We start from the raw sequence: 72089 nt of genomic DNA on the forward strand, positions 1-72089 counted from the left end.
AAAAGCCTTGATCTTCGTAATGAACGGATAAAGCAGTCGAAAATTGTAACATATGCTTTTTTATTCCAGAAAAGAGCATAGCCACTTCCCAAAGCGGTCCAAAATAGGTCCGTTACCCTAAATAATTTTAGCAAATATCGCACATATCCAAATAATCTATTCTCACGTTGCAAAGTGAAGCGGTTAGCACTTTAAAAAAATCAATAATTGTCGTTTTCACAATTTCACAACGCTTCCTTTACGCTGAACTTGCAACTGTTGAGGCGGTTGGAGTGTGCAAATGGTTTTGTTAAGTGAAAAATTCTAAGAGAAAGAATTTGCGTCGTATCTGATAGGAGTAGATGATGCGATGTTTTACTTCTGATAAAATGCAAGGAACTCTGAAGTGCACTCATGTATCACTCAGAGACTATCTTATTTGCCAAATTGTATAGCTGCTTTTGACTATTATAGTTCAGATAGGGAGTGATTGGAGTCTGCTCTCTACGCTGGACCAAAATTGTGTACTCGGACCATGCATGCAGTACACTATCAGTTGCCGATTGGATTACAACTGATATCATTCGACGATGGGTTCTGTTGTTGCATGTTGTATAGTGTGCTGCTACAGTGATTATCTATTGTGGCTATCCGTTCGATCTGGGGGGATAATACCCTTTCCAAGGTCACGATCCAAAACCTGTAGCATGCTATCTTAGGAGCAGGTTGCAAACCTTCAGATACCTACCAACTTTGACGATGATCGGTTCAGTAGTTTCCGAGGCTATAGGGAACAGAAAGACAGACAAACATTCATTTTTATATTCATAGATCTAGCAAATAATCTTAACAAATCCGAGTAAAATCCAGTAAATTTATATAATATCTGAGCAACTGACCAGATTTCTCAATTTTATTGGATTAGCGATCCTGGATATATCATGAAAATCTGAAACGAACAATAACACTGAGTAACAAAAAAAGATTTTTTGAAAATAGTCCAGGGTTTTCCAACTGAATTAGACTAATATTGACGCCCTGAGTCCGAAAATGACCATGGTTTTGTTCAATCAGGTCAGGATATTAGAATACTGTATCTCAAAAAGTTGACCTGATACAGCAAAATCAATGTGATATTCTAACTCAGGACACAAAAATTAGTCTAAATCCTAATCTAAACCCCAGACTATTTTTTGGCTGTCACCCAGTGTAATCAATGTACAGTGTACAATGTACAGTGTACAGTGAAAGTTACTCGGATATACCCAAAATTTTTACTGAGACCATAAGGTTTTGATGATTGCTTATAAGCTTTTTCGACATTATTTTTGGATATTTTATAAAATATCCAACATCATTTGGAAAATTTGACAATTTTTTAATTTTCAAAATAAATATTCGGCCTATTCGGCCGAATACATATTAGCTCAGCTGAGTATTCGGTAAGCTGAATATTCGGCTTAACGGTTTTTGCGCGGTATTCGGCACCGAATATACGGCCGGCCAAATATTCCTTACATATCTACTTTAGACCATGGGTGCCCAACGTTTCTAACAGGCGTGTCAAATTTCATAAATCAGATTTTACTAATTAATCTTTAATATTCGAGGAAAAAAAAGAATACCGTAAACTGGGGGAACTTTGATCACTTTTTTCATTCATTTTTGAATATTTTGGAAGGGGTTAGTTTTTCGTTATACCTAAAAGCTTTGAAACCCTTACTGAGGTGAGGAGTATTAAAAATGCTCATTGGTTGCAGTAAGTTCAAACGACATTGGTGGTTATAATTAAATGTTTGTTACAAAACCGGATTTTGAGTTTCGGGGTAACTTTGATAACAATGGTTTTTACGTATCTCAACATTTTCAAATTTATTGTTTTGATGCTATTAAGCACAGATGGCTCAAAACATCGATAACAGTAATTTTTTATTCGGACTCAATTGAATTTTTCAACGTTTTCTTTCAAAAATAAATATACTCGAAAGATGGGCAATTTTGCTGCATACATTTAGGGGCAAAAATTATAAACATTTCTCAATATTTTTTGGCATCAAAAACAAATAAAATTTAACCTTCATGCAATTCCCTAAGTCCTTGTACTGTTCCCATGTTCTTTTTTTCTTCAAACTTAACCATATGATAGGGTTTTTAGCCATTTTTTCTATACGGGCTTTTTTATGGAAATGACTGTTTTTTTTTCAATGTCCAAAAATTATCATCAAATGACCTTAACCATTGACTTAAAACACTTAAACTTAACCTAAACCAAGAAAAAAGTGGAACTTTCACATTAAACAATCCATTTGCTCCTAAACGCTTATATTTGATCAGGAGAGATGTTTGTTTGTGAGCCTTCAAAAAACCAGATATTTCAAGATTTTAAAATTATATTTTACCTAATATAAAAAATCTCCTAATAAAAACCAAACTTTGCTTATTTAAAACTAAATTTACAAGTTTTCAAACGTAGTAAACAGTTTTCAGATATTTTAACTTCATACATAGTTAATAATGATTATGTGTAAAAATTTCATGTTGATCAAAGTTACCCCGCTGATCAAAGTTCCCCCAGTTTACGGTACGCTATAAACATTTCTGAATATACCTAGGTTGCCTCAAGTACAGATTCATATTAGTAAGTAATTTTTTTCCATGCATTTTTTAGTACGAATTCTTTCAATCGATTTAAAACATTCCTTTAAATTATCCCATAAATGTCAAATCGCACGGACCTCCTGAACTCTTTCGAGTTGAATCTCAAAATTTACCCTTTTTAATTTGCACTTGCACACCGAATAAATATCAAATTTCAAGGAAAATTTCATAATTTCAAATTTTGGTTTGTGATGATCGGAAAAGTCATCCATAAACAGGTTTAAAAAAATTTGGTTATTTATAATCATTGCACCTTTTTTAAATGAAATAATTTGTGAAAAAAAAACAAATTTCTCAAAAAAAAAAACATATCTGAGGTCCTTGGAGCCAAAGGGGTATAAGTGCATAAAAGCTTATTTCGAGAAAACACGCTTTTAGAGCGGTGTGTTTGGCCTTTTTCTATATATTTTTCGAGAGTTTGTATTTTTCAATTGAATGTAAAAGTATGTAAATAAAATTCTAAAAATCCAAAAATATCATTCAATAAAGACTGAAATGTAAAAAATTGTTCAGCGTCATTACCTCAAAATCGACCATTTTGTCACTTATACCCCTTTGGCTCTGAGAGCCTCATTTTCAAATAAGCCGTCCTTCTGAGTGATTTACCGATATCAAATCGGTTGTGGTTAAAATCTAGACGAATGTACTGTAAATTCTATTAAGTTTTTAAGAGCAAGTAACCAAAACTAAGCTTTTTAAATTTTAAATTTTCAAAATTATACCTTTTACTATTGAAGTTAAGCAGAAAATAACAAATTCTTAATATTTACATACCAGAGTTTCGAGTTTTTTTTAATAATACGCAAACGTTGTAAATTTTGGATGGATATTCGATGTTTTTGAAACAAAATTTTCTTTATAAATAGTTGAAGAAATTGTTAAAATATAATTTTGATTATGATGTGAATGTGGTTCAGAATATTTAAAGTTTGATATGAACTATTAACCTGAGACCCTCCAAACTCTCCAAAATAAAAAGTAGTGTCCGCTCGATAGCTTACAATGCTCAAACAAAACTGGAGACCACTTAAAAGCCGATGGTATAAAACAACCAAAAACAATCGGATAACATTGCCGAATATTTGATGGAAAGTACAAATAACACAAGGCAACGAAATTAACATTTTTCGATGTGCAAAGAATTTAACAGCTAATTTAGAATAAAATTGGGGCACTGATTGCTTTACAATAAATTTTATTTTATCAGCTCTTGTTTTCGAGAAAAATTCTTGAAAATAGGTAAATATTCATTTAATAAACTTGTGCACCTTTTTGGCAAAACTATAGAACATTTAGAAGATTTTGAAAAAAAAAAGGTTTTACTTCTATGAAAAACTTTTCAGAAGACTGCGTATAATTTTAACTTCTAAGAAAAAAAAGTTACAGTAGTTTTCTTTCCGTAAATTTTAGTATTTTGAGGTTTTTTTATACACATTCAAAACTTAAAATGAGTTTTTCCGATCTGTACATTTTTTAAGGCCCAATGAAGAGTTATAAATAATATTCTTCAATTGTATTCAATGAGATAAAGGTGAACATAAATCCTGTATAAGTTCGTGAGCAAGGTTTTTAAAACTATTCGATCATACACAACTCTATTATTTATTTTCTCAAAAAAAATTGTTTGAAAACAACTAGGATATTGAATTATGAAATTACAATTTTGGGTCAACTAATAAACTTTGCATGTTACTTGATCATTTTGTATTCGGTGGCCCACAATTCCTCTCGATTTCCCAAATTCAAAAAAAAAAAAAATGTTTTTTCAATAAAGTCAGAACTCGAGAAAATAAATTAGTGAAAAATAAATAAAAATTTTAAATGATACGTTAGGAATGTAGAAAACCATAACATTCTGTTATAATGAAGAGGTTGTGGAACAAAGAAAAAAGTTGCCCATGATACCCCATTTGCTTCTTCGGAATAATAGATTTGAGTGGTACGCCGGAGGTAACCGCCTTAGCAACGTACCAAACAATTGGAAAATTATACAAAAAAAAAAATCATTATCTATAGTCTGCGATGTTTTCGAACGCCCATAGGTGTAATTTTAGCAACAACTGAAGCCTACCGACGCAATCGTAACCGGCCAAACTGAATCCATCAAGTCATAAAACACAGCTTTAACCTTTCTCTGGAGCTCCAAAATACCACAGCTAAACGAATCCGCCAAGCTGTCATCAATCTTAATCCGTCGATGATATTGATCCATGAACGGTCGATCGTTGCTAGCCGTCATCGAAAAGTCGGCATCTGCTCAGCTGCCGCCAAATTGAGGAGGTACCGGACCGAGTGACGTTCAGTTTGGCTGATGATGGCTGATGCAGATTGATTCCCCATCTTGGCTGGCAACAAAAACAAACCAATCGACCACCGATCGGCTTCTGCGGTTCCAGTCGGATAAAATATGCCATTATTATCACCCGTAATCCGACAGTCCGTCGCCAGAGAGATTTTCATCCCCCCAGGCAGGAGAAGATGACGCCAAACCAAACCCCGTCGTCGTCCCGGTTTTGATATACTTAAATAGTTGATCACCCCCCAGCAAAAAAAAACCCCTTCGTCAGTCAGCAGGAGGAGCAAAAACGAAAAACCAGTCAAATAAACGTGATTTCGGCCGATAGGACAACAAAATTGGCGACCGAGAAGCTGCCGCCAGCAGCAGTTTGAAACCCGCGGCAATCTCGGGTTCGTCGCCGTCGATTGAAATGGCGCGTCCAGCTCACCAATAAACACGAGAGAGCTGCGTTATAAAAATCTTAACGAATTTATTAGCCAGATTACGCCAGAACTGGCGACTGCGGGCGAGTATTGTTGGAACATTTTTTTTCTAAAAATTTTAATATTTGCATAAAAGTTCGTGAATATTTTCTTCTGGTTTTGTTTTGCCAGTTCAAGTCCGACTTCGCCAGCCCAACCAAATCGAGAAGAAAAGTTCATCTTCGGTGCGTGACGCTGGAATGCAGACTGGCTGGCGACAACAACGGTCGAGATCCGGATCGATATGAAAATGAAGGGGTTTTGAACGAAAACGGGGATGCTGAGAGGGGTAGAGCTTGAAATTTATTTTATGCTGATTTAAAAGTGTTTCGTGGGTCATGAAAATAGAAGATAATTTTTGGCGCCAAACTATCGTCGTCGTAATCGATAAAAATGAGAAACTTCTGTTAATGTTATTTTGTAAGATAACTTTAATAAAATTTTATTAAATCAATAATTGAGAAATTCAGGAAATTTCATAAAATTAAGAAAATTTCAAAAGGGAGACATATTGAAAGCCAAACTTCAAATAACAATCGAAAATCTGCATCTGCAAAAATGAGATCTGAAAATTGAATCTGAAATCTGAAATCGGAATCTGAAATCTGAATCTGAAATCTGAATCTGAAATCTGAATCTGAAATCTGAATCTGAAATCTGAATCTGAAATCTGAATCTGAAATCTGAATCTGAAATCTGAATCTGAAATCTGAATCTGAAATCTGAATCTGAAATCTGAATCTGAAATCTGAATCTGAAATCTGAATCTGAAATCTGAATCTGAAATCTGAATCTGAAATCTGAATCTGAAATCTGAATCTGAAATCTGAATCTGAAATCTGAATCTGAAATCTGAATCTGAAATCTGAATCTGAAATCTGAATCTGAAATCTGAATCTGAAATCTGAATCTGAAATCTGAATCTGAAATCTGAATCTGAAATCTGAATCTGAAATCTGAATCTGAAATCTGAATCTGAAATCTGAATCTGAAATCTGAATCTGAAATCTGAATCTGAAATCTGAATCTGAAATCTGAATCTGAAATCTGAATCTGAAATCTGAATCTGAAATCTGAATCTGAAATCTGAATCTGAAATCTGAATCTGAAATCTGAATCTGAAATCTGAATCTGAAATCTGAATCTGAAATCTGAATCTGAAATCTGAATCTGAAATCTGAATCTGAAATCTGAATCTGAAATCTGAATCTGAAATCTGAATCTGAAATCTGAATCTGAAATCTGAATCTGAAATCTGAATCTGAAATCTGAATCTGAAATCTGAATCTGAAATCTGAATCTGAAATCTGAATCTGAAATCTGAATCTGAAATCTGAATCTGAAATCTGAATCTGAAATCTGAATCTGAAATCTGAATCTGAAATCTGAATCTGAAATCTGAATCTGAAATCTGAATCTGAAATCTGAATCTGAAATCTGAATCTGAAATCTGAATCTGAAATCTGAATCTGAAATCTGAATCTGAAATCTGAATCTGAAATCTGAATCTGAAATCTGAATCTGAAATCTGAATCTGAAATCTGAATCTGAAATCTGAATCTGAAATCTGAATCTGAAATCTGAATCTGAAATCTGAATCTGAAATCTGAATCTGAAATCTGAATCTGAAATCTGAATCTGAAATCTGAATCTGAAATCTGAATCTGAAATCTGAATCTGAAATCTGAATCTGAAATCTGAATCTGAAATCTGAAATCTGAATCTGAAATCTGAATCTGAAATCTGAATCTGAAATCTGAATCTGAAATCTGAATCTGAAATCTGAATCTGAAATCTGAATCTGAAATCTGAATCTGAAATCTGAATCTGAAATCTGAATCTGAAATCTGAATCTGAAATCTGAAATCTGAATCTGAAATCTGAATCTGAAATCTGAAATCTGAATCTGAAATCTGAATCTGAAATCTGAATCTGAAATCTGAAGTTGAAATCTGAATCTGAAATCTGAATCTGAAATCTGAATCTGAAATCTGAATCTGAAATCTGAATCTGAAATCTGAATCTGAAATCTGAATCTGAAATCTGAATCTGAAATCTGAATCTGAAATCTGAATCTGAAATCTGAATCTGAAATCTGAATCTGAAATCTGAATCTGAAATCTGAATCTGAAATCTGAAAATGAAATCTGAATCTGAAATCTGAATCTGAAATCTGAATCTGAAATCTGAATCTGAAATCTGAATCTGAAATCTGAATCTGAGATCTGAATCTGAAATCTGAATCTGAAATCTGAATCTGAAATCTGAATCTGAAATCTGAATCTGAAATCTGAATCTGAAATCTGAATCTGAAATCTGAATCTGAAATCTGAATCTGAAATCTGAATCTGAAATCTGAATCTGAAATCTGAATCTGAAATCTGAATCTGAAATCTGAATCTGAAATCTGAATCTGAAATCTGAATCTGAAATCTGAATCTGAAATCTGAATCTGAAATCTGAATCTGAAATCTGAATCTGAAATCTGAATCTGAAATCTGAATCTGAAATCTGAATCTGAAATCTGAATCTGAAATCTGAATCTGAAATCTGAAATCTGAATCTGAAATCTGAATCTGAAATCTGAATCTGAAATCTGAATCTGAAATCTGAATCTGAAATCTGAATCTGAAATCTGAATCTGAAATCTGAATCTGAAATCTGAATCTGAAATCTGAATCTGAAATCTGAATCTGAAATCTGAATCTGAAATCTGAATCTGAAATCTGAATCTGAAATCTGAATCTGAAATCTGAATCTGAAATCTGAATCTGAAATCTGAATCTGAAATCTGAATCTGAAATCTGAATCTGAAATCTGAATCTGAAATCTGAATCTGAAATCTGTATCTGAAATCTGAATCTGAAATCTGAATCTGAAATCTGAATCTGAAATCTGAATCTGAAATCTGAATCTGAAATCTGAATCTGAAATCTGAATCTGAAATCTGAATCTGAAATCTGAATCTGAAATCTGAATCTGAAATCTGAATCTGAAATCTGAATCTGAAATCTGAATCTGAAATCTGAATCTGAAATCTGAATCTGAAATCTGAATCTGAAATCTGAATCTGAAATCTGAATCTGAAATCTGAATCTGAAATCTGAATCTGAAATCTGAATTTGAAATCTGAATCTGAAATCTGAATCTGAAATCTGAATCTGAAATCTGAATCTGAAATCTGAATCTGAAATCTGAATCTGAAATCTGAATCTGAAATCTGAATCTGAAATCTGAATCTGAAATCTGAATCTGAAATCTGAATCTGAAATCTGAATCTGAAATCTGAATCTGAAATCTGAATCTGAAATCTGAATCTGAAATCTGAATCTGAAATCTGAATCTGAAATCTGAATCTGAAATCTGAATCTGAAATCTGAATCTGAAATCTGAATCTGAAATCTGAATCTGAAATCTGAATCTGAAATCTGAATCTGAAATCTGAATCTGAAATCTGAATCTGAAATCTGAATCTGAAATCTGAATCTGAAATCTGAATCTGAAATCTGAATCTGAAATCTGAATCTGAAATCTGAATCTGAAATCTGAATCTGAAATCTGAATCTGAAATCTGAATCTGAAATCTGAATCTGAAATCTGAATCTGAAATCTGAATCTGAAATCTGAATCTGAAATCTGAATCTGAAATCTGAATCTGAAATCTGAATCTGAAATCTGAATCTGAAATCTGAATCTGAAATCTGAATCTGAAATCTGAATCTGAAATCTGAATCTGAAATCTGAATCTGAAATCTGAATCTGAAATCTGAATCTGAAATCTGAATCTGAAATCTGAATCTGAAATCTGAATCTGAAATCTGAATCTGAAATCTGAATCTGAAATCTGAATCTGAAATCTGAATCTGAAATCTGAATCTGAAATCTGAATCTGAAATCTGAATCTGAAATCTGAATCTGAAATCTGAATCTGAAATCTGAATCTGAAATCTGAATCTGAAATCTGAATCTGAAGTCTGAATCTGAAATCTGAAATCTGAATCTGAAATCTGAATCTGAAATCTGAATCTGAAATCTGAATCTGAAATCTGAATCTGAAATCTGAATCTGAAATCTGAATCTGATATCTGAATCTGAAATCTGAATCTGAAATCTGAATCTGAAATCTGAATCTGAAATCTGAATCTGAAATCTGAATCTGAAATCTGAAATCTGAAATCTGAATCTGAAATCTGAATCTGAAATCTGAATCTGAAATCTGAATCTGAAATCTGAATCTGAAGTCTGAATCTGAAATCTGAAATCTGAATCTGAAATCTGAATCTGAAATCTGAAATCTGAATCTGAAATCTGAATCTGAAATCTGAATCTGAAATCTGAATCTGAAATCTGAATCTGAAATCTGAATCTGAAATCTGAATCTGAAATCTGAATCTGAAATCTGAATCTGAAATCTGAATCTGAAATCTGAATCTGAAATCTGAATCTGAAATCTGAATCTGAAATCTAAATCTGAAATCTGAATCGAAATCTGAATCTGAAATTTGAATTTGAAATCTGAATATGAAATCTGAATATGAAATGTAAAATCTGAATCTGAAATTTGAATTTTAAATATTAATTTAACGTTATATCTCCCACCGGTGTTTTTTCTTACTTTTTTACAATTGATTTTTATTAATTCTTTGAAAAAAGAAAAATTCTTCCAAAAATTTTTGGGCAGAACTAGTTTTCTGGTCATTCAATGGCCATGCCGGGGGATGACAGAACAAATCCGGAATCTTCTCCTACGCTTCCAGTATGCAAATATCAGAACAAAGGATTGGAATTTGAATTGGCAAAAATCCCCATTCGTTCTAAGGCGCGTCTAGAAGATAACAATTGCTGCTCATTTGATGGTTGATGAGCTGGCGTCAAGGGTTTATTCAATTAATTTGAGCGTAGAGCCAGTCAGAGTCGCGTGTCCGTTCTGCTTTAGAGCTCCAATCAATCCCGGGTCGTTTTCGAAGAACCATTCGCCCGGTGATAATCTTTCGCTTTACGCGTATCCTAATTATCATCTGTGAAGCGCTTCGATCCTCTTGGATGGAACCAGAAGTTCTTAGAATTTGCGTAAATATCAAGCACGAGAAATATGCAAGAATCTGGTGTTGGTTTTTTTTTTATCACTGGTTGTTTTCTGGCATTCCGATCGCTCTGATGGCGAAAAGTCATCGTGAAGTCGTTTTGTCGCGACATAACGATCCATATATCATATGATTTTGAGACTATCATCGACTGGACGTCGCGTCGCTGGTGCTCTCGCTCGATAGTTCCGGATCGGGGATTTCTTGCTAAATTTTACGCTGGCTGATGACGGGCGGCGACGTCCAGGCGGGATCAAATCAGATGCCAGATCATTTTTGGGCTGCTCGTGAAGCAATAAAAGTTTAGGAGCTATTGTTTTTTAGGGATCTTCATCAAGTCACGAGAATGGTTTATCGTCATTGCTGTTCCTACAGAGAAGCGTGAACAAATGTCATCAGAATAGATCAGGGATGAGCAACCCGCGGCCCGCGGGCCGCATGCGGCCTTCGACACATGTTTGTGCGGCCCGCGAAGCTTATCTCAAATTAAATTTATTTCACGATTTTTTTTCTAAAAAAGATTGTTAATTATCATTAAATAGCAGTCCCTACTGAACCAAAAATGATGTATTAATTACTTGATCAAATATACACGTCGCTTATTTGCAGTTACATTTGCCCCATAATCATCCAGATCGTTGACTTTTTTGTAAGAGTTCTCGACAAAAATAATATCTGTATTTCTGTGATTCGACAAAATAAGCTTGTAACGATTACTCAGGGAAACAGCATTTCTGATGCCTTTGTTTCAATAACTGATTTTTAGATTTTGACGTCCTGAATTCAAAAATTTTCACAGATTTTGTCTATCACTTCTGGTTTCGGTGATATGGCGTGTGGAAATTTCTAAAATTTATCAGTTTTTGATGAAATGGATCTTTTATAACTGATAAACCAATAAACCTTCATGAAAACCAAAAGCTTCATTCAATCAAGGACTCAGATATTGCCAAGATATTCTTGTATGAGAGATACAACGCTATCAAAAAATTAAATTCTACAATTTATAGAAATTCAAAAGAATAAGACATTTTCCTCTGACATCATTTGAGAAAGTAATTGAATGATGGATATCAAAGATTTTTACTCACTCAACAGCTTTGTTGAAAACAACGAAATTATTTGACTTGCGGTTCTAAATATATCGAAGATTAAATTTAGATAAATTTTTCTTTAAAATTTCGTCAAAACTCCCGTTTTTACAGGCTTGGAAAAAATAACAAAATGGGAACTTCCATTACTTTTTTCTCAGAACTCAAAATTACTCATGGTTTTGGGAATGTTAATCATTGAGTCAATAAGTTTTTGTTTTTTACAGTTTTGTCAAAAAAGTACAGAAATTGAATCATTTATTTTTTACCTATTTTTCAAAGTTATTTCGAAAACTAGAGCTGACAAAAAAGAAACTCATTGAATATTTGGATTCAGCGCCTCTGCATAAGTCAAAATCAATTTTGAGTTTCCTTGCTTCTCGGAAAAATGTGAATTTCGTTGTTTTGTGTTATCTGTGATGCTTATTTCAGAAATTTCCTTGGCAAATTATGCCAAACATCGTTTGAATTGAATCATTTTACTTGAAAATAAGCAATCCACATTACTAAAGTCATAAGATTTTCATAATTCAGCCTTAGAAGACATATCCCTGAGGTATTTAAATTAAATTATCTAAGAAAATTTATTAAATCTGTAAAAATTTTCTTGAACACAACGATTTTTTTCATGATTTTTAATCCTTGCTCAATATTTCAATGCAATGAATTCATACGGAACTTTGGTTAAGCTCTATGAAACTTTCAAATGGAAGTGATGACGAAAAATGCCATCGCATTTGTTCGAACAAAAACGAGGTATTCTAAGAAAACGATTCAAATTTTTTTACGAACCATAGAAAGACTTTCAAAATTTTTCGTTCTGAATAAATAGAAGGGAAGCAAATTATGTTTCCCTTTTGTCAAAAAGAATATTCGCTTAACATTTCAAATAAATTTAAACATTATGGATCTCTATTCAAGATTTAGTGGTTATTTGATATTGGCTGGTTTAATCACCTTATACTTTCAAACATGTTTATGCAAGTACATGAATTCGTTTTATTTATCCTTTTTCAGTTTTATTTTTGTTAAAAATTTGTCGTTATAAAAAATACGTAAAGCACTGCAAACTATTTATACCTAAATGTTGTTTTAAATGCGGCCCGCCGGACGAATTTCAAATCAAATGTGGCCCGATGCTTCAAAAGGTTGCTCACCCCTGGAATAGATAGTTAATTTTGATTTGTCTGAACATAGGATTTTTTTGGAAAAAGTTTTGTTAAGCAGCGTTGATGTTGGATCACAAAAGGGTACTTTAAAAAAATGTCCTCCTGAGAGTTTAATCGAAACTGATCGTATATTATTTGATGTAAACTCTTTAGAGATGAAAAATTTATATACGGAAAAATATCAATAGATTTGCGTTGTTCACACATATTAGTATCACCATCCAACTGGTTTATGTGGCAATTTCATCCACGGGTGGCGTGCAACAACGTCCTGGCGGTGTTCGGGACCCAAAACAGCAATATCACGACGATCCTTCTGCGAGATAGTGAGGTTAGCTGCGGGTCCTGCGAGTCCGGGACTGCAAAAACATCTAGCAACGAACAATGAACAAGAAATTTCGGATGGAAATCGTCATCGTAGCGCGTAGGAGGTATGCTGGAAAAGCTTCGCGGTACGTAAATTTTAAGATGATGATAGTGACGGGAAAAATGCAGAAGTGCGTGATCAGGTGATGACCGAAGATTTTAAAGCTTATTTGGTCCAGAAGGAGGAATTCAAACCGACAATTGGAAGGTTAAGCGCGCATCACCTGACCAACGAAAAAAGGGCTTAAGACTAATTGATTTCGATGCCTCGCAACAGATGGCCTTACGTACCTAGTAACTTTTTCCAACACCGCTTCTTACACATATTTGGACATCCAGTCAGACCACTATCTGGTGATGGTGAAGATGTGCTCAACACTCTTCTTAGTGATCAACGTACGAAAGCGACGACCGCCTCGGTTTAATATCAAACGACACGATTAAAGCAACCTGAGGTTTCAGCAGATTACGCGCAATCGCTCGAAGCAGCGCTGCCGGCAGAGGGTGAGCTTGACGAAGCCCGTCTCGCGGCCTGTTGGGATCTCATCAAGACAGCCATCACCGTTGCGGAGAGTGTCATCGGGCATGTGGAACGAACTCTACGGAACGAAGGGTTCGACGAGTAGTGTAGGAAGAGGATGGACGCAGAGAACGCCACGCTGGCGGTAATTTTGCGAAGAAGCACCCGTCGAAACGTGGAAAATCACCGACAGCGGAAGAGGCAGCCAGTCCGAAATTTCCAAGAGAAAAAGCGCCACCTGGAATGATGCTGCTGCTTCAAGGAGCTTGAAGCAGCAGTATCATTCCCGAGAAACACGAAAGGTTTATCAGAAGCTCAACACATCCCGCAAAGGCTTCGTGCCGCAAGCCGAAATGGAAGGAAGCCATTCGCCAGCTGAATAGCAACAAGTCGGCTGGGAAGGATTGCTTACACCGGTTGATGGTCCGGATCTGGGACACAGAACAGCTACCGGAGGAGTGGAAGGAAGGGGTATTTAATATGCCGCAAATACATGAAGGGCGACAAACTGGACTGTGAGAACTACCGAGCGATCACTATCCTTATTGCCGCCTACAATGTGTTGTCCCGAATCCTACTGTGCCGCCTAACTCCAAAAGTAAACAGATTCGTGGGAAGTCATCAGGCCGGATTAATGGAGGGACGGTCAACGACGGACCTGATCTTCACATCTCGGCAAATCCTCCATGATTGCCGTGAACACCAAGTTCCTACGCACCATCTGTTCATCGACTTCAAAGCCACATATGATACGATCGTCCGTGACGAGCTATGGAAAATCATGGACAAGAACGGCTCTTCTGGGAAGCTAACTAGACTGATCAAGGCGAAGATGGATGGAACGCAATGCTGTGTGCGAATTTCGAGTGAATTGTCGAGTTTATTCGCATCGGGGCTTCGACAAGGCGATGGTGTATCCTGCATTTTGTTCAACGTGGCGCTAGGAGGTGTTATTAGATGAGCGGTGGGCAAAATGCGGGGCACGATCCAGTCTACTTATCTGCTGGTGACCGGACAATGACACCAGTCGTAAGATCCGACGGCGAATGATCAGCGGAAGTCGTGCCTACTATCGACTACACAAGCATCTGCGATCGAGAAGACTTAGCCCCCGCATGAAGTGTAACCTGTATATGACGCTCATTAAACCGGTTGTTCTCTACGGGCACGAGACATGGATATAGCTCAAGGAGGACCTGCGTACACTCGGAATATTCGAGCGATGGGCGACTGTCCTAAAAAACAGATATTCGCTACGAATCCGGTAAGCGCAGGGGCGCAACAAACAAGGTTGTTTGGCCAAGTGGAGCGTGATCTGGCAAATGATGCCCGAGAAATTAGAGAACGATTGCCATGGACCGAGAGAGTTTTAGAAATTATGTTCATCAAGTTATATCGTGAGACGGAAAACTATGTAAATAAATAACTTTGGCCTCAACCATCAACATTTTATCCTGGTTCACAAAGCTATACTTCATCATCGAAGTTACCATTTTTTTATTTTTTTACAAAGGTAGCTAGAGCTAGATCTAGATCTGTTGTTTGTGCGTAAACCTAAAAACTATAATTTCTGCCAAAATTTCTAATTCCCGATATCATCAAACTGGTAGCGACAGATTGCCAAAAGAAAAAAAAGTTTAACTGTCCTAACACGGGAGCACGATGGCGCCAACCGGTGATTATCATATTATCGCATTCAGTCGGCTTATGGAAGGATCGTATTTCTCCGGCCTTTCTCGTGCTATCTTTCGTACCACATCTCCCGCTATCTCCGTCGGTCTGCTATCTCCGAACGTCTCCGCCCGCCACGAGTTTGTGTACCAACATTTACGACTACCGTTCCGAGATGATGCCGTTGAACTGCTGCTGCTGCTGATCGACGAAAACAGGATTCGTGTAATGATCTCGCAAGGTCGTTTGGGGCTGTGCTGTGCGACTCGTGTCTTTGAAAAAATGTGAACGTTTAGAGTGTTTGGAAAAGTGATTCCCCTATTGCAGGAAAGTTTTTCACTATATTTTTATTTTATTTTATTATTTCACAGAGTAGTATATTTTGTAAGAGTTGTGATATTTGTACAACTTTGTAAAGTTGTTGAGAAAAATTTACATGATTGGTACATTGATCATAGGAATGTCTCTATCATGATTGAATCAATTGTGTGTAGCTCATGTAATCGTAATAAAAAAAACATGACTTTTAAAATTTTACGTTAGGTTACCTATACTTAATAAATGGTAAAAATAATAGGTGTATCCCAACGCGCCGGTGAAATAAACTTACCGGCTACCGATGAAAGTTAGTAAATCCAAACGGTTCACGTCAATTAACTTCCATGGAAGCAGAAAAAGTGCAATGCGTCTGATTAGGTTTTACGATTTTTTCTGCTCCTCCATTCGAGGCGGTCGATTTGATGCCCCGCTGATGTTCACACATTTTAGCTAGATCCAATTTAACAATGTATCGTCGAGAGAATTTTTGTGCATTATCAAGGGTATAATTAGTGCGGCTTAAAACTGCGCATATGCTGCGGCTTGGTTGGTGGCGTCGCCGTTTCGTTTAATTTTTTGTTCACAGTTGAATGGAGAAAAAAAGCATCTCAGTCATTTGATAAAGCTTTCCATAAACTGGTGAGGTGAAATTTCGATAAAATTTCGTACAATGTTTGGGAAATCAATTTAAGCTTATATTAAGAAATGAAATAACTTAGCTATTTTTGAAAAAGTTCATAATAGTTTTAGGAAAGGATAATAAGAATAAATTGAACAACCTTTATAAGCAAACTTTAAAAATCATAAGATTTAATTTATCCAAAGATTAATCTTTTATTAAATATGACCTGTTAATGACAATTCTCAGTTTAATTTCAGAATAGTATTTTATACTCAAAGTATGGATATAGCGTTAGATTTTGGGAACATATATGTAGGGTAAGTGAACCTAATTTTGCTATATTATGTAAGAGGTTTTTAGCTTTCATATTAGTAGGCCGAATCATTAATTCTTAGATTTACAATTAATTGGTAACTAAGTTCCAAATTTTTTTCTGAACTCTGTTATGGTTTAAAATAATCATTTCAAGCTTTAATTTACAAAAAATATCATGTTTTATAAAGTGTGTTAATGTTCCTAATTTGGCACTTATTGTTTCTAATGTTAACATAAGGGTGTTCCTAATGTCTACCTATGAGGAAAAATGTATCCGCGTACCGAATATTTGTTCCTGATTTTGCATATGGGTCTGTTTTTTAATACTTTAATGCAGTGTTCCGAATATCACTCAATTCTCATGAGAGACACTGAAACGTTTTCAACAGCGAAAGCAAAACCTAAATTGTCGATTGGTTTATCTCCCAGTGGGGCAAAGATTGTGTTCGACAGCGCTGCTCCGAGAATCAAAGAAATAAAATTTGAAAGAGAGACGTTTCTTCTCCAGTTGGAATTCTCAACTGAGTGAGGAGCTACCTGATTTTCAGTTTCTTTTTTCAGTCAATAACTTTTCTTGCTCAATCACTCACTCACTCACTCGTTTACTGATCGATGATCGAATGCTGTCTGCCTGATACATCTTGCTTTGTTGTTGCTGTTGTTGGGGAGGATTAAAATAGTCATTCAAACACGCAGGCAGTACGTATGAACATATGTTTCTGCCGCTTTGCCAGAAAGTACGCAGGCAGTATGAACCGATGCAAGGCCGCATTGATTGAGTTTGAGTGAGTGAGTGAGTGGATTTTCGAATTGGATCTTGTATCAGTCAGTGTCTCAATCACTTCTGATACACCAGGTAGTGAGCTTGAGAGATCGACTTAGATGCGAGTCCGCTCTCGCTTCTGAATCTTGTTTACATTGACTTCGCATTGTCGCTCTGCCGATTCTCTAGGGAACAACAGGCAGCAGCAATCGGCTTTGAATGTTTCCAACTAGAAACCTATCATGAGCGTTTCTTCCGAGTGATTTTCGGAAGACTGCTTTAATGAGAACAATCTCAAAACTCACCTTTTTTTTAAATTTTACAACGTTTTTGGAATATGAATAGAGAAATAATGACTATTTAAATCCTACACAATATTCCTTTATGCTAGTTATCAAGAAACTAGTGGATGTTAAGCCTATTAAAATTCAAACTTTATCTTTTCCAATGGATACATTTATTATATTCAAAAAGTAGATAGTTCATTGTAATGGATACAAATAAGATACAGTCAAACAGAGCATCATGCAACAGCATGGTAAGATGCAACATTTGTGTATCACAACACTTATTAAAATTTTGTTTGAGTATAATGTAATAAAATTAACATTTAATGAGAACAAAACGATGATGCCATAGTTTCTCACGTCGTGAGATAGTTTCTTGTAGTTTTTGATTCTCATAGAAAATTTGAAAAATCGAAATTTTTATATTTTTTGACACCGTAAAAAACTTTACACAGTATGATGGATTGGCTTATCACCTAAACACTTTATAATGATTTTATTATCCTATATCAACACTGTTGGTGGATAAATATTTTTCGGACAATCATTTAAAATTTTTTAAATAAATATTTTTTAAATTCCGATAACAGTCTGGGCTAAAATGCATCGACATGCAAATCAATGATTCACAATTTAAATCTGGTTTCCATATGCTGGAATATCGTTTTAAATTTTGTTGTAGTATTTTTTATCACTAAAATTATACAGCATCCTTTTGCTTTCTTTTTTTAAAAATCTTTGACCGAAAAAATAACAAATTTAATTCGAACAAAATCAAAAATAATTGCAGATCGTGCTCAGTGCGTAACGAAATCACAAATATATCAAAAAGTATTACTTTTCACACTTTTTCATCAAATTCTTCATTCAAAACAAAGGTTTTTGCAACTTACCCCTTTTCCTTAGTAGGGTGAAAATCCCATGTTTTGAAAATTTATTAATAACTGGTGAAACCAAATATTTTTCTGACTACGTTAATTTGATGTCTCATTAACCTTAAAACTTTTGATGTACAAGCGGTATGATTATCTGTGAACATTAGATTTTTAGAAGCCATTGAAGTTGAAAAGTGTTGCATGATGCCCCAGGTGGCGGTATACAACGTATTTTTAGATTTTTTTTTAAAATTTTTCCTTTCGATTCTGTTCTCGTTGAGAAGCTCTCAGAAGTTTGATAGTTTCCTTTTCTGTTACGTAGGATGCGTTCTTTACAACCTGGAGAAAATATTTTCTCAACATTTATAGCTTTGAGATACACTGAAGTAAAAATTAATCATGTTTTATTAACTCAAATCAGCTGATTTTAACAGATCGTTGAAAATCAAGTTAAAACACAATTCAATCAATCAAATTTATTTCAAATACATTCTATGACTTTGATAAAGTTTCGAAAACTTCGACTATGTCCATAATTAGGAACACATTGAAAATAGTGGTATGTTAACATTAGGTACACATGCCAAATTAGGAACACTTACCCTATATTTTAAATTGTACTCCAGTCTATTCAAAAAAATAGTACCTTATCAGGTACGAACTCTATTTTTTTCATCCATGAAAAAAAAATTAGATCCGTTTAATTTTCACGACAACATTGAACATTAAATACTATTGATTTTCTTTTGTAAATTCATGTTCAGTCATAGTCATTTACAGGAAATAAATTTCAATTGAGAGATGACAAAGAAATTTCAATGATTTTTTGTTTTTTATTTAAGACTAATATTTTACATTTTTTCAATCAACGCAAGGTTTTTGCAAAATTTGATTATGAATATTTTTAATTTGGTTCAAACTTGTACCCAAATTAACTGGATTCGGTATTGAAAAGTTGATTTTGATTATTTAAAAAAATAGGATTGAACAAAGATGATATCAAAATTGAACAGCACGAATTCCAATGTGAAACTACCTTTTTTTCTGAGCAGGGAAAAGCCCCCTTGAGCACTACAGTTCATCTGACTCCTCCAAAGGGCATAAAACCTATTTTTTTTTCTAGATATTTAAAGCCATCAACATTTTCTATGACAGTCGAGTCGATGGTCAAAACTCGATGCTCTTCAAGCCGTTTTCTATGTGAATGGATTACCATGTACTTTGTTTTGGACAGATTTAACGATAGCAAGTTTTTGGCAAAACACCTCATGAGTCGATTTGGGGTCATTTTAGAATTTTTCAAACCTTGGGGTCAAAAAAGTTTCGTTTTGGTTTAAAACTCATCCATGATTGTCTGCTGAATTTTTGAGTAACGTTTACACGAATAAATTTGTATGTGAAAATTGAATATGTTTGTGTACAAACCAAAAAATTCAAATTTACTCATGTAAACGTTACTTAAAAATTCGGCAAAACATCATGGATGAGTGTTAAACTAAAACTAAGCTCTTTAGACCCAAGCGTTCGAGAAATTAAAAAATGACCTCAAATCCATTCAGTCTAATGGGCATGACATATTTCATCCGGTAAATCAAATCATCTGCATCTCTTCCAATATATTTATGTTAGCGATGTCAGCAAATAAGCGTGTTTTGTCTTAGAGCGCTAGTTTAGGTAGATCGTTCACCTACAGTAAGAACATTAGTGGTCCTATATTACTACCTTTGGGTATACCAACTGACAGATCTATAGTTGTTACTAGAATTCCATAATATTTAGTTCAGGTTATCTAACAACAGCTCGTGGTCTACGGTATCGAATGCTTTTTTGAGATCGAGAAATAGAACTGCGAAAAATTGTTGATTTTCGAACGCATCGTAGATTTTGTTAGACAATTGCAATTGCATCGGTCACTGTGCTAGACCCTGTTCTGAAGACATATTGATGACTTTAGAGAAGTTGATGTGAATGAAGGAAACCAGTTAATCTGCAAACTATCAGTTGTTAACGATATTTTTTGGTCCACTTTAGTTTATTGGGACGATTCGTACAAATCTGAGAAAACTTGGAAATGTACCGGTCGTAATACTTTTGTTGAATAAATTTTCCAGAAGTTCAGCAAATAGAAAGGGCATGAATGTGTTAACGCAACGCAGGAGAATTCAGCGACCATGGTACCTCGGAAGAACGCGAAGAAGGTGACCGTATCACCGAACCGAATTGCCACGAGTCTGGTGAAGAAAGTTAGCCTGGGACTTTTTATTTTATTTGAAAAACCAACCAAAACTCGTACCAATTACCATTTAAATAAGTGAATGGGAAAACGGTATTATTTACTATTTTGCTAGGTGGATGCGGAAAATATAAAATTTACCTCTTTTTTAGATGAATCAAAAAAAGGTAAAGTTTATCTTCTTGCTAGGTTTATGAAAAAAAGTAATATTTACTGAGAAAGATGGGTGGATAAAAATCACCTATGCTTCTCGGTAAATTTTAGCCCTTTATTTATTTTCCGTGCATATATGCCCTCGAAGATATTTTAACCTTATCTGGCATAATTCAATACTGTACACTGAGGTTTTTTTTACGCGGTTTTTTTTACACGGTTTTTTTACGCGGCTTTTTTTACGCGGATTTTCGAATTAACGCGGTTTTTTTTTACGCTGATTACACTAGTTTACAGCATTTTTGAACTCAGTAAACTGAAGGTCATTTCCAATGTGAAATCGGGCGCTGAATCCGAAAATGAAATTCAAAAAAATCTCAGTAGAACCGTTTTTGAGTTATGCTCCAAATATGAAATTTCGAAAAAATTAAAAAAGTTCTTGTACTTAGATTAAAATATCTCGGACGGCATAACAGTAATTTGAAATCCCTCTTTTGCATATTGAAGGTGAATAAGTTTTCTATCGATCATCTGAACACTGTTTTTGCGATTGACCAACAGTATTGTTGATATTAGTGACTTTATGAGAAAAAAATTATAAAAAACGCATTTTTTTAAGAGAAAATTTTGTTTCAACGAAAGTTTTAGACTCGATGGTAACATTTAAAAAATCTGATTTTCTTTTGCGCTTAAATGTCGGTTTAAAACAAAGATTTCAAGTGGTTATTTATCAAAATCGGTTGAAAATTGAAGAAGTTATGGCTACTTTACCATAACTGAAATTTTTGGAGTTTTTAATAATTTAACGAACCGCAGTACACTTATCATAGTATAGGAAGAATGAAACATGATAAATCTCACTCGCTCCAAGTCAAAATTATTTATTAGCTTACCAGAAGGTCACATGCCAAGTTTCAGGAAGATCTGACCATAGGGAGGGGTTGCTTAAGTCTCAAACGTGAATAAAATTTTGAGGTATTTTGCCCGGAAGGGACGAAAAATACTGGTTTTTCATCAATAACTTTTTTCATCACTAGCTGATTGTTTTTTATGGTTGATTTTCTTAAAGCCTAAATTGAGACCAATATTTCACCCGAAGACTGTAACTCGATTGGATTTGAAACAGAAAAGTTATTGCGGTTCAAAGATTGTATTTTGGTCGAAAATTGTCGTATACAACGCAATGGGTAAAAAGTACTCATTGCGAGTTGGACAAAATTTGCGGCCTTTGAACCGCAATAACTTTTCTGTTTCAAATCCAATCGAGTTACAGTCTTCGGGTGAAATATTTGTCGCAACTTAGGCTTTAAGAAAATCAACCATAAAAAACAATCAGCTAGTGATGAAAAAAGTTATTGATGAAAAACCAGTATTTTTCGTCCCTTCCGGGCAAAATACCTCAAAATTTTATTCACGTTTGAGACTTAAGCAACCCCTCCCTATGGTCAGATCTTCCTGAAACTTGGCATGTGACCTTCTGGTAAGCTAATAAATAATTTTGACTTGAAGCGAGTGAGATTTATCATGTTTCATTCTTCCTATACTATGAAAAGTGTACTATGGTTCGTTAAATTATTAAAAACTCCAAAAATTTCAGTTATGGTAAAGTAGCCATAACTTCTTCAATTTTCAACCGATTTTGATAAATAACCACTTGAAATCTTTGTTTTAAATTGACATTTAAGCGCAAAAGAAAATCAGATTTTTTAAATGTTACCATCGAGTCTAAAACTTTCGTTGAAACAAAATTTTCTCTAAAAAAATGCGTTTTTTATCATTTTTTTTTCTCATAAAGTCACTAATATAAGCAATACTGTTGGTCAATCGCAAAAACAGTGTTCAGATGATCGATAGAAAACTTATTCACCTTCAATATGCAAAAGAGGGATTTCAAATTACTGTTATGCCGTCCGAGATATTTTAATCTAAGTACAAGAACTTTTTTAATTTTTTCGAAATTTCATATTTGGAGCATAACTCAAAAACGGTTCTACTGAGATTTTTTTGAATTTCATTTTCGGATTCAGCGCCCGATTTTACATTAAAAATGTTGGTCAGCTAATCAAGTTCACGATTTTTTTTAAATTTTGTAAACTAGTGTTATCGAATTAACGTGGTTTTTTTTAGGCGGATATTCGAATTAACGCAGTTTTTCAGAGAAAATATTCTAAGACTTTTTCAAAGGAAAACACATGAGACCTGAGACCTGAGACATGAGACATGAGACATAAGACCTAAGACATAAGACCTGAGACATGAGACCTGAGACATGAGACCTGAAACATGAGACCTGAGACATGAGACATAAGACCTAAGACATGAGACATGAGACATGAGACATGAGACATGAGACATGAGACATGAGCCATGAGACATGAGACATGAGACATGAGACATGAGACATGAGACATGAGACATGAGAGACATGAGACATGAGACATGAGACATGAGACATGAGAGACATGAGACATGAGACATGAGACATGAGACATGAGACATGAGACATGAGACATGAGACATGAGACATGAGACATGAGACATGAGACATGAGACATGAGACATGAGACATGAGACCTGAGACCTGAGACATGAGACCTGAGACATGAAACATGAGACCTGAGACCTGAGACATGGAACATGAGACCTGAGACATGAGACCTGAGACATGAGACCTAAGACCTGAGACATGAGACCTGAAACATGATTTTTTTTTTTTTTACAAGATGGAAATTTGACTTCAAACGTGTTTGCCCCCCCCCCTTGGTTTCACCCTATGATACTACATCAAGGGGTAGGCTGTGCTCATGCACTTATACATCTCACCCTTTTCCTCTTTCTCAATTTTTCCTCAATTTCTCCTTGATCATCGTTCTGCTTTATCCTTCTTCCTCCTTCTCCTTTTCCTCTATCGTCAACTTCAGACTGGTACGGAAGACCCCGAAACGTGTGCCGGTTAGGTAACGCTTTCATAATAACTCACGCCCGTCACAGCATCCACTATCCCGGGGACCTCGAAACGTGTGCCGGTTAGGTAACGCTTTCAAAGTAACTCGCGCCCGTCACAGCAACCACTTCCGCAGGATTTCTAACCACCAAGGCATGGCCGATTGAGAAACTACCAAGCTAGAATCCCGACACGACCACCCCGAATGGTATCTCCGCTTCCTTTTGCTGCAGGAAAGATCGTAGCTGAGTACGTGAGACCTTTTAAGTCCCACCACACGTATGAGTCCAGATTAGGGTTATACCGCGCCCTAAGATCGCGTTGCTTTTGAATTGAAGTGTCATACGAGGCCCAAGACCTTTCATTAGCTTGTCAAATTTGGTTGACTATCTCGCTCTCTCCGTTCATCATCTTTCCTGATCCTTATCAGATCGCGCATGATTTGCGAGATTTCGTCGACTATAGCACGCCATGACTGTTCGTCGCGACACATTTCACTCACTATGTTTTCAGCGTTCAAATTTTGAAGTTGTTGACGCCTTGAATTGAACCTGGGGCAGACAAAGATAGCATGTTCTGCCGATTCCTCCGTCTCTACGCATTCCGGGCAATAAGGCGAGCTGATAAGCTTAAACCGATGAAGGTATTGCTTAAAGCACCCATGACCCGAAAGAACTGCGTCAGGTAGAAGTTGACCTCTCCATACTTCCGATTTACCCAGTCTGAAAGTCTCGGGATTAGCCTATGCGTCCATCTTGCGTTGTTCGATGCGTCCCATTGCTCCTGCCACTTGAGCATTGACGCTGCTCGTTGAATATGGAAACTATACAGTCGCCGTTTTCCTTGATTTCAAGAGAGCGTTTGAAACAATTGACCGACAGAAATTGTTGAACGTATTAGCAAGAATCGGTTTAAGTGGCATGGTATTAAACTGGTTTCGAAGTTACCTGGAAAAAAGAATGCAACGGACAAAGTTTGGCTCGTCATACTCTCAATATAAAGAAAATAAGTTGGGTGTCCCTCAAGGAAGTGTCCTGGGGCCAATTCTTTTTATCTTATATATCAACGACTTGAAAATGTGTCTAGAACATGGTAAACTCAAACTGTTTGCTGATGATTCAGTGTCTTATTGGACTGGAAAAAATTTGCATGAAGCATGCATGAAGCAAATGCTGATCTGGAAAACATTACTGAGTTTCTAAAACAGAGAAAATTATGTCTGAACCTCGATAAAACCAACTGGATGATAATAGGCAACCGCAAAATTGTGGATTGCCCAAGTCTGCTAATTGGCGGATGTGTGATCGAAAGAGTACGTCATATAAAGTATCTAGGAGTGCAAGTCGACGATAAGCTAAACTTCGTCGAGCATGTGGATTATACAATAAAAAAAATCACGAAAAAATATGGTGTACTTTGTCGGATAAATAGAATATTTGACTTTCTGGTCAAAAATCACTTATGTGAAGTCAATTATTATGCCACATTTTGATTACTGTTCTACAATTCTACTTCAAGCTTCAGATACACAAATAAAACGATTGCAGAGAATCCAAAATAAAATTATGAGAGTTGTGACACGTTGCAACCGTTACACACCAAGTGCTCTTATGCTAGACATGCTTAAATGGCTATCTGTAAAACAACGGATTGCTTATAATAGCCTAATGCTTGTCCATAAAATGAAAAACGGAATGTTACCTTCATATCTAGCTCGAGATCTACTGTTCGGTAACGACATTCACAGTTACAACACGAGAAGAGCATATGATTTTAGACTTCCAATTGCTAAGAAAGAAATGACAAAACGATCAATATTCTACAACGGCTTGAAGATGTATAACAGCCTGCCGCAAGACATCAAAGATAACTCAAATATAAATAGCTTCAAAAGAATGGCAATACTATATGTGAAGACAACTTTTTAGTATATGCAAGAATCCTAAATGGGAGCTTCATAATGTGATGGAAATCTGATGCGTTATCAGACATATAATCTGTACAGTGATGGACATACGCGGGAGTTGAAAGGCGACCAAGTAGTACAGAAATCGACAAAGTAACGTAAAAACAAATATCCAAAGGATAAATTGTCCCTCCCACTTCAAAAGATGCGTATGGGGTGGAGGGAGGACCCTAATGGGCCTCATGGGACCATCACAAAAAAAAAAAAAAAATATTACGCACTCCTCTAACCGCTCTTGCTTTGTAACATTCCATATCCTCCGCCAGAGTTATGTCGATGGGAACCATGCCCGCGATGACAAAAGCTGCATCTGCTGATATGGTCCTGTACGCACAGGAAGCTCGCATGGCTATCAACCGATGTGTGCTCCGTAATTTGGATCTGTTGCGCTCTACCTCTTTTTTTTTTTTTTAAATATGTCTTTATTTGTACCAATTCATCATTACATTCATATTACATTACTACATTAAATTAGGTGTTCAGTTCAATGATGAACTGTCCAGAGCCCTATAGTTTATTAATCACTATAATTTATTTATTTGAATTAATTTTGTTGAGTGCAATCAAGTATTTATTGTAGGAGAACATCCTGTAATGTCAAAAAATATTTTAAACTTACTACTAAAAACTAAAACTATCCTAAATTAAAACTAATTATAGAGAGAACGAATCTCTGCGATGGAAGACTGCATCGATTTGCCTCTGAAGTTGGAGATGATTTTGTTGGCCATCTCTTCGATCGATTCAATGCCCGCAATCCGGTGAAGATCTTCGGTGCTGTGCCAAGGTGGAAGCCGCAAAATCATTTTCAGAACCTTGTTCTGAATCCTCTGGATGGCTTTCTTCCTCGTCGCGCAGCAGCTAGACCAAATCGGAACTGCATACATTATCGCTGGTCGGAATACCTGTTTGTAGATTAACATCTTATTTCGCAGACACAACCTGGATTTCCTGTTGATGAGAGAATAAAGAGATTTAGTGTATTTATTACATTTAGATTGAATATCTTCAATGTGATTTTTAAAAGTAAGATTCCGATCAAGTGTAAGTCCCAGGTACTTCACGTGATCAGACCAGTCTAATGAAACCCCATTAAAAGTTATGGAATGATTTTCATTAGGTTTTAAAAATTGAGCTCTTGGCTTATGGGGAAATAAAATAAGTTGAGTTTTGGAAGCGTTAGGAGAAATTTTCCACATTTTCAAGTAATTCAAAAAGGAATTTAAATTTTGTTGCAATCTACTGCGTACCACCCGTAAATTTCGACCTTTGGCTGAAAGCAAAGTATCATCAGCAAATAATCTTCTACCTTTTCCTTCTGGTACATCAGGAAGATCAGAAGTAAAAATATTGTATAAGATTGGCCCAAGTATACTGCCCTGAGGGACACCAGCTCTAATGGGTGTCCTTTCAGAGCATGAATTTTGATAGCTTACTTGTAAGGTTCGGCTAGTCAAATAATTTTGAATAATTTTGGTGAGATATACAGGAAAATCAAATCGAGCTAATTTAGCTACTAAACCTTTGTGCCAAACACTGTCAAAAGCTTTTTCAATATCAAGAAGAGCAACACCAGTTGAATAACCTTCAGATTTGCTAGCGTTAATCATATTAGTTACACTCAAAAGTTGATGTGTAGTAGAATGTCCATGACGAAAACCAAATTGTTCATCAGGGAAAATAGAATTCTGATTAATGTGAATCATCATTCTATTCAAAATAACTCTCTCAAATAGTTTACTTAAAGAAGGGAGCAAACTAATTGGTCGATAACTTGAAGGCTCTGAAGCACTTTTTCCAGGTTTTAAAATTGGAGTTACTTTGGCATTTTTCCATTTATTTGGAAAATAAGCCAAGTGAAAACATTTATTGAAGATTTTAACTAAAAAATTTAAAGTGCTTTCAGGCAACTTTTTAATAAGAATATAGAAAATCCCATCTTCCCCTGGGGCTTTCATATTTTTAAATTTTTTGCAAATCAATTTAAGTTCATCAATATTTGTCTCATAGGAACTTTCAAATACATTTTGTTTAGATAGAATATCATCAAATTCAAGGGAAATTTGAGCATCAATTGGACTTACAACGTTTAAATTAAAATCATGAGCAGACTCAAATTGTTGGGCTAATTTTTGAGCTTTTTCTGCATTCGTTAAAAGAAGTTTATTCCCATCTTTCAAAGTAGGAATTGGCTTCTGGGGCTTTTTCAGAATTTTAGTTAATTTCCAAAATGGCTTTGAGTAGGGTTTTATGTCCTCTACTGCTTTGGCAAAATTTTCATTACGAATGAAATTTAAACGACGTTTGATCTCTTTTTGAAGGTCGCAATAAATTAATTTCAAATAAGGATACCTAGTACGTTGATATTGGCGTCGACGAATGTTTTTCAGTCGTATCAAAAACTGAAGATCATCATCAATTAAAGGTTGATTAAATTTATGTTTAACTTTGGGTATTGAAGCGGCTTTAGCATTGACTATTGAAGTTGTCAAATTTTCTACAGCCAAATCAATATCTTCTATTGAATTCAGTGGAACGTTTACATCTAAATTACGTTCAATAAAATTCATATATCGCTCCCAGTTAGCCTTTTGAAAGTTAAAAGCTGATTTTAAAGGGTTTTCAATGGGACTTTGGGATAAAGAAAATGTTACTGGAAGGTGGTCTGAATCGAGGTCCGCATGAGTAACTAATTGACTACAATGCTCGCCTAAATCCGTTAGAACCAAATCAATTGTGGAGGGATTTCTAATTGAAGAAAAACAAGTATGCCCATTAGGATATTCAACAGTATAATAACCTGCAGAGCAGTCGTTAAATAAAATATTCCCATTTGAATTTGATGAAATATTATTCCAAGATCGGTGTTTTGCATTAAAGTCACCAATAATAAAAAATTTAGATTTATTTCTGGTGAGTTTTTGTAAATCTCCCTTCAAAAAATTTTTCTGTTCACCGCTGCATTGGAAAGGCAAATATGCGGCAACAATTATAATTTTCCCCATAGAAGTTTCTAATTCAATTCCAATTGTTTCTAAGACTTTTGTATTGAAAGAAGGAAGAAGTCTAAATTTGAGACGACTATTGATGACAACAGCTACACCCCCACCTTGTCGATCAAGTCGATCATTTCGTAAAATTTTAAAGAAAGCATTGCTTTTCAAGTTATTGTCTGGCTTTAAAAAAGTTTCAGTGATGGCAGCAATATGTATGTTTTGAGTATTCAAAAATAAAAAGAATTCATCTTGGTTAGCCAGCAAAGATCTAGCGTTCCAGTTCATAATATTTAAACATCTATTTGGATCCATGAGGGAATCGCAAAGTCATAATAATTTTGTTAGCATAATTAAAAGAAGTTTGGAAAGCTTCAAACCTTGAATTTGCTTTCAACATAAGTTGCATCATTTCCATTAAATTTTGATGCAAAAATTTTAATTTTTCCTCAGTAATCTCACCCAAATCAACAAAATTGTTAGGATCAGAAAAGGAAGGAGAAGAGAAAGTATTTGAATTTCGGGGATTTTCCCAAGCCTTCGCATGAACGTTGAGACTTGGTTTTTTCCCATTTTTATTAGTTAAACCTGAAGAGGGAAACCCATTTTCAACCACCTCTGAGAACGATAAACAACGAGGCTGTGGCGCAGAATCAGCCCAGGTAACATTAAAATCACTTCGGGTATTACCCAGCCGTGATTCCAATGTAGGCCGAGGCTGACCGCGAACAGGCAGGTTGTTTGCCGGTCTGACGTGTGAAGACGAAAAAGAGGAAGGAGGAGAAGAAACTTTTCTGGAAACTTTGGGATTTTTCCTAGAAGCAACAATTTTTGCCCTAACGGGACAGTCTAGAGAATTCGAGGAATGATTACCTGCGCAATTCGCACACTTAAAAAAATTCTGTTTTTGGCTTATCACCACCAAAAAGGCATTTAGATTTTTCATGATCGAATGAGCCGCAAAACATGCATCTGGCATTCATTCTACAATTTTTAGTGCCATGACAAAAAGCTTGACAACGACGACATTGCGTAATATTTTGAAGAAAATTGGTAGAAGATTTACGAAAAGGTTCGAATTTGACTCGACAATGAAACATAAGACGAGCCTTTTCAAGAATTTGCAAATTATTAACCTGATCCTTTTTAAAATGGATCAAATAAAGTTCAGGAGCAAAACCAACACTACTGGTATTATTCGTGTTGGTTCTTTTCCTCATTTGAATTACTTGAATTGGAGAAAAACCTAACAAAGAATTTAATTCAGCTGTGATCTCATCCGGTGTCTGATCGCCAGTGAGACCACGAAGTACAACTTTAAATGGACGATCACTTCTAGTGTCGTACGTAAAAAATTGGTGTTTTTTATTATTCAAATAATTTAAAACCTTTTGAAAATCATTAAAAGATTCCGCCAATATACGAGCAGTTCCCCTTCGACCGATCTGAAAAGAAATCTTCACATCCTTGACGGAAGTGACGATTTCTTTTCGAAAGGCATTGAAGTCAGGAATCGTGACCGTAATTGGTGGAATCTTTTCGTTTTTAAGAGTATAAGAAGAAGAAGGTTTCTTAGTACTCTTATCAGAATTAAATATGAATATTTCCTCATCACCGATGTTATGAAGGACATCGAATGAATTAGAAATTTCAACTTTTTTGGGCGATGGACCTGAATTAGGTTCGGCAATCCGTTTTCTCCCGGCCCTTGAGCCGGCCGATGACTTCCCCATGCTGGAAAGAAAAGAGAAAATATGAATAAAAGAAAATGAAAATAATTTAATTTTAGCACTGAAAAGTGCTGTTTGAAAAACAGGTAAGGAAAAAATAAATAATGAAAAATGTTCCTGCAGGTACACAGCAACGATACGATGCTCCGGCGTACGTGTTGACGGCTCAACGGTACAGATGGAAGTGACGCTCTACCTCTATCGCGGAGCTCCAGGCCGCTCCTCCGTATCGTAGTTTCGACAGTGCTACGCTCGCAAGGAGACGTCTCTTGCTACTCTTTGAACCATGGCAGTTCGGCATAATCCAGGCTAATGAATCTATGACTTTCGATGCACTTTCGCAACAGTATTTGACATGCGCACCAAAACTTAAGCGATGGTCGACCATTACTCCAAGGTATTTCAGCTGCTGTTTCGAAGATGTCGTGTGCCCTCCAACAGTAATCTCCATGTGCGGCACAACTCTTTTATTGGTCACGAGCAGAACTTCAGTTTTATGGTGAGCTATCTGAAGCTTAACTCCCTCCATCCAGATGCCAACCCTTTCTACGGACACCGTTGCAAGGTCTTCTACCTCCTCGATTGTTTCACCGGTAATCATGAGCACGATATCGTCAGCAAATCCGACTATCTGCACGCCTGCTGGTAGTTTCAGCGTTAACACCTCATTATACATGGCATTCCAAAGCACAGGACCGAGTATGGAACCCTGTGGAACACCTGCTGTTAGGGCAGTAGATCGTATTCCAGTTTCGGTTTCGTACGTCAGGATTCGATTTTCGAAGAAGCTTCCTATTATCCTGCAGAGAGTATTGGGAACAAGCATCCTGTGAAGCGCTTTGGCAATCGCTTCCCAGCTGGCATTGTTGAAGGCATTCTTAACGTCGATCGTCACAATGGCGCAGTGACGAACACCTGTTCGCTTCTTTTTATATGCGCGCTTCGCGTACTCTGTCACCATACGGATGGCGTCCACCGTAGATCTCCCTTTCCGAAAACCGAACTGTCTGTCCGACAGTCCACTTCCGCCTTCTGTGTAGATAATAAGTCTGTTTAATATTATCCTCTCCAGTAGCTTACCAAGGGTGTCCAGCAGACAAATGGGTCTATTAGATGATGGATGCCCTGGGGGTTTCCCGGGTTTCGGTAGTAGCACCAACTTCGCCGTTTTCCACGAATTGGGAAAAGATCCCTCGTCGAGACACTTTTGTAGCACCACTCTGAAGGTATCCGGAATGGTCTGTACCGCCACCTTCAGCACTGCATTTGGGATTCCGTCCGGACCAGGGGCCTTATTCACCGCAAGTTTCTTAGCGATAGCCACGAGTTCTTCGTTCGTTACTGGCTCGATGTCGTGGGCACCCGCGTCGTACGGGGTAAGTGGCCACTGCGTCGGGCCATGCTGCGGGAAAAGATGTGCAACGATCTCTCTCAGTTTTTCCGGACACTTTTCGGTCGGCGACCTTGGGCCACCGAATCTCGCCAGTGCAACTCTATAGGCTTGGCCCCATGGGTTATCATCTACGCTCTGGCATAACGCTCTGTAGCAGTTTTCTTTGCTTGTTTTAATGGCTCGCTTAAGTGACACCCTGGCTGCTCGGTAAACGGCACCTCTCGTTTCTCTGCCGGCTTCATTTCTCGCCCGTTGAGCTCGTCGTCTCGCTTTTAGACAGCTAGTACGAAGCTCAGCTATTTCTGAAGTCCACCAGTAAGCCGGTCGTAGCCACCACTTCGGTGTATTTCTTCTGGGCATGGTCATGTCGCACACCGCTACCATCATTTTCGTCAGCTGCTCAGCATTATGGACCTGGGATGAGTCCTGCATGTATACAGCTTCGGTGCACACTTCCTTGTCGAACACTTTAGTCTTCCATCTCCGCTCGTGCACTGGCAGCTGCCTTACTGCCACCGGATTTCGGTTTCCTACGCTATAGCGTATCGCCTGGTGATCACTGTGGGTATAATCGTCACACACTCTCCAATTCATATCAGTTTTTAATGATGGACTCGCAAAGGTGATATCGATCACTGATGTTCTGTCTGGTAATCCATGCTTGCGATAGGTGCTGATGGATCCAGTGTTGCACAGCTCAACTTCCAGTCTTGCGAAGGACTCTAGTAGACTGTGGCCCCTAGGGTTGTTGCACCTACTACCCCAGTTTACCGCCCAGGCGTTGAAGTCTCCTCCTATTACAACAGGGACCTTTCCTGTCAGTTCGTGAGTGAGTTCGTCCAACATTGTGTTGAACCTGAAACATGAGACCTGAGACATGAGACATGAGACATGAGCCATGAGCCATGAGCCATGAGACCTGAGACCTGAGACATGAGACATGAGACATAAGACATGAGACATGAGACATGAGACATGAGACATGAGACATGAGACATGAGACATGAGACATGAGACCTGAGACATGAGACCTGAGACATGAGACCTGAGACCTGAGACATGAGACCTGAGACATGAAACATGAGACCTGAGACCTGAGACATGGAACATGAGACCTGAGACATGAGACCTGAGACATGAGACCTAAGACCTGAGACATGGAACATGAGACCTGAGACATGAGACATGAGACGATCTGGATTCCACACTGTCGAATAAACCTCACTATATTCTACTATTCTGTTAATCTAATTGATTTTGTTTTTTATCTTGAAAATAAACTATCATTGTACGCAAATTTTTAAATAATCATGTTTCTTACTTTTTTTTTTAGTAACGTGCTTTTTTGCGCGAATTTTTTAGTTAAAATGGATTTTTTACGTGGATTTTCGAATTTCGGTTTTTTTTTACGTGGATTTTCGAATTATCGAGGTTTTTTTTACGCGGATTTTCGAATTAACACGGTTTTTTTTACGCGGATTGTCGAATTAACGCGGTTTTTTTACGCGGATTTTCGAATGAACGCGGTTTTTTTTACGCGGTTTTTTTTACGCGGGACGAAATACCGCGTAAAAAAAACCTCAGTGTACAAGAATTCAAAAAAAAATTATTGCATCGAAAATTCAAATAGCAATTATAAAACCTTAAAAAAATATTAAAATTTCCTTCACTATTTAAACAATAAAACTATTGAGAAAACATATCAGTTTTTTTTGCATAAATTTCTCTGTTGCAGGTCAATGAAGTTATTTCCGCAGACGAAATATTATTTTCTCAACGGTGAATCCGTTTTCCAAGCAGTAGTGGAATATGGGATGTTTAATTACTTTGCGCACGGTACTCTCTCAAATAAACGCAATCTAATCAACCTAACCAAGTATTGAATCCGAGCTCTCCCGCATGGAAATCGAGTTTCATACTTACTGCTCCATAAGAACATCATGGGTAGGCAACGATTTAACTCGGTGCGATGATTTCTTTTCAAAAAGAAATAGTGGAACTCAATTTATCCTTTTTTGATCAATACATTTTTTTTCGATTTAGCCCCAGATTCCGACGTTTTATGTTTTTTTTAAGTCATTTGGAATCAAAACTAGAAGTTCAAAGTCTCCGATTTCAGTCCCCACTTCGGTAATTTTTTAGATTAAAAAAAAAACGAAACTTTGAGCCCGATCAGCTGAAATTTTGCACAGGTCAGTTTTTTTGGGCCAATTTACAAAATGTATATTGTCAGTTTGTAAAATTCGATCATGAACTTGTTTCAATACATACACTGAAAATAATTTTCACTTAAAATGTAAGGGACGCATGGAGTAAATTTTACCCATTTGTTAATTCAACTGAATTTTAAGTGACCGTCAAGTGAATTTCAAGTGAGCACCGAATTGAATTTTAAGTTAGCAGTAAAGTGAATTTTTAATTTATGCTCAGGTTGTTACATCTTTTAGTAAAGAGGATTTCCAGGTTGAACTTCGGCATTACAATTATCAACTTTGTTATTCAAAACAATTGATTATTGAAAAAAAGGGAATTTTTTTTTCAATTCATTTTATCGGTCCAAATAAAAAGTCTTTGAAAAAAACCTTCCGTTTTCCACTCAAACAGGACATTTTTGTTGCTTTTCTGCTAATAATACTTACTTTTATTTTTATTGCGCTTGAAAATTCCCAAAAAAACATAATTGGATAGTGGTTCCAGAACCTCATTGTTTGAATAAGTAGAAATAAAAGAAAAATCATTGTTTTATATTAAGGTTAGGATTGTTCGATCTGCGGGAAAAGATCGATCTCCAAGATCGGTCCAGATGAACGGTTATGGGATCGATCCATCTAAAAAATCGGAGCTTGAAGATCGATCTCCGATTAATCGATCTTTTCGTTTGAAACAAGAGATTATAAAGACATAAAATTTCAAATTTGTATAATCCTTCTACATATGGAAAATAAGAAAATTTCAAGCGCGTCTATGAAAGGTGAACCGGAGTTAGTGTTTTGAAACAACACTAATCAATATACAAATATCTCGGAAACGCTTTGATATTTTTAAGTAATGTACTGACAAGAAATATTTTAGATTTTAAAAGCAATTATTTTAAGGTAATTTTAGTAAGATTTTTTAATGTATATGAAAGATATCGAATAAAATATGCAGAAAAAAAAAATCAAAAATCAAATATATTTATTTAAAAAAAAAGTTATTTTTGGGAATCGCTGTTATTTCTTTAAATTAGCAAATTCTAGCAAATTTTTGTTATCTTAAATAATCACAAACACCTTCCTGCACCTAATTCACAGGGTTTGGAAATAGTTTGCCAAAATTGTACTGAAATAAATTAAAAATTTCTAAAATTATTTTTCAACTTCAACTTCAATTTCAATTCATGATCGAATGCTTAATAAAAAAAGGATCGACAAGAAATCGAACTCGAGTTTTCTGATTATCTCTCCGACACCTTCCCAATAGGCCAATTCGTCAGATGTAAACTGGTCATTCTGTAGCTCTATAATTCAGTTGACTTCATCAAACTTAATTCGCTGCTAGATTCACGGCAGAAAACGCTCATCGTGATGAAGCTTATACTGCCTCTACAGTGACTGATTTTCAGATTTCGGCACAAAAATTTAAAATGAATTTTTAAACGTTTATATCTACTTTTTTCAAGTTTCATTCAGTTAGGAAATTGACTTTTCAAGTGTCTGAACATGAAACAATGATGTAACTCACATATTATAGCTGTTTTCAATGGTAAAATAAGCGTCCTCCTTAAGGTGGCCACTATGCCCTTATTTTCTCTAAATGAGAAAAAAAGATCGAAAGATCGAATCGAAAATAAACCGATCTAATCGATTTTTTCCTGGTCGAAGAATCGATCAAAAAAAATCGAACATCGGAGTTGAAAAGATCGATCTTCCAAGGATTGAGACAATATCGACCATTCCTAATTATGGTTCTATAACAAACAACTAACATCATTGAATGTTAAACGATATTTTCATCGAGCTCTGGAAGTACCTATAATTTTTTTTAATATTTTAGATAACCTTTTCAATGCATCTACTATTACAAACACAACTCGTTTTAATTTCCCTTCCAAACTACAATAAACATATTCAAAACGCTATTCGTAGATCCGTTTGAATTTTAAGTAATCGGTCAAGCGAACGGGGAATTAAGTGGACATCCAGTAGAATTTAAGTGTCAGTCACTTAAAACTCAAATGATGAGTAAGTGAATATTGACTCGCTCACATAAAATTTAAGTGAGAGGTAAGTGAAATGTACATGAGTTACTTTTCATTTAGAAACTCACTAAATTCTTACTTTTAAGTGAATCTTCAAGTGAATTTTAGGTGGGATAATGGGTTCAGTGTATATTGTCACCCTAATATACAGAAAAAAGTTAGTAACCAAGAACAATTTCCACCATTATTTTGCTTTTGTGCCTTATAAAGTGGATGTTTTATGATATACATTATGCTGACTGATATATTTGAGATCCTTAAGACTAATATGAAGTAATTTTTTTGTAAAAATTAATAAACAAATGTTTAATGAGACAAAATTAAGTAACTGTTTGATAAGAAAGAGATAAATTTATAAAAATTCGAACGAAAATGTAATACAAATAGCAAAAACTATCAACTCAACCATCGAGAACGACTACCTTTGGTATTTTCGACTGCATGTGAGCGTCGCGACGCCTAATAATAAAGATTTCTGAACAATGTGTTAGCCTCCAGATATTCCCATATGAGGCCCTTGGAGCCAAAGGGGTATGAGTGACAAAATGGAAAAAATCGATTTAACCATCTAGAACGAATCCTTGATTGTCAAACATCATATTCTATTTTAATCATAATTTTATTTCACTATTTTTTTATGTTTTGATCTCGTTGAAAAAATCCTGCTTACTGAAAATTACTTTTTTTTGGCGCCAAAGGGGTATATGCAGCACTTATACTCCTTTGCCACCAAGTAATTTACTTATACCCCTTTGCCACCAACCCAAGTGTCATTTCCAGTAAGAAGTAGTTTTTTTAATCGGGACGAAAAATTAAAAAAAAAGTGGCATTTAATTTGCATTTGGAAAGCAAATCCTGTTTGATAATTTACCATCAACAGTAAATCATTTCATTCCATTTAGTGATAACTCTAGTGATCAAATTTTATATTCTATTTTCTATTCTAACCCCAATAAATAAATGAATAAATGAATTCCTGGTTTCTGGTCATAATTATATGGAGAATGCCACAAATTTTAGGCTATGCTCAATATGTATTTGTATGAGATGATCGGGTTAACGTTGAAGCGCTTGTCGTTAATGTACTGTTAATCATCACCTAATGAGCCGAAGTCCATTTCCAATATCCAATTTACCAGGAAAAGATGCAGGAAACATGCAATGATCGAAAATTCATAGAAAAATACCAACTGAGAAGACAAGGTTGATCTTTAGACATGAAACCTCTCGATTAACTGTACCAGGGTACATTTCCCATCATAACAGTAAAAAATGAATACGTTCATAAATAATTTGACTTTCATCTGATTAAATCCCTGTGTTTTCTGAATCATGCCAACAAGACAAAATCACCTGAAAATGGAAATTTGTTGGTGGCTAAGGGGTATAAGTGAATTTATATGGAGCCAAAGGGGTATAAGTGCAAAAATTAAAAATCATGTGTCGCCTCAATTAACGTCAAATAAACGTTGTTTTTCTAAAAAAAAATGATGTCAAATGATTTGTTTTTATTTTAGAAGACCAAACTCATTGAAAAATTTCATTAAAAATATCTATGGAATTTATTAGAACATATCGAACTTTGAGTGTTTTTTTCTCGAAATCAGCTTTTATGCACTTATACCCCTTTGGCTCTAAGGGCCTCATATCTAAAATTAACAACTCAATCGAGTCATTTCAGAGGCCGGTCGAGAATCCTCAGAAAAACTGAAACTAAAAACGAAATAATTCAGGAAAAATAGGAATCTGGAAAATAGCATTTATGGAAATCTGAGCGTTTATTTTATAATCTCCATAATTGCTATTTTCTAGTTCCCTACTTTTTCCTATTTTTTTTTGTTTTTCAGAGGATTTGTGACCTGGCTCGAAAAATACTCGAGTGAGTGGAATTTTGACGATTTTGGAATATTTTGAGGCGTTAATTTACAGTATTCACTTTTGTACGAAATTACCGATTTACTCAGCTTCAATACCGTATTGGAAGGAGTAAGCACGTGGCAAACCAAATTTCTTCACGAAAAATTGCAAGTTATGTTGAAGAACAATCGAACAAAAAATCCATTTGGATAATAGTTGAGTTGAGAAACTCCACGCTTGAGGATCTAAAGACCTGTCATGCACTCAATAACTTTTTATCTGTTGTTACTTTTTGTCCGGTTACACGTTTTCTACAAAATGTTTGCAAATTTTCTGATGCTTAAATATTATTTCTAACTTAAAACATGCGTAGAAACTTTGTTAGGATTTTCGAAATCATGAATGTGAGCCCTAGTGGCTGCTTCAATTTATTTTTTACATTTTTTGGAGATATGGAGAAAAGTTATGAGTGCTTGGAAGGCCTTTCAATTTTGAAACATGAAGTTTTCCAAGTCAACGATTGGGAATAAAAACGCTAAGATTTGGTCTCAAATAAATTTTTTTTATCGCGACTATAGACATAACAAAAATTAATGGCTTTTACTAAGAACTATATCTAGTATCGTTCATGTGCCGAACCTCAAACTTTCTGAACAAATCGGTTCATTTGTTTTCATTCAGCGAACCCCAAAGATAATTCCGAACAACTGCACGTGCCTCCAGCCCATGTGACCGAATAGGTACCGACCTATCGCTCGTCAATGTTGCAAGCCAACAATATAATGCAGCTGACCAGAAAATTCCTGTTCTTTGTATATTGATACAACTGCTCCAGAATGGACCACAACCACGATTCGACACGTAGACTTCTTCTGACTCTCATAAAACACTGTCAGTCTAGCGAAAAATTCCACTAGTAGATTTCGAGCCAGTAATCAGCATAGTTTAGTTCTCGGTGGACACAGGGCACGTAATGGAGCAACTTAAGCTTGGCGGGGTGTTAATTTTAGTGTTGGGGTTGTTGGAGTTTGTCCGATTGGAAGCTGTGTCCAAACTTAATCCGTATCCTCCGGTGGTAGCGATTTATGGTCCAAGGAATAAGTTTGTTTGCAATGGAGTTATTGTGGATAAGGGGAGGGTTTTAGTGGCTGCAGATTGTCTAACGTTCGTGCGCAATGATTCTGAAGTTCTGGGAGCTTCAGAAGATTTCCACGTTGTGATGGAAACTCACAACATCGACCTGTTCGAAAAGGGAAAAGCAATGAGTGGTCACGGGAAGTATGTAGACACGGCGTTGGATCACTACGTTTCGGTTGAAAGCTTCACAGTTCATCCTAATGCAACGGGTCCATATGCTTATGACGTCGCAATGCTGGAAGTAACAGAAGATCGTCCGTTTGATCGTTCGGCAATTGCAGAAATCGTCGAGGAAGATGTTCGTACGTCAGGCCTGAACAGTGTTGTTCAAATCTACGGATGGGGAACCTTGAGTACCGGAGAATCTAACGAAGATAAGCAGGAATATTTCAAAACCCGAGTCGTCGAAATGTATCTGGTGCCAGCGAAGAACTGCTCGGTTGTCGGCGATGTATTCTTACTCGATCAACATCTTTGCATGTTTCCTGTAAATAATGTTACTATTTGTGCAGTGAGTTGCCTCAATTTTCCTTAAAAACAAAATGAATCTAATTTATTTAAACTTTTTGTAGGGCTTCAGTGGTGCACCAATCGTGCTGAATGGAAAACTGATCGGCATAGTCGCTTTTGGGGATGAATCCTGTGATCTTACATCGCCAGTGATCGGAACCAGTTTGGAGATTTTCAAGGAATTTATTCTGCCGAAAAGTTGGTTCAGCCAGATCATTGAACATATGAAAATCTTTTTCGGTAGCATCGCGAGCTTTTTCTCTTTTTTCTGAAAGCAAAACCTGATACATGGGTGAGGGTGTAGAGCGAAGAACCAGTTTAAGTCTAAAACAGTGTATGTGCGTTAGACTAAATTTCCTGTACTCTAAGGAAGATGGAATTTATGATAGAAATAATGAAAACTATTTACATGCTTACGAAGACATAAACACATTTTCTTACAAGGTAATTTAAATTTTTTACTGAGAGCAGGAGGACTAGCGAATCAGGTAAAATATTTATTTAATAATGAGTGACAGCAATGATTATGAAATAAAACATTGAAAATAATGGCTTCACAAAATTATATTTTTCATATTTTTTCGTTATAATTCCTTGAAAATTTCTGTGTACATACTTATTTTGGAGAAAAAAAGGTTCCTGTAGGAGTATTCCAACAATGAATAAAATAATTGAAAGTAGACTATCACCATATTTTTGTTGTGTTAATATGTAGCCAATGATGGTGAATGCCCTTTTCTTAGAGTAAACATCTCCATTCACTGCTATCTCGACGAAATGATCATCTGAGATTGTAAAGTATTTGAGCTGTTGTATACATTTCAAAATGCATGGGGTCTAAAATCCAACGGTAAAATACGTGGGTTTTGATTTGAAGTTTTGTTAGGCGAAATGAAAAATAATTGTTAGGAGATATTTGCTTTTTAATATTTCCCCCAATCAATGTTCCGAAAATCAATCAAAATAAACACTTAGGATGCGTTTCCTGTTGGATACATTCTGATTGTATAATGGGATAGCGCCTCTCGCAACTGCTTCGCCCGACTGGTATGCAATCTCGATCAGCGCTCTACTCAGCAATGCCAACCGAGTCCCATCATTCAGAATCATCGGGTTTGCAAACATCGCATATCGGTGATGAGTGAGATACCAACTGATTCATTCTGAATGTCACTCACTCAGTATCCGCCTGGCTGATTAGACATTGAAAAGACGGCGGAAGTGACCATCTTTCCATCACAAACACAACTACAGTTTGATTTTATTCTTACTGTAGTAAAAAAAAGCTGTAAAATCAAATAAATTTATTAATTGGCTATGTTTAAAATCAAACAACATTTGCTAATGATCGGTTACATGTATCACTCGCTCACTGCCTGAACCATTCACTCCTGATCCTAGCCTAACATGATTCGCCGTATGCATCGCTCAATGGTGAGATTCCAATTTGATGATAGTGCTGCACTGTTTTGACAGCAAACATCGTGCGAGGTGATCTGTATTTTAGCGATGAATAGAACGATCGATGATCGGATAAGTCCAGTAGCAATCAATAACAAAACCCGATCGCTGTACGTTCAGTTGTGAAGTGCAATCAGGAACATTCATTGGAAATGAGTGATTTTCAGAACACTGCCCCCAATTGTTTATCTTCCAATGACACAATTCACGACCTTGTACGTATTTATCAGATGGTATCAACCCTGGCGAAGAAAATAGATCTCGCCAGAAAAAAACAACCTGAATTAAGGATCTGGCAGCCTCTCAGAAGTGTTTCCTAAGCACCAAGCAGTCACAAAAGCCAGACGAAGAGTGCCAATAAACAACAATTTTTGTAACTAACCTGCTGATTGTTTCCGGTAAGAACCATATATTTTTTTCAAAGAATAAATATATTGATAAAAAATAAATTCAATTGACATCACTGCTGGAGTTTCGCGATGTATTGCATGAAAAGTAGCCACCTCGCAAGGCACCCAGCAGGGATGTCAATTGAATTTATTGTTTATCAATGCGAAAAGACATACCTTTGCTAAACAGCTAATAATTTTGTTGCTCAATAAGATATGAAATTACGGTCTTCGACAAAGTTGTTCAGCGGATAATTTCCTTTGGGAAATTTATAAATTGGCACAAAAACTGTCAGCTGGCTCGATTCCACAGAAGAATCAAAATTGATGTTGATTTTTCAGTACAAAATATTCAATTTTCCCATACAAACCTAAAAGTTCAAATTTACTCATGTAAACGTCACTTAAAAATTCTGCAAAAAATCATGGATGAGTTTTGGACCAGGAAGCTTTTTAGACCCCAAGGTTTGAGAAATTCAAAAATGACCCCAAATCGACTCAGTCTATTGTAATATGTAACAGATATTACGATGAACAGAAAAATGAAGAAGGGAAATCTTTTATTTTTCAGGATGCTTACAAGTTTTGGCCATGTTGGTGAAGAAGGCACATTTCACGTGCTTGTACAAGTGATTTTTATCCGTTTGCGAATCGAAAAATCTCAAACTTGTCAAAAATTCCGTAATTTGAACACCAAATTAACGAAAAGGGAAACAACAAATTTTTAAATGGTTTATATAATTTTAAATATCAATTTTTTTATGAAAAATGAGTGAGTGAATTCACCTTACAAAAAAAAAAGAATTGTGATTTGCAGCTATCACAGATCGTCATCGTCCTCATGTAGATGTAGACATCACTTTTTTTTTCTCCTTTTTTTATCTCCGGAATATCCAGGCAAGACTAGTCAATGAAAATTTTCTGCTTGGAAACCTTCCAGATGCCGCTTAAGAGTTCGTTTGCTGTCCATCGCGAAATTTTTATAAATATCTCGCCGCTAGCGGTCCAAATACTTTGCACACGATTTGACCCCCGTAATTTGTTTATTTTACCGGTAGGCAAACAAAGTGTTGCACTTTTTCTCGAGTAAACTCCTTAGAAAAACTTTGTTTTAGAGATTTATGAACAAAACACACGAGCAAAGTTTTGAAAATTTTCAGTAAGAATTATTTCCAAAAACTTCAAATTTTACATTTAGACTACCGTAAAACGGAGTAACTTTGATCACCGGGGCAAATTAGACCAACAATAAACTTTTCCACATTATCATGAATAACTCAGTCTATAGTTTGAAATTTTGAAAACTGTTTTCTACGTTTGAAAGCCTTTTAATTGAGTATCAAATAGGAAAAATTTGGTTTGTATTTGAATTTTTTTCTGTTAGTAAAAAATCTAATTTCAAAATCTCAAAATATCTATTTTTCCAAGGCTCGCAAACAAACAGCTCTCCTGATGATACCAAAAAGCTTTTAGAAGCAAACGGGTTGTTTAATGTGAAAGAACAACTTTTTTCCTTTGTATATGAACAATTATAGTACTATTTTATAGTCATTTAGTGAAAAAAATATTGATATTTAAAAAATAAGGACATTTTCCAAAAGTAAACCCGTATTGGAAAAATGGATAGGAACCCTATCAAATCGTTAACATTGAAGAAAAAATTAAAATGGAAATAGTGAGAGGGCCTTGGGGAATGTGTGAAGGTAAAATTTCATTTGTATTTTGAAGCTCAAACTATTTAGCAATTAAAATTATTTTTGCCCCTAAATGTAGGCAGCATCATAGTTCTTTTTTCGATTGAAAATATTTTTAAAATAAAACGATAAAAATCAAGGTTAAATTGACAAACTAACATTTGTAAATGTTATGAAGGTGTTTTGTATCCTTTATGATCAAGAAAACTCGATAAAACCGTCAAAATAGAGACTAATCAATGTTAGCCCAAAGCATCAAATTCTGAACAGGGACTAAATCGATTTTTAAAACAAATTTAAAGTAGTCTAATAAATTTCTGGAACAATGTTTTACGTTCATAGGAGTCCAGTACTGGTTTTAAAAATTTGAAACATGCCAAAAATGATGGTAATATTTCACGGTGGATGTGTTCAATGCACAGTGGGAAAATGTGTACTCAAAATTAATAAGAAAAAGAAAACAGAAGCCTCTGGTTTACCGACCTAAAATAATGCTTTTCTTACGCGAAATTTTTTCACGAACTCAAGTCTGCCGTGAAGTGTTGTCAGACCCTTATTACCCAGAATAATCATAGCTTCGTTAAACTAAACTAGAGTCAAAACATGTTTCGTCAAGAATGTTTTTGGGAAATATCTTAAAGCAATTTGAAAGTTTTGTAACCCCAGGAATTTCATGCATTATACATAATCCCAGTTCTTTTTCAATCAATTACCTTTTTGAAATGGTTGATTTTTATACAAAATTGAATATCTTTTGTATACATTTTTTTATTTACCTAAAATGTTTAGTGATAAAAATTTTCGTTATTTTTGTTTGAACAATGCATGCATAAAAAAAATGGTTTAAGTTATTTTAAATAAATAGTTAGTATATATTTCAAATCTTTAGTTTCGAGAACAAATTCTAGACCAATTTTTACATGAAATTTTGCAGAAATAAACAAGAGATCGTGAAGGTTTCATATTAAGGAAAACTTCACTCAAAATAGTAAGTAACAACATAATTCTTTTCAACCACAAAGATAACTATTTTAAGCATTGGTGGAAATTTATCAAATATTTACAAATAAAAATGAGAAATTAAGTTCGTGGTTCAAATCGGATTTATTGACTACTCTAGTAAAATCGATTAAAATTAAAAACTTTAGTTTGAAACTTTGTGTTGGAGAATTCGCAATATAAATAATGCTAAACATCAATAAAAAAAATATATTTCCAGTTGAATTTTCACTTGAAGCTAAAACACGTTAACGTACAAGGTCTTTGACTAACAAAAATTTAACAGGAATTATTGAGCTCATGATTAAAATTCTTTGAATATGTTTTTTTTTAAATTAAAATCTTTATTTTTCTAAAAACGGAATCTTTAAAATGAATTCAATTTATTTATACATATTTGTGATTTCTTCTGCTTTGTGTTTCTAAATTGACCCTGATTGAATATTAAATTGTAATTTTGAATACCGATTCAAAATTTTGAAAATACGATTTCCTGCAATTCGGATCTTTATGAAATTCTTACATTGATATTTTAATCCTGATTAAAAAACTTAACTTTGAGCTGTATCTGTATTTAAATTTTTAATATCAATTCCACATCTGTATACTCTCTTCAAACCTGAGTTAAAAAAATTGAAACGAAAACGATTTTTGAATTTTAGTTCCAGATATCTATTGGTCTATATCTATTGATATAAACCAAATAGGCGAAATTTGAATCAGAAGCCTCAACCAGAAATATATTCTTGGAATTTTTGGCATTCAACATGAATTCGTTAATTAGATATTAATTCACAATTCGACTTGTGAATCTAAATGAAAATTGCGAATTTTGAAACTTTTTTAGGTTCAGAATACTGCATTAGAATTAAAAGTAAATATTTCAAACCAAAATCTTGAAAAAGGTTGCAATTTGAAATATTTACTATTTATATTCCGGAATTATGAGTTTCGAATATGAAAGTTTGAAAGTTTGAAATGTGAAATGCAAAATCATTCGAATGATGATCCAAACTGAAATTCAAGAACAAAAAATTGGATACAGAATCCGTTATCTGATCACAGACATTGAATTTTAATGTTTAAATAAAATTTGGAACCACAAAATCCGGAATGATTCTAACCCAAGCTTTTCAAATTTTTCCTGCAATTATCCGCCAATATCCCAATTATTCGATTGAAATTTTTAACTTCTGAAAAAAACTTTCATTTTTATTTTGGTGAAATTCGCAAAACAAATTTGGGCTCAAAATACATGATTCTATAAGCCAAATTTTTTATTTTTTTTATTGGCATTTCATTCAAAAGAAAGCAAATACAAAATTTACAATTTGCCCGACGTTTCGACCGTTCTCATAGCCTTCCTCAAGGCATATCTTAAATATTTAAAAAATTTTAAAATAAGATTGCAAATTTGGTCAATATTTGTTTGATTCTGCAAAAAAGTGTGAAAAAATGGGGCAAAATCTGGGCAATCTGATAAGTTTATTCAAATGTTATTGAAATTTGATATTCGGGACTAAATTTAAACAAGGGAGAAAATAAAAAAAACTTTAGTAGAACGGTGGACCCTGGATAGGTTTTGATTTAGTTCTGAATCGAGATTGTTACAATAGAATCATTTTGGCCGTTCATCAAAATTTGATAAGGAATTTGAAATTTTGAGTTTAGAGAAGAACATTGCTTTTGGCATTTTTTGAGGGGTCTCCCTCCCCCATTCTTAACCTTCAATTTGATGTTCATTTTATAAAAATCAATAAACATTCAAGTGCCATGAAGCCATCATTTAAAAAAAAATCTTATCTTTTTCATAGGGGAAACGGGGGCAAAACATTTCGCCTAATAAGATTTATTTTTTCAAAACGATTTCTTTTAAACGATTTGGATTGTCAAGATCCTTTCAGTATGTTTTTTGCAATCATAATGACTTAAAATTACATTGAAAATAGTTTATTTCTGAGTAATTTAGGACAAAATAACACTTCACTCAGATGGTTTCGGTCAAACTTCAATTTCTGAAAAAAGTTCGCCAACACCAGTGATTTTTTTTTTCGAGATTTGGTATATAAATTTTTTTCATTGTGCAATAGAATGAGTCGATTTGAGGTCATTTTCGAATTTCCCTCATCAATGATTTTTTTTACAAAACATCGTTTTAAACCAAATCAGACTGATAAAGCCTAATGAACAAACAACTTAACGAAACAAACTGAAGTAATCATCATAAGATTCTCGGCTGATAAACTCCGAACAAACAGCCGAGACAATCAACGGTTCATTAGCGGAATGCATCCGGTTGTGACACGCGCTCGCTACAATTGTTCATAATTTCTCATCTTTGTATGTCATTCCGTTCGGGTGGTCTCTTACGAATAAATCATTCAACAGAAAGAAGTTCCAAAACCGTGGAAAAGCCGCCGCGATCTAGCAAAAGATATAATTATCTTTGGCGCCCCGCCCCTCTTTTGAGCTTGGGCGCTTTGCGAGTGATGTGCAAAAGTTCATCAATTTCCAAACACTTCCAAGAAGCTAGTCCGATTCGGAAAGTGTTCCACCGTTATAAGGGGGAGCCTCTTCGAAAAATGAAGTTGTATGAAATTACAGTTTATGAAAAAGAATGAATGAAAAAAAATCGTACAATGAAGATGATAGATTAATTCCAACTGAAACCGGACTTGTCTTTGTTTAAATCTGTGGCGGCCTCAAAGAGCTTCATATTTATAGGTAGTGGGTGTTTTCTTTTATCGCCGCAAGTCATCATCATCATCAAGCAACAGATGGATGGATGAATGGCTGAATATATGGCAGAATTTGCTCATCTGCTATACATTCTGACCTGTGATGGAATGCAAAACAAATGACTCTACAGACATGAATATAAAGAAATACAACGTCTTTTGATGAAGTCTTATCGTAAATTGCTTGACTACAATATAATGTTTTTATTTAAATTTTTCCACAGAAGAGTTTATCTTTTTTTTTAGTAAATAGTAAAAAATAACCGTAAAGGGTCAGCGGAACATCGTATCGAAATAAAATAGAAATCACACTCGTTCATCCATCTGTAGTGGAACTTGGGCATCAATTTTTTTTTTATTTTCTTCGTTCGCCCTAAGCAGACTGCATTGCTTCACGTATGACTTTGAGCCAAACCATTGAAGGAACATCTCGATAGAAAATGATGGGAAAATCTGGTTACAATTTAGTGTGAACACTAATTGAACTATAAAACCACCCCGAAGGAAAGGGAACAAAATGAAACAATTTTTGACGAGACCACAAAAAAAAATCAACAATGAACAACAGCTCCGGGCAAACAATGATGTCAATGATGCTCCACCGGTGTTTATTCGCCGAAAAGACGTCAATAGTGCAAACTATGGGGTGTATAGAGTAAAGCTGCAGTTCTGATGAGATGCGCGATATGTCTATCATCCGACGTCTCTGTTTAACCGGCCTCTAGAGGTGCTAAACATTGCATTGCTTTAGTTCGAAATATCCGCGCACTTGAAGTTTGAAGCTGTGCTACATTGTGCAAAGCGTTTGGTATTGAGCGAAGAGAAGATTCTCTAGAGAACGCGAAATAAAAACATTACCTTTCCTTCAGCCCAAGGTGTGCGGTAGTTTTTCGTTGTTTTTTGTCCGTTGACACCTCGAAAATTTTTTTTAAAGAAACTTAAGTTAGTTTAAATGTTTTACCCTGTCCTTGAAACTTCAAAAGAGTGGTCCTTCGAGCTGGATTCAAATTCGGTTAATTTACATTAAACTGTCTTCAAATGCTTCGTGATCAACTCTTCAAAACTTAGTAACTAAACAGAATCTTAAAATCAGATTTAGAGCGTTGATTTTTTTAAGAATCCGGTTCGAAGGACCATAATAATTTCATAAGCGCAGCTTAGTTGGTTTACGACAGAAAAGTTGAACCTCGAACGAAAACAAAATCGGCTCCTCCTCCGAAAATAAAAATTCGGGCTTAACGATACGAAATCAATTAGACGACGAGCGCGACCTTGACAAGGCGTCACAGGGCCATTACAACACCTCGAACTTTTTTTTGTTTAAAGAAACTTGAGTTAGTTTAAATGTTTTTCCCTGTCCTTGAATCTTTCAAAATAGTGGTCCTTCGAGCTGGATTCTAGCTCTGTTAATTTACATTGTACTGTTTTCAAATTCTTCGTGATCAACTCTTCAAAATTTAGTAACTAAACAGGATCTTAAAATTAGATTTGAAGTGTTAATTTTTTTTTAAATCCGGCTCGAAGGACCAAAATCATACACAAATATTTTTCGATTCAACCAATTTGACATTCATACAAAATTTCATAAGCGCAGCTTAGTTGGTTTACGACTGAAAAGTTGAACCTCGAACGAAAACAAAATCGGCTCAAGATAAACTCCTCCGAAAATAAAAATTCGGGCTTAACGATACGAAATCAATCAGACGACGAGCGCGACCATGACAAGGCGTCACAGGGCCATTAAAATCCAGCTTTTCATTCTTCTTTATGGTCCCACCTAACTCGTTGCCCGCTCATCTTCGGAAAGGCCTTTCGAGATGATGACAAACAACAGTTGTTGCACATCAGGGAAAAGAAAACTATGCTCGATTTAGATTTTTAACTTAAAAAACGAAGAAAATCGTGAAAAGGTTGAAAGTCACTCGGACTCACAAAAACACTATTGGATTGCTTTTAAAGGCTTTTTTCCCTTTCGATCTATCGCTCTCGTTGGCTGTTGGCGTTTGATGACGTCCCGGAGCATCTTCGCAACGAGTTTTCTGCTGAATTCCCTATTTGCATAAAAATTCTCTTGTTATTCAAATTGGCAGCAGCGCCCCACCCCCGCCCATCATCGATCGGTCGGAGGCCCAGGCCGTTTTGGTTTAGATCAACCTGTCAGTTGATGTATCGCAGTACGAGATATGAACTCTCGGATCGGGGGTTACGCTGATACGATTGTGTAGGGTGCAGGTGTCGATGTTTTTTTTTCAGAACTCGGTAAAATTCGTCCCTGAAATCTTGGTAATCAAGACTAATATACATGTTTTAAGATTTCCTGGGCATACCTTGTGTTTTGTCAAAAATAATTTTTTCAACCCCAAAAAGTGTTGTCCAGTTATCAACCGCTTACCCCATTGGAGACGATCCGCCACCCGGTTGACGCTCCTCTAAAGTCCACATTTTTAACATTCCACAGTAAAACTGGCGACTTGACTATTAGCGTGTCGCGCTGTCGAATTTCTTTAAATTCATATTTATACACTCCGAGCGCCGTAGTGTGTAAGAGGTTATTTTGGAAATAAATTCCGAGAAGCCTCCGGGTTTCATCAGAATATCCGTCTTTTTAATAGATTATTTTTTTGTTAGAGCTATTCCTCAGCAAAAAGGGGCCAGAAGGGGAGTAGTGCGTGCGGGAAAACCCCATATCCGGTATCGCAATAGTTTGAGCGATGTAATTATTTTGATCGTGAGCTCCGATATAAGCTAAGACGAGACGTCTCGATTCTAAGTAACGCGCTTACAAGCAAATTTACTTGACCTATCTCAACTCGGAATCATCTCGCTAGATTTGCACCGCCATAAACGATTTTTAGTCGGTAGAGTTTATCAGGCACATTATTCATGGGTGTCTCGTTTGATTTTGTTGAGCCATGCCTCGAAACGTAAACAAATTGAAATTTTTGCGTCATTTGTGAGGTTCTATATTTTATTGTTCTCCAACTAAGCCAAGCTAGTTGATCACTAGATGGTCCAGTTGAGCTTAAGAGTATGCTCATCAAGCGCAAGCAAGGTTAAAACTCTCACTCTGAAGCTACACAGGCCGTTAGATCAAAAATGTTGTTTGAAGATGAACCGCCAACAAAGGTCGGCCAACAAAGTGGTCGGCTATATTGCATACATCCCTAGATTCTCTTTTTTCAGGAAAAAAAATCCTTAAATTCAAGTAAATTGGAAACTTAAACTAATAATTGATCATTTCCAAACAAGTTGATTATTCGGAAGAGGTATTGATGAAATCGGGAAGCTCAAAGATTTGTTTTGAACATTGTTTCCATCAACGGTTGTTCCGAATCTTCCGTAGGGTCCATCCAGGAGTGGTTTGCAAAAGTGGTGGAATGTCAAGGTCATGTTCAAAAATCGTCTTACTTTGAGGAAATCGCAGCGAGTTGAAAAGACAGCTGTATTGGATCAAAAGACGAATTGAGAAGACAGCCCATGAATTGGGAGTATCAGACCGCAAAGTAAAAAAGCGTGTTGAGAGGACAGTTGTATTGGAAATGACGAGTTGAGCAGACAGCCTACGTATACGAGTTGGGAAAATCGCAAAGTAAATAAGCGTGTTGGAGAGACAGCTGTTTAGAAAAAAGGCGAGTTAAGAGGACAGCTTAAGCTTGCAAGTTTGAAGAACTGCAAAGTAAAACAGCGTTTTGAGAGAACAACTGTATGGGATAAAAAAGCGAGTTGTGGAGACAGCCTATGAATTGCGAGTTGAGTGGACCTTAAAGTAAAACAGCCTGTTGATAAGACAGCTGTATTGGAAAAGGCGAGTTAAAAAGACTGCCTTTGAATTGCGAGTTGAGTGAATCAAAAGTAAAACAGCGTGTTGAGAGAACGGCTTTATCGAAAAAATGCGAGTTGAGAGGACATCCTAAGCTTGTGAGTTGGGAGAACCGGAGAGTTGCGAGTTGAGAGAATCGCAAAGTAAAACCACCTAAGCTGGTGAGTTGGGAGTACTGCAAGGTAAAAAAAAGTTAAAAAATATCTACAAGCTTCCTTTGCTTTATCCAACTAGACTCATTTACTCAACCACATCCCATAATATTTTACCTCTAGTAGACATTTGTGACTTTCAAACTATAATGTACGTCTTTGATAGTTTACACTCAACAACGATCATCCGAAATATTCATTTCTCGACTGCAATAAGAACACATAATACTCGCCATTTAAATCAATTACAACGATGTCGATCATCTACTAGTTTAGGTCAGAAAAGGATTTCTTTCATTGGTCCTACAAAATATAACTCCTTACCTAACGAATTAAAAGAAACCAATTCTCGTTCCATGTTCAAAAACAAGTTACTCCAAATATTCAAAACTAAATTAAGTCGTTAAAAAAAGTCGAACAAAGTTAGTCTTAAATACCTATTTTCAAATTTTTTGTAGCAATAATTTATGTACGACATAGAACCGGTACTAAACTTCCTCTTAAGTGAAAATGGTTTCGATACAAAATCTAGCGTTTAAGAACTAAAAACCTGGTAGCAAGTTTAAGGTACCTGTTGAAGAAAATATGATAAATGCAGGTTGGTAGTTTATAGTGCTAGTTTATAATGGGAATCTCACCTGTATCCATAATAATAATAATAATAATAATAATAATAATAATAATAATAATAATAATAATAATAATAATAATAATAATAATAATAATAATAATAATAATAATAATAATAATAATAATAATAATAATAATAATAATAATAATAATTACATGGTAAAAAAGTATGTTTGTTGTATATTTCTTAGCTTGAAAACAACCTAATATGAAACCAAACAACCAAAAATAACCCCCCCTCCCACGCTCACATGCATTGCTAAACACTAGTTGAGCACCAAATTTGCGATCTAAGCTTAGACATACACAGACTTTTTTTCCAAATCATCCTGGTTTTTTATCTGAAACTTCAGTTTGATGAAATTTGTAAACCTGTTCAATGCAAAACTTTCTTTAAAATTCAAAAAAAGCTTCAATAATGATCATTCAAATGAAACTAAATTGGTTACCTGCTCACTCGGTGATTTAATCAAATCGATTTGACATTTGAGCGATCCATATTAGGGGAGAGGTGGGCTAAATGCGCATACTATGGAGAATACTCGTTTTCTCCCATATTCCAACAAATAGCAGTCTGAAAACTTCTTTTATAGGTCCTACAAAGTATAACAACCTTCCAGAGCATATCAAAAACACCAATAGTCGGAACATTTTTAAGACCAAATCTATACAACATTTTAAAGAAATATTAGCTAATACGCGACCAACAACTTAGCCAGCTTTTTACATATTTTCCTTAATCAATCCTAATTATAAGTTTTTAATTTTTTTTTGCTTATAATTATGTGTATTAGTATTAGTATTAGTACACCCAAAATTCAGCCTCTGTGCCAATGGCGTGTAGTCAATTACATAGCATCATTGGTACAAGAAGATAACGCGATCGGTGCTGATTCGATTTGCTCCCACCGGCATTAATCTCCCAAGTTAACCGAATTGCGTATGTCTGAAAGAAACAAAATAAAAACGCTTTCACGTCCCTTCCTATCGCATCACAAGACGAAGAAGGATGAAAATAAATACCGGCCAACACCAGGCAGCCAGCGAACCGAGCACTGTGCGTGTGAATGTAGCAAAAGCAACAACAAAAACATCCTTCTAATTCAATCTCTTCAATCCACCGGCAAACAACCACGGCCGAGCTGTGCGTGTGTATGCAGTAAAAGCAACAAAACAAAAACATTCCTTCAATTCAATTTGCCGGCAAACAACCACGGCTAAGCTGTGCGTGTGTATGTAGCAAAAGCAACAAGAATATATTCCTTCAATTCACCGGCAAACAAGCACCGGCCAAGCTGCCCGGCTTTAGCAGCTGTGTATATGTAGCGTGTGTATGTAATAGCAGGCAGTAAGCAAAGCACAGTTCTCATTCAATGGGTTTCCCGTTTCCTCCACTCCCGTTCCCTTTCCCGTTTCCATCTTAAGACAAATGAATTCCTTGAAAGGAGGCCAAACGCCGGGAAGCCACTGTCGTGCGTTTCTTTTGTGATTGATCGGTGGCAGAATGCCTATGACAAATATCCCTCTTCCTGCATGAAGCTCAAATAGTACACTGGTTAAGATGTCGGTCTGCCAAGACTATATTGTGGTTGATTTGAGTTCGATTCTCCCTACGGGCGCTGTGGTTTATATTTTTATTTTCTTGTTTCTGGGATGAATTATCCAATAGGAACGAAATCCCATAAAATGTTTTTCTTGTTTTGCTTGAATGTAGTGGTCATGCATCATTTTAGTTGGGAGCCGAGTCCTTATGCCAGTTACGGTTTTTCAAACATATCATCTTCGGCACAGTGCACATTTCAGCGCATTATCGGCACAGATATGTGCTAAATAGGCATTGGATTTTTGCAACCTCTTCTATGGGTGTATAAGTAGTTATTTAATTATGTAATTTAATTCCCTTTTTCTAAGTGGATCTCTTAAAAGGAAACTTTTTCCACTGAGATTCACTTTTAGTGTTTTTTGTTTTGCCTAAAGTTACATTACCTCGCACATTAAATTAAAAAAAAAAAAATTGAGTTCTCGGCATGAGTAAATTTTGAACGCGATCTTAAATTCTTTTCTCTTAGCTGCCAGACGTGCCGAGAACTGATGTGTCCATTACCAGGAGGCTCAATTTGAGTTTTTTGGTGTGGGGGAGTGTGGCGGGCCATTAAAAAAAAAAAAAAAAAAAAAAAAAAAAAAAAAAAAAAAAAAATTATACACCCATAGAAGAGGTTGCAAAAATCCAATGCCTATTTAGCATATCTCTGTGCCGATAATGCGCTGAAATGTGCACTGTGCCGAAGACGGTATGTTTGAAAAACCGTAACTGGCATAAGGACTCGGCTCCCAACCAAAATGATGACCACTACATTCAAGCGAAACAAGAAAAACCTATTCCTATTGGATAATTCTCCCAGAAACAAAAAAAAAAAAAAATTAAAACCACAGCGCCGTAGTGAGAATCGAACTCAAATTACCTATCATAGCGTCTTGCCAGACCGGCATTTTAACCAGTGTACTATTCAAGCTTCATACAGGACGAGGGATATTTGTCATAGGCTTTCTGTCACCGATCAATCGAAAAAAAACGCACAACGGCGGCTTCCCGGCGTTTGGCCTTCTTTCAATGCATTCCTTTGTCTTTCGATGGAAACGGGAAAGGGAACGGGAGTGAAGGAACGGGAAACCCATTGAATGAGAACTGTGCTTTGCTTACTGCCTGCTATTACATACACACGCTACATATACACAGCTGCCAAAGCCGGGCAGCTTGTTTTGTTATGGAAACGGGAAAGGGAACGGGAGTGAAGGAAACGGGAAACCCATTGAATGAGAACTGTGTTTGCTTACCGCCTGCTATTACATACACACGCTACATATACACAGCTGCTAAAGCCGGGCAGCTTGGCCGGTGCTTGGTTGTTTGCCGGTAAATTGAAGGAATGTTTTTTTTGTTGCTTTTACTGCATACACACGCACAGCTTGGCCGTGGTTTGCCGGTGCCAGTGGATTGAATTAGAAGGATATTTTTGTTGTTGCTTTTGCTACATTCACACGCACAGTGCTCGGTTCGCTGGCTGCCTGGTGTTGGCCGGTATTTATTTCTATCCTTCTTCGTCTTGTGATGCGATAGGGAGGGACGTGCAAACGTTTTTATTTTGTTTCTTTCAGACATACGCAATTCGGTTAACTTGGGAGATTAATGCCAGTGGGAGCAAATCGAATCAGCACCGGTCGCGTTATCTTCTTGTACCAATGATGCTATGTAATTGACTACACGCCATTGGCACAGAGGCTGAATTTTGGGTGTATGGACATGAGCGGACATCTGTTTCATATACGTTAGAGCAATTTGTCTGATAAAATTTCTTACAGTTTTTCAGAAAATTATATTATAATAAAAGGGGCGAAAAAAGTCGATTCCCGAAATCGGGCGGGCTAAATGCGCATATTTATGTTTTTAGCTATATTCCTATGTAACCAAAAGTAACATACTACTTTATTTTGAACTATTGATGTTCACACTTGGCTGAATAAAAGGTACTGGGGAGAGTTTTCCTCGAGTGCTTTATATCGAACTTTGGATGAACATTGAAGGTCTAAAAAGTATCATAAATCATTTATGTACGTTCTAGGAGCTTATAAGTTTCAGGTCGGTCATTTCTTTCGGATTCCGTAACAATTTTATAAAACGGGAGCAGTAGGTTGTTAGCCTAAGGTCCCTATCCCGCAATGGGGCAGCCATCTTGGACTTAGCAGGCGGGGGCCGCGTTTCATAAATTCAATCGCTCGCTGCGAGACAGACGCTGTTTTAGCCGCCCCTGACCTGAAGAACAGACGCGTGCGGCCACCTTCTCAGTCTGCATGCGACCAAAACATCCATCAGGGTTGGGTACCCAAACCCCGCTTAGGTTACTCGCATTCCAGCTGGCGCCACGTGGAGATTGAGATGGGAGTTGGGAATAAGAGGTGATATGACCACTATGAGGCTTCGGTTTGCACATTATCTACCATTTGCCAGCCAAGATTCGAATCTTTAACTCAAATGTCAAATCCGTGCGGGTGCGAAACTTGGTGAACATATGCAGTAAGGGCATCTGTATTCGTGGTCTATTCTTGGGTCTAATTTATACAAGATTTGAACAAAGAAATTAGATCCGATCCAATGAAAAAACTGGCAAATGCACTCGTGTTCCTTTAACTGTCAAACGGTTTAGAACTGCGTCAAATTGGATCCAAATCTCATCAGTTTTGGATCAATCCTTATACCAGCTCTAAAAAAGTTGAGTTGAAACTGGTATAATGGATCACCAGTGCGGTTGCTCGGGTCGGAATTTGGGTCTAAACCGGCTGTTTAGACCACGGATACAGGTGCTCTAACGACACGAAAACTGCAAGTATTTGTAAACCGCTGCCTGCTGAATATCATCCGTGCTGGGTGGCCTGGCAACTGGATCTCAAATGAAGAACTACATCGCCGGTGTCATCAAAGGGCGCTAGAAATCGAGATACGGGAACGTAAGTGGAGATGGATTGGGCACACGCTGCGAAAAGATGAGAACGAGATTTGCAGAGTGTGTTACCCACATAATGCCAACGATATAAGAACGTCCGCGGTATATAGGTACGGGAGGGGTCCATTACGATAGCGATTGATAAAGACCGAAGTCATGACGAGTGCCTGTGCCCGTAGATGTGTTTTATAATATGCACGGCGGTTCTCATATTGAGTTACACATTCACCCACACATTCACCCTCCTCTCCAAAAAAATTGATGGAAAAATAAATCAAAAATTTTATACGTAATCTGAATGGCTTCCAAGCATTGGGTTTTCTTCTAAAACATGTGATTGAATCTCTTTCCAGTAGATAGTCAAACTCGCATTTATAAACAACATCTTCTGCTTGATTGAATCCTTGAACACATTTTTTTTCACAATATATCTTCTCTTCGTAAGGTTTAACGTAGTTTGATCCTCTTCTTCCTCATCAGCTTCACCGAAGCCTCCCTGACCCTTCTTCATGTTTTTCTACTTGACGCGTTCTGGACAGATGTGACGCTGGCGGATCAGAACACGAGCGTGATGGTACGACTTGACCAATCCTAGCTTGAAAACTTGAGTCTGCAGAAAGCGTTCCAAGAAATCTTCAATCTTGGGACCCAACACATAATCGAGCTTCATGCGAGACTCGTCGAGCACACCGATACGGACCAGCCGACGAACCAGGGCGTTACCTTGGAAAAGACGCTTGTCGTCCTTCTCCTCCAGGGTCAGCAATTCTCGGGCCGCCTTACGGATCTTGGTCAGCGTTACCTGACGCGCCATACCACGCGCTTGTTACTCAGACCGTGCTGTCCCATGATTTTCAATTTCGCATCCAGGCGCGACTTTTCAAACGGATTATGTGGCATCACATAGTTCTTCGAAAAGACCGACGGACTGTGGTGGTTTACCATGATACACCGCAATTCTAACCGTCCACAGATAGGTAGTGCTTGATCGACTGAGCGAAAGAGTCACAGAAAATCTGCCCTATGTTTTTAGACAGCACGTGTCGCAGTTCGTAAGGGTGGCTTGGAACCAGCGTAATCCACAAAATATAATTCTCTACAATAAGCAGAAGTTCTCACATTGCGCAACACACCTCACTTGCATATATTATGCACACTTAGGTCACAGCACTTACAGCATCGTATTAACTAGGCGCAGCATATAGCACGCACTCAGGAACATCACACAGGTCCTATCCATGCGCAGTCTGTTTGGCTTGCATTTAGGAACAGCAAATAACTCGCATTTGTCGCAGCACATAGCTCGCATTCAAGTCTAGCTCAATTGGTTAACATTTGCGCATTTAGGCGCAAAATGTAGCTCGAATGATGTCGCAGCATTAAAACTAGCAGACACAGCACAATTTGCTCGGGTATAAGCACGGCTTTTAAGGTTGCAGTACATTAAACTCGCAATTCGACGCAGCACTAAATTTGCATCTAGGCGCTTTCAACTGGCGCAGCTCTTCCAGCTCGCAATTAGAAGAAGCATATTCGGCTCGCAGGCACAGCTCATTCAGCTCGCAATACGGCGCAGTAAAATATACTCGCAGGCGCAGCTCTTCCAGCTCGCAACTAGGCGCAGCCTATTCGACTCGCATGCGCAGCTCATTCATTCAGCTCGCAATATGGCGCATCATAGTATGCTCGCAGGCGCAGCTCTTCCAGCTCGCAATAAGGCGAAGCCTATCCGGTCCGCAGGCGCAGCTCATTCAGCTTGCAATACGGCGCAGCAAAGTATGCTCGCAGGCGCAGCTCATTCAGCTCGCAGGCGCAGCTTTTCAAGCTCGCAACTTGGCGCAGGCCATTCGTCTCGCAATTCAGCGCGGCAATGCTAGCAGGCGCAGCTTACTTGTTTCGGATTTCAACGCAGTACAGTTTGCTCGCGTGCGTTGCACACTCGGCTCGCATTTCAATACCTCTTATGAAGTGGTAAGACTTAGGAAGCCTGTCACTCAAAAGGCTTAGTCCTTAACCCTTGGTTTCATAAAGTAACAAAATTGTATGGAAATGTATGGAAAAAGTGAAAAATCGTATTTATTTTTTATTTTTTTTCTTGATATACTAATCATTTCAGACTGTAAAAAATGATTTTTAAGAAAAAATAAAAAATCATGAAATGAAGGGTTAAACCTGCTTTTTGTAATCACGGTCACCATTTTGCACAAGCAAAGTTAAAAAACAATTTATAACTCATTTTGGCTCAAAAATCGGCTCCTGGAACGATCGCCAAATGTGGAAATCACATAATGCCAAAGTGACGATATATTTTTTTTTTTGGGATTTTAAACCAATTGGTTTATTCATCCCCACGTGACGATATAAGAACGTCCGCGGTGTATAGGTACGGGAGGGGTCCATTACGATAGCGATTGATAAAGACCGAACTCATGACGAGTGCCTGTGCCCGTAGATGTGTCTTATAATATGCACGGCGGTTCTCATATTGAGTTTGACCCACACACAGAGAGGAGCTTGAATAGAATCCGGAAGGACATCGAAGAAGAGGCAGACCTAGACACTCGTGGCGGCGATGCCTAGCCGCCGAGATCTGAACTGTCGACGAGAGGCTTGACTGGGACCAAGTGAAGACGCTGGTTCCGGATCGTCAATAGTGGAGGTCTTTTACACAGCCCTATGCACCGGAGGTTCGGCGCAGGTACATTACAGGGTCCAGCAATTGAAGTGCAAAATTGAAATAAACATATAAATTGATCAAAACAACAACATTTTATTTCAAATTCATTCAATTTTATCCCAGACTGCCACGAGATGTTGCTTCCGGACTTCCACACATTCATGTTTCTTAGAGCAGACTTCGACCTTCAACGTACTCCAAACAGCGAAGCCCATAGGGTTCAAATCTGGCGAACTCGCCGGCCACTCGAACTCGAAATGAACCCTGGACAATGTTACGCAATCCAAAGTTGGGTTTTCTTCGCTTCGTGAGCCGGCGGAGTCCTGTTGGAAAACTCAATCCCTGGAATCAAAATGTCGACGTGCCCACGGTTCGACGACATTCTGTAAAACTAGTTCCCGATATGTATTTTGTTTGATATTCACTCCTTCAGGGACAAATACCAGCGGAGTCCGGTCATCAGGGATGATTCCGGCCCAAACCATCACCGATGCTGGTTTCTGTCGCCGGATGGCCGTCAGCAAGTCGGCATGGCTCCGTGATCTGTCTGGCAATCAAACTCTGTCGTTCTGCTTATTCACGAACTGTTGTACGGTGAAGAGTTTCTTGTCGGTAAACACGATATTCTTCAACTTTCCATCCGCGGCCCTCTTCAGCAGCGCCTTTGCTCTTTTTACCCGTTCTTGTTTCTGCTTCACCGTAAGGTCTTGAACCTTTTGGATCTTGTAGGGCTTGGTCTGAAGTTTATCTTTCAGGATCCGACGGAGACTTCGATCCGATATGTTGAGATCCTCTGCCAATTTAGTGGCAGTGGACTGTACGGTATAAAAAACTTCTAGATCCATTTTTCCGGATAACAGCTGATTACAAAAGTAACACTTACATCCAATGATAGCTAAGACTTAAGGTAAACAAAGCGACGAGGGGTCGTTCAATACTGTTTCGTGTGCAACGAAATAATTACTGATGAAGTAATGTAGCAGTTCAATTGCCCTGTCAGAAAGTAAATAGAAGCTTATAAACAGTTGAAAGTACATTTGTGACAGTTGTGCTTTTTAATGAACATTCTACGAATGTTTTGATTCCATGAGAAATTATTTACGAAATTTTTAGTTATAAAGGTAAATTGGGTGTAAAATTCTAAAGTAAGGAAATGTTTAAATCTTTTATTGATATTTTTCAAGGTCTCATGTTGAGGCTGAATAGCCTTCTACCCAGCTTCAACCATGGACGATAAGAACATAAATGTTGTTACCCTCTAGCTCTCGGGAAAAGGGAAACTAAATGTTTATGCTTCACGGGGTGGTGGGTGGTATCTCAGGGTCGCTTATACATGGTAAAACTGTCAAAAGCTGAGTTACTGACAACCAAGGAACCAAGGGATAGGAAATTCAAAACGGTCGCGAACCGATTCGGCTATCGGTCCGTAGAAAACCTTGTGAGTTCTTACAACCTTTATGAAAATTACAGTGGTGCTCAACACCTGAAGTTAAATCTACTAGCAATAAATAAAGGCAATCTTTTATCTTAATGACGCTGTATTAAACGGTAATTAATGACAATTTTGATATGTTAAAGAAGCTGAGAAAATGTTGTGGGAAACTTTTACACCCCCAGGGCTACACTCCAAGTCAAAATTCCACCAAATTTACAATCATAACAGAATAACATAATGTATTATAGCGCTTTGAAATTTTACATAAATGTGACGTCACAATGGTACTTGCGTATTTTGTCTTTAATGGAGTTCATACGTGGGCGTTGATCGGCGGATCCCTCGATGATCTCGATGACGGTGGTTCATTCGGTGTATCCGGCCATAACATTCCGGTTTTCAATGCTAGGTATGCACGACGTATGTAGCGGGTCGTACAAAATGGCGGTTCGAATGGTTCCGGATAGCATTTGAAGTAGTATTGGGACCTCCAAATGCCCTTTTGACGGCTGAGAACCGTTCGTTCCGTCCAGATGGTCTTTCTGTTCGCTGAGCAGAGCACGATTGAGGTTAGGTCGACTACTAATCAGCAGCCGTACTCGTTGGTAAGCCCAAGGTTACACGTGGTGGTTTTTGGGTAGCCGTATCTGGATTTTTGGTGGAAGAAAGCAAAAAAGGCCCTTCTTGGACCTACCCGACGCATTAATTTCACATTGAACAAATGTTTTCCCTTTTTACGCCCACTCCATTGCTCAAAAGACAATTTTAGCAAGTTCAATTTACGCAAGTATTGTTTTTACACATTTCTTATACTATTTTATATGGTGGAATATCTAGGATAAGTAATAGTAAATAACAAACAATTACCTTTTTATTGCTGCTACCTTTCCTGAGCTTTTGTTTGTTTTTTTAAATACACGTGGATGTTGGACAACCCTACATTGTATACAATTAGGTTAGGTTCACATTTTTATTCCATAACATTTTTACACACCTTTAATTTCACTAACCGTACTAACTTATCGTACTCTACCTAGTTTTTAGTATTTTATCCTTGACTTAAACCTGTAATGTAACACTGAAAATAATAAAAACTTCCAACAACACATTTTTTAATAATTAACCTTATAAACAATGAAGCTGAGACACACAACTGTCGTCGAAGAAAGCTGCGAACAGAAAGGTAGAAGATTGCCCGGATGTCGTATTCGAAGCTAATTGTGTTGCAAGATAGAACAAGAAAGAACCCGAAACTCTACAGTTATGTCCATCTCACTCAGAATTCGTCTCCATGAGACGACTCAGCTAGCAACCGATAGAGGGCTTAATTGAGGATGTTCACACCTGACTACCAGTTACATCCACCTTGATGCAGCCTGTCACATGTACAAAGCAACCGACGCCCATGAGTGTGTAACTGTTATACAACTCGAGAGTGTCCGGGAAGTAAGGATTAAGGTGATTCACGGGAATCGAGAACTAAATAGTAAACAAAAATAATTCTTGTGGCGAAGTTTCAAGTCTATTTGGAACATATGGTTACAATGTTAAGCTGAGTAGAATGCTATTCATCCATTAAACAAAGCTGATAAAGCTTTTAAGAGCCTCTTTATGGAACTTTTCAGATATTCAAATTTTTACTTGACCTCCAGCTTTCGAGTTTATAACTTTTTATACATCTTTTGTTTGATGCTTATAACATTCTTAACTCCAAATGTACACATGTTTGTATTGTGCTGCCTTCTATGAAAAGGTTAATCCTAAATTTAATTCAAATTGAAACTTGATAGAATCGATAAGAACTTAAATTTTAAGCTTAGTAGAATGCTATGCCGCCTTAAAACTGTGCTGAGTAAGCTTTCAAGAGACCTTTTTATGAAACTTTTGGTTTCTTGGGATTCCAGTTCCAATTGCAATATTTTCGTATAATTTAATTGAAAATGGTAGAAACTGATGTTAGGAATACGTGAAGACAAAAATTTTGACGAAATTTTAGTCATCACTTGTTTATTTTGCATAAAACATAGTCAGCGATTCCATATGGTCAAATTTCATATTAGTATTTTGTTAATATCATATTTTTATCAGATCAATATTAAGTTCTTTTATTTTTACTGTAAGATTGTAATTAGAGCGATTAAATGTAAAAAAAATTTACATGGCAAATCTATTTTTTTTCTAGGTTGATGCATTTAACCTGCCTGACATGGGCACTCAAAACCTGTATCTTATTCCGATATCTTATCATTCATAACTTTACTTAAAGCTTGATTTCATTGACAATGCACAAACCTTAGATTTTCGATGTTATATAATTTTTTTCAAAATGTTTTTTTTTAATTTTACCATTTTTGACTACTTATTTGAAAGCTGTGTAGCCGTAGGAAAAACTTAAAAAACTGCTTTGCAGAGCCAGGGAATTAATTGATCAATACCGACCCCATTCGTTGTGTTGCGAAAATCGAATGTTGCCAAAATCGAACGGGTTTTTTTCTAATTTTTTTTTCTTTTATTTTTACAAAATAACTATTTTTATTATCATTAACGTTATTTTAAGTCAATTTTCGACCATATTTAGAATTTTTATATCTTTTTTCTCATATTTTTGATGCATTTTGAACTGTTTTTGTTTGATTTATAATCTTTGTTTCTTTGGTCCGTTTTGCTGTTTTAATCATTCTCCATCATTTTTAAGTTGATTTTTGTCATTTTTAGTCTTCTGTTGGTTTTTGTTTTTTTTTTTTAATTTTTCATCTTTTTGTAATTTATGAGTACCTACAGTTGCATTCAAAAAAGAATGAAATCGCGTGAAGCTGCGCACCCACTTCCAACATTGACTGCCATTTCTCTCGCGGTTGATATTTTTTCAATGAAAATTTCACACAATCTAGTTCAAATATTCAACTAACGCTTTACAAAATTTGAAGTCTTTACAATGACGGGAAACAAAAATAGAGCTATTTCCGTAAAAAAGGGAAATTTGGAATTGCTTCACTAAACTTGCTGTATCTTCAACAATTTTCATTGAAAAATTTTGAGATTTGGTCCAAAGATGTAAAAATGTTTGATCTAATACTAGGTCAAGTTTCGTCAAAATCGATGAACGTGATCAAAAATGGTGCCGGGTAGAAAATCAGGTTCATTATCGCCCAGCAGACGATTTCATTCTTCTTTGGACGGATGTTTGTATGGAAAACATCGTAATCCATGTATTCTTGGTTTTTTTCTTTCACAAAATCAAAATTCATCACAAAGAAGGTTGTAAATTGATAAAAACTTCATTCCTGCTATGTTTAGAAATAGAAATTGTTCCAACAGAGCTGGTATTGAAACACAAGAGCAAATAGAATATTCGCTTTAATTGTGTATCAAATTAGTTTATCGGAATAAAGCAGGTCATTTCTGAAACTCTGTTTTTCTTATTTTGAACTCTGTTGAAACATTATCTCTTCCGAAACAAAGCACGAATGAAGTTTTTATTAGTTTACAACTTTCTTTGTGATGAATTTTGATTTTGTGAAAGAAAAAAACCAAGAATACATGGATCACGATGTTTTCCATACAAACATCCGTCTAAAAAACCTGATGATGAACCTGATTTTCTACCCGGCACCATTTTTGATCACGTTTATCGATTTTGACGAAACTTGGCCTGGTATTAGATCAAACATTTTTACATCTTTGGACCAAATCTCAAAATTTTTCAATGAAAATTGTAGAAGATACAGCAAGTTTAGTGAACTTCGTAATCCAGCAGCAAGTTTCCAAATTTCCCTTTTTTACGGAAATAGCTCTATTTTTGTTTCCCGTCATTGTAAAGACTTCAAATTTTGTAGAGCGTTAGTTGGATAGTTGAACTAGATTGTGTGAAATTTTCATGAAAAAATATAAATCGAGAGAGAAATGGCAGCTAGTCAAATTTGGAAGTGGGTGCGTAGCGTCTCGCGATTTCATTCTTTTTTGAACGCAACTGTACTTAATTTTTTTTTTTAAAACTTCAGTTTTTTTGTTGTATTTTATCACCATTTCTGAACGTAGAAACGTATTTTTGGTGTTTATCTAAATTATATTGGTCCGAAAATTAAAAGGTAATGTTTTTTTTCTAAAAACCGTTCGAATTTGGCTCATGTGCCAAAATCGGATGTTGCCAAAATCGAATGTTGCCAAAATCAAATGTTGCCAAAATCAAATGTTGCCAAAATCGAATGTTGCCAAAAACGAACGGGGTCTGTAAAAAAGTGCCTCGAAAAATAGTTATGGACTAGGGCTGTCTTTAATAATAAAGTATTTAAAAATTTCAAAATTTTTTTTTTTCAAAATGAAGTCTTTCAAATGACTTTTAAACCTGGGGGTCATGCCTTAAGCTTACCGGATTACGTCAACTTAAAAATAAAATTAAACTTCACCACAGGTTGTTAGTTGAACGACTCCCGTGATCGTGAATCGTGATTACTTAGAAGCCAGAGATTAACATTTCCTGAAATATTACCCAATTATCTTGAAATATCTAATTCCTGACCCGTTTGAACAATATTACCTAATCAGTGCTCTGGCCGCTGCTGGCCTGGCTCACTTTTATCAACCTGTCATTAATCCAAGAGCGGGACTAATCAATCGCACAAATGATGACATTTGTGATCCCTCGTCAAGCCAGGAGGAGCCTGATTTTTTTTATATTCGTTTCGTTTAGAAAAGCAATGAGGAAGTCAGTACCCATACTGGTTATTGTTGAATCCTCTCAGCTAATCACGATCGAAGCCACTCACTGGCTGGGAGGAACAACGGAATGGGGTGATGATCATTACTAAACTGTTTAGCTGAAAAGCCACAATTTGTTGATTCTTTTCTGTTATCCACCCTGCAGCATTTGATTGGCAGCAGCAGCACCTCTCGAGAAACAATGTCGTAAATCGACTGGGATGAATTGAATCGGAGGGGAATGTTCTGATCGAATCATTGAAGAATTAACTTTATTCACGAACTTGAAGATTTTCGATTTGAAGTTCTTCCTAGTCAAGTACGCTGCGGGGTATTCGTACGATGGATTGTTCGAAAAGAATCCGATTTATCTGGGGTGATTGGCAGAAATTTGTTATTTAATTATTAAAATTTGAAATTATTTTAAAACTTGCATTATTTTTCAATTATTTAAAAAAATAATTTAAATCATCCAAAAAAAAATGACAGGTTGAATTTTGTCTTTGTTATTTTTTCCATTTTTTTGTAGAACCGCAGTCGTAGTTTTTTTTTGTAGAACGAACTGAATCTTGACCTATTCTTAGGCAAATTACCATATTGTTTAGGCATATTTAAAATTCTTCGTTCAAGGGTACCTGAAACCCTCATTCTGGCGGTTTATTCTGAACGATCTTCTGTAACTGAGCCGATCGATTCCTAAACTAAGCTGGTCACTGATCTAAATGCGATATCTTCTTTTCCGTTGACCTTCTCCAAATGGCTTCCGCGTGAAAGCTAGACCAAAAAGCCAAATCGAAAACATGTGCGTTTTCGTCTCGGATAGAACAGCAGCATCTTCTTCAGCACTCGACCTCCTATTTTATAGTTTGATCTATCCGATTTTGGGTTGGATATAGATCTAGCATTTCCGCGGTTTAAGTCTTCAAATTATCATAGAAATGAAATGGATTGAGGTAGAATCAATTAATCAAAATTAAAACCTACGAGCTTAGAATTCTAGAATCATTACTCTTCAAGCTCTTCCAAAATTTTAAAAATTCGCAGGAAAAATATCTGAAAGTGCCATAGATTTTACGTCACAACAGCTTATCCTGAACAACATATTTTGCTTTGTAATGTTAAAAATAAATCCATCCGGTTCCAATAAATGGAGCTAATGATACTCTTATGTCGTCCCCTGTAGTCTCCTGTATAGTCACTGGAGAGCAGAAAAATCCCCATCGATCCTTCTGGATTAAAAAAATTGGGACTCTTTGTTCCCGATTCGTTTTCTTCGTTTTCCCCCCGAGATTTTCGGGGAAAGGGTCCAAAGACCATCGTTTGAAAATTTTGCGACGCAATTTCTTGGACCTGCGAAAAAAACGAAACCGGATCAGATTGGAGTCTGAGAGCTGCGGGTGTTTGTGCACCATAAGTTGTGGTCGAAGTTTTTCGAGTTTTTCTCTTCTTAACGGAGGTCTAAAAATAGCCCCTCGAACTACATTGAAAGGCAGCGCTCCAAAAATAAAGTGCACCGGTCAGGGAGTGGTGAAAAAAGTTATTGGACCTCAGTGACAGGGCGGAGGGAAAAGGCATTCCAAAAAGCGTCGAAAAAACTTGTTTGCGCTTGCCAATTTTGTGGACTGTGTCGCCAATTTCACGGGTGTGGTTTTTTCGGGAGTAGGTCCTTGTGGGGCAGAACGATCCTCCTTCTTTTAACTGCCGAGCAGTATTCATCCACAGCAAAGGAAAAAAAAACTCAAATGACAAAAATGACAAAAATGACACCAAAATGACACAAAAATGACACAGAAAAGATACAAAAATGACAAAAATTGACACAAAAAAGACACAAAACTGACACAAAAATGACATAAAAATGACACAAAAATGACAAAAATGACAAAAGTGACAAAAATGACAAAAATGACAAAAATGACAAAAATGACAAAAATGACAAAAATGACAAAAATGACAAAAATGACAAAAATGACAAAAATGACAAAAATGACAAAAATGACAAAAATGACAAAAATGACAAAAATGACAAAAATAGAGTAGAGTAGTGTAGAGTCGATTAGAAATAAGTTGAGAAGAGTTGACAAGACTTGAGAAGAGTTGCAAAGAGTAGAGTAGAGTAGAGAAGAGTAGAGCAGAGTAGGGTACAGTAAAGTAGAGCAGAATAGATTAGAGTTAAGTAGAGTAGTGAAGAGTAAAGTAGACTAGAGTGGATTTTAATGGGGTATAACATAGTATAGTAGAGAACATTAGAGTAGTGTAGAGAAGAGTAGAGAAGAGTAGAGTAAAGTAGAGTAAAGTAGAGTAGTGTATTTATTCATATATTTATTTATTTCATACACCGTCTTGGATTCAAATGTCCCACAGACTTATCTTAATATCTGAGGTTCTTAATCCTATGTTTAAACATCGTTTTGGACACAGTAAAATCAAACAAATTTTTCACAACATTAAAACACTGAAAACAGCTGGTCAGAGGATTATTCTGTCCGTAAGTAGTGCGGTGCATGCCTAGTGCTAAAAGTTGTCTTTCTCACAGATGTCTGGGTGGTGCAGGAAAGCATAGTAGAGCTGCACAATCCACGTTGTCGGTAACCAAATCAAACACGAATAGCCGTTTTAGTTTTACACGTCTGGAAGAGAGGGTTTCTAAATTGATCAACATGCACCGATTCTCATAATTCGGAAGATTGATTGGGTCGTTCCACTGGTAAGGAGCCACCACACAAGCGGCGTACTCCAATACACTTCTCTCCATGGTTGTCTATTTCTCCCCAAGCGGCTTGAAAAATGCAACTCAGTGAACTTTTCGTTCTGAAACACTTGCCCTGCTCTTTTAAGAAACCCGGCGTACACCCAATCAAAGAGCAGAGAACGCTTCGCCAGGGTGAGAGCAAGAGAAAAAAAAATCATCACATTCAGTGTAGGGGAGCAGCTCTAAAGCAACTCAGTAGGCTTGGTTTTTTCACAACAAGAAAAGGAAGAAGAAGAAGCAATATCGTTTCGTGCTGTTTGTTTGCCTACTGTGGTAGGAAGAGAAGGAAAAAATGCATTTCAGTTGTGTGTTTCGGGATTTCTCCTGCTCACACAGTAGTGTTGCTATTGGGGCATCGGTTTAGCTCGGCACTTGGCTTCGGCTGTATTTGGAAACGAGTGTAGAGCATTTCGGAATGAAGTGTGGTACTCTACAAATCGTAGAAGGTAACGGTGCAATTTACACAGCGCACTGTCGGATTTGAGAAGTGCGGACCAACCATGCTTCTCTCCAAGCAACAGTACACAGCTTTAAGAGTGTATACATCCTGAAAATATTGTGAATTGCGCCTCACGAATCCAAGAACAGAGAAAGCCTTCGCTGTGATGGCACTGATATGGTAGCTGAACGTTAGTTTTTACTAAACAATGACTCCCAGATCGTTCTTGGAGCTGACTTGATCGATGCTGGTACCGTTGATACTATACTTGAAGCAGACGTTGAACTGACGGCGACTAAAAGTTATGGACTTGCATTTTTTTTATGTTCAACTGCAACCCATTTTCGGAGCACCACAGGAGAAGCTCGTCGATGTCAGTTTGAAGAGCCTGGCAATCTAGAGCTGATGAGATTATTTTGTAGATCTTAAGATCATCAGCATATAGCAGCATACAGGATTTCAGACGGAAAGCCAGATCGTTTACAAAAAGAACAAATATCAAAGGGCCTAGAATACTGCCTTGCGGTACACCTGAGGTCAAATAAGAAATACGCGAACGTGATGTATTGATCTTGACAGACGCTCTTCGATCGGTCAAATACGATTGAAGCCATTCGGTCATCCAAGGAGGAAGACCCATGTGAACCAGCTTTTCAATGTCAAGTCGATGAGGAACTTTGTCGAAAGCCTTACTGAAGTCAAAGTATACTACATCCACTTGTCGACGCTTCTGGATTTCGGTTGATAGGAAGTTGGTGTAACACACCAGGTTTGACACCGTGGATCGCTTCTTAACGAATCCGTGTTTATAGTCAGAGATCAAGTGACGAGTGGCGTTATAGAGCACCGAGTGAACCATGCTCTCAAAGACAACCGGAACCGGACAAACCGGAAGTTATCGAGGCGGTCTTCCATACCGCAGGAAGCTTCCGTTCGTGAAGAGAACGATTGAAAAGTAGACAGATAGGCAGCTTCAATGATTCTGCACATTCCCTCAAGAATATTGGTGGAAGAAGATCAGTTCCAGGACCTTTTATGACGTTCAGTTTTTCCAGCTCAGATAGGACATCACGTTGGGTAAAGTTAAAGGATGGTAGCGTAATGTCATGCGTAGGAATACCCTGTCTACTCGCTCAGGTGAATTGGGATTATTCACGCTGCTCAAGAAGAATTTCTCATTACAATCTGCGGTCAATTGCTCAGGTATACAGTTGCTTAACTTGCGGTTCTTCACAAACGTCCAGAAACTAGATGGATTGTCCTTAAGGTTTAATTCCATTCGGTCGATGTAGCTACGAAATAATGCGGTTTGGTAATCGTTGTATCGAGTTTCGAGTTGTTTTAGATTTTCTTTATCTTGTTGGGACTTGGAACGTAGAAAACGCTTTCGAGCCTTGCGTACAATATTTCGAAGATGCTGAAGTTCAGAAGACCACCACGGAAGTTTGGTTGTGTTGAGGCGTGTCCGCTTAGGTGGGATGATCCTGTTCATGACATCGAAAAGCTTTTCGAAAAACAGCACCGTTGCGTCTTCCGTTGATTTGTCACCGAGTAACTCAAGCTAGTTGGTCGAAGACAGACTTTGATTAAACACAGTATAGTCACACCTTGCAAAATCGAGTTCTGATTCACCGTAGTTTGTTGGAGAGTGTGCGTCACAGTTATTATTAATGGTAACACAGAGCACGAAAGGCTTGTGGTGTGCATCTGGTCTCAAAAAACTTGAAGGGAGTTCAATCACTTCAACGTCACAAGTGCCACTAACGAAAGAGAGATCAAGAATACGGTCATTCGCGTTCCATAGAGAATTAACTTGACTAAGTCCAGTAACCAACATCGTTTCGGAGAATGTTGACTCTGCTTCGGTCGATGCATTAGTGAGTATATAACAGTTTAGTTCCTCGACGTAAACCCAAACAAATCCCGGTAGATTGTAGTCCCCTAAAGCTTAGTTCTTTTAGAAATGGGACACTTTCATTTGCTAATAGCTCGTTAACTAGTTATTGGATATTGAAAATTTTGACAGCATTTTGTTGCCTGTAAAAAGTACTATTTGACCTATTTTTTTCAAAATTTAAAATTTACGCGTTTTTGAGATATGTACGATACAAGAGAAAAGGAAAAAAATCATTTTGCACAGTTTCCTTGAAAATACGTCATTATCAAATTGATAGCTGACAAAACCGTTGATTATTCAAAGAATTACTAAGTTTTTGTGGTGGATAAGTATGCAAACACTGTAAAAATGTCCACAAAGTTCAAATCAAGCATTGGAGTAAAGCACAGGATCGGCAACTACGTTTGAGGGTCATCAAGGAAGTCAAGTCTCATACCAGCATTTTTAATTTTCAATAAACGAAAAACTAAGGGTAGATCGCTGAAATGTCCAAAACAATTTTCTCCGATAAGCTGAAAGTGTTGCCTAGTAATGACTCATTGAAATCCAACCTCAAACAACCATTTTTTGATAGTTCCAAAGCTCTCAAGCTGTAAAACCGGTACCGAAAAAAAACGTTCAAAAATGTGGTCAAAAATAATCAAATTTGTTCATTTCGAAACAACTGTATCCACTAAAATGCTTCCAGTTTCTAGTTTCCAGAAAACTATTGGACCAAAAAGTATCAGAAATTGAAGAAGGAGGGTGAAGCCACCTAAAATATAGATTTTACGAAGTATAAGTTGGAGAAACTGATCAATTCCATGACTGAAAAAAGTGTGCGCCGGTCAATGGGAGATATTAATAATAAAGTAGAAATTTCTTTAACAAATAACGGTAAATATTTTTTTTCAAATTTTTTCATAAAAGATCATAACATTACCTTCTTTTTCTTCATAGAAAGTATTTCGTTCAAACGAATGGTTTTTTAGATACAGGCATTCGTAACTGTCCCATTTCTAAAAGAACTAAGCTTTAGAATAACGATTGTGTCGTTTTTAGAAGAAAGGTTGCAAATGTCCTGAACAGCCGAAGCGTGCAACGAGTAAACTTCAGCAGGAGAAGATGGCCGTATGTAGATACCACAAAGATAAATCGTGGACACCGGGAGTTTCAAAGTGACAGCCACTTGTCCCAAGGGCTGGAGTCACTCAGCGTGACAGATGAACAATGCAAAGACGACTTCACAGCAATTAGCACACCTCCACCCCGAAGAAAAGAACTAGTTTGAACGTTACGGTCACATCGAAATACTGGATAGTGCGAAGTGAGCTCGGAATTAAGAACGTCAGGGCCTAGCCAAGTTTCCATTAGAACGATAATGTCGTAATCGCAAGCAGCCGCGCTGAGATAGAAGTCGTTCGTTTTCGTTCTCATACCTCGGACGTTCTGGTAGTAGATTGTCAAATGACGCCGGGAAAGGGTTGAAGCCAGATGCACGGTGCGTTCTGTGTGTTCTAGAGGAGCAGTTGATATGAGTCTGACAATGGTAGTACACCCGTCAGGCTGCGTCGAGGTTCTGGTATAATAGGTGTCTTTTTCGTCGAGTGATATCTGATACCTGCACGTGAGTGCTGCGAGAAGAGAAATCATCAAGGGAGAACGTCACTCTACAGCCATCAAACTCACCTGATAAAGGAGCTTGGGAGATCCCTAGACCACACGCAGGAGCGGGGCGACTTTGATGGCTGGAACCAAATGTGTGATTCTTAAAAAGACCGGGTACAAGCTTGACTGCGGTGGAGGGCCCAGGGACTCCCATAATACTCGGCTGGAGGCACCCCGCTGATGTTGAGCACGAAAAAGTAGTTGTTGGATTGGCAAAGTCGCCTGTGGTATGCATGCTGAAAACCGGAAATACTTGACGCAGGCGATTGGGATGATAGTTTGGATACTAGCCTGCGGGTGGGATTCGGAAGACTCCTTCCCGTTCCACAGAGACAGGACCGGGATGACTCTGAAGGCTGGAACAAAATGAGTGTAGAAATCGGCTGTTGACGATGGACGGCACGACTGTTTTGGGTGGGTAAGGGTCTTCCTTATGACTTCCGCAGGTGCATCCCGGTAGAGATTCGGAGCAGGTACGGCTGGTGCTATCATTCTCATGAACATTGCTGGCATCGTGATACGACGATG

At 36.8% G+C, this 72089-nt stretch overlaps 1 protein-coding gene and 1 pseudogene across 1 annotated transcript; one reads left to right on the top strand and one right to left on the bottom strand.

The window, feature by feature from the left end:
- Positions 1-38879: 38879 nt before the first annotated feature.
- On the top strand, positions 38880-40176 carry LOC129757448 (chymotrypsin-1-like). Its single transcript, XM_055754681.1, has 2 exons — positions 38880-39635; positions 39697-40176. Exons 1-2 carry the CDS (start codon positions 38961-38963, stop codon positions 39904-39906), a joined length of 885 nt encoding a protein of 294 aa, XP_055610656.1. The 5' UTR covers positions 38880-38960; the 3' UTR covers positions 39907-40176.
- A 16123-nt stretch (positions 40177-56299) lies between these two features.
- LOC129752242 (40S ribosomal protein S9-like) lies at positions 56300-56961 on the bottom strand (annotated as a pseudogene).
- Between the last annotated feature and the right edge of the window lie 15128 nt (positions 56962-72089).

Source organism: Uranotaenia lowii, chromosome 3 (assembly GCF_029784155.1).
Source record: "Uranotaenia lowii strain MFRU-FL chromosome 3, ASM2978415v1, whole genome shotgun sequence".
Classification (NCBI taxonomy): domain Eukaryota; kingdom Metazoa; phylum Arthropoda; class Insecta; order Diptera; family Culicidae; genus Uranotaenia; species Uranotaenia lowii.

Bases quoted from the DNA above. Each gene is read 5' to 3' on its own strand.
- LOC129757448 (XM_055754681.1), top strand. From the start codon at position 38,961: ATGGAGCAACTTAAGCTTGGCGGGGTGTTAATTTTAGTGTTGGGGTTG. The intron at 39,636-39,696 runs GTGAGTTGCCTC...AACTTTTTGTAG, and splicing joins ATAATGTTACTATTTGTGCA to GGCTTCAGTGGTGCACCAAT.